Raw genomic sequence first — 72089 nt, 5'->3', positions numbered from 1 at the left:
CCTTGCCTCTGTGACTTCCTGCAAAAGGCGCTCGATAAATGACTGGCATTTTGTGACCTCTAGTGTGAGGCGTGCATTCTCCCGCACCCTCATTCCACTAGCTCTGGCCTCATACACCTCTCTGAGGCGTTCTACCTCCGCCTGGCATTTTTCAAGCTGGGACTCCCGATTCTTGGCCTCTTCAACCTCCTCCTGCACCCTCTTCTCACCCTTCCTAACCCAGCCAACTATACCTTGATAGGTCAGCCTACATGCTGCTGCTAACATCCGCAGGGCTACCCACATACTGAAAACAACGAGAGAAACAAGAGCTGATGCTTTCTCCAGATCCAGACCACTTATTAAATCAAAAACTGCCTCCACTCCTACCTGGCTCGCCATTGTAAGGGTTTGGGGGCTTCTTTAAACTGGTTTAAAGTAATTTTCCTGGTCTTGCAGGACCAATTCCAATACAACAGTTACGAATCGCTACCCCTCCTTTAGTTCTGAGTGGAGGAACTTATAATTAATGATATTAAAACGGAACAAGTGGTTTGGCTGAGAGAAAAAAATCAAGTTTTATTACCTAAATAAACTACAATCAAAATATTAAACTATCACACACGCACACAGTAATTAAAGTGAAACTATATAACAGGGGGTTGCCGATGGCGAAAACGAGGGATACAATGGCTACAATGTTATTTAAACAATCTTAGCAATACCCTTAAATCACCACCCCTTAACACCTGTTAGGTTGCTTTGTTGAGGAGTCAGAACACTCTGCTCACCTGTGGTCCAGCGAAGTAAGAGAGCCAGATAGCTTCTCATCCGCTATCTTTATACCTGGTGAGGCCCCTGCCGTTCTGCCTTGCAAGGGCTGTGTGCAAAATTCCCCACCCAAAGAGTCCAATACACAAGAGAAAGCTGTGATTGGCTAACTCAAAGTGGTTAGACTGGGTTAATGTGTCTTCCGGAGCTCCCTGGGCTGAAACAAAAGAGAATGCAACAGCCCTATTGTCCAGAATGCTAAGTGATTTAGACCCATTCAATGTACAAAAGTCTCTTCTTTAGTTTAGATGTATCCACTCGATATACAAACAAATGCTAATAGCATTCAATTGCTTTGTAAACAAAGCATTGTCCTTTGTCTTCATTGAACCTTACTTCCAGACACAGAAAGATGCATTCCAAGCCTCTTTTGTCTTCGGCCATGTGGTGCAACAGGCATTTTTTCCCTGGAAATTTAAAATTGATCTTCAGAACTGTAAATTATTGCGAATTCTTACATCGGTGCCTTGAACAGTGCAACATCACCTGGGCAAACTCCAACCATTACCACAAGGGGGAGTAGGGCAGATGTGAGCAGCAACAAACAAGCTGACATTGTTCTGTGATCCAGGAATAATTGAACCTTCCAAAGTACACGAAGTAAGACGGAGCACACTCCCGACCTCGCTTTTGTCACCTCTGATAATGGATGAAACTTCAGAGGGAGGTGATGGCGGCGATCCCGAGCTTGCAGCAAAGATCAGTGCAAGTGACAATAGCGGCTGCTGTCCAACCCAGGACAAAAAAGTACCTGCCGAGATTCAGCTTCAGAAAGTTTGAGTGGGAAGGTCATACCTCTGAATTGGACGAATCCATCTGTAATATTAATCCGACACACGAGCAATATTGAGAATCTGTCACCCTGGTGTGTAAGATTTTCCAAAATTACATCCTAGCAGATATGGGAAATATATACAACTGAGCATTTGGAATAAACAATCAAAAATATCAGAGTTTCACTCAGGATAATGTGTCGTATGGCAGGTTGTCAGCTTGACATAGAAAGAAGCGTCATGGGTTAATTGGTTCAGAATAAGAGAGAGAAAGAGTGTGTGGGACAGAGAGAGAATGAAAGACGGATAGAACGAGAGAGGGAGAGACGAAATGAGAGAGTCAGTGAAAGAGACAGGGGAGACAGAGGGAGAAAGAAAAATTAAGATTGAAAGACAGAGAGAGAGAAAAACGAGAACTATATATATCAGAGACAACTCTGTGCAGAAGGAACAGCCTTTGCAAGATAAGGTAGGTGAAGTAAAAATAATTCACTGTCTTCCTGCAGAACCGACTTTAGACAAGAGACTCTTAGGTGAAAATGATATGACATGATTTTAGGAGTGTATAATTTTTAAATAGTTAAGCAGCTGGGGGGATCTCCATGGATACAGAAATATATTGTAAAGGTACTGCCCCCGAACCAGAGATAAGAGATGTGAGGTGCTGTCCAGTGACCCTGAGCAGGTTGAGGTGGACCTTCTGCTTGAACCGCTGCAGTCCATGTAGTGATGATACTTCCACAGGGCTGTTAGGGCGGCACTTCTAAGGTTTGGACCGAGTTACTATGCACCAAATGTGACGGGATAATTTTTTCCCAATGTTACCAATATTTTGTAATGAGTCAAACCAATTCAGTAATTTATTTATCTAAAATATGCAGCATTATACAATATTGCTAAAATTATTCACCGCATTTATCATTCACTAAACAATTAATTGATTCAACAATTGGATCAGTGTTTCAATGATTTATTAATTATGGACCCGCCTTACTTAGAGTCACACTTTAAACAATGGTGGCACTTAAATAACAAATGATCTGGTTACACAACGATTGCAGTCAATTACACTGGTTTCTGTTTCCAAGTTCAATGACGGGAAACGAAGAGAAGAATATCCACCACTCTGAGAATCCAACCAACAATGTCGTCAGTTAAAAATAAAAATATCTTTACTGCTGTGCCGTAATGTTTCTATTTCCCCAGCTCTCCGTTCCTTCAGTCTCCGGGCTCACTGTCCATGCAATGTCCAGAATATAACCATTAAAGCACAGAACATTATAATATCAATAAGTATATCGCAAAAGGAAGAGGGAGGACAGTTAGGGCGTGATATTCCCAGAATTTCTGAAACTGACCCGTAATCTGTAAAATAATCACCTCCGGACAAACGCAGCAACTGAGCAGACCCGCAAGGAGAGCAGTAATACAAAGGGACACGGACTTATACAATCAATAACCAGTTACAATGGCTTACCGGGAACTCCACGGGCGGCAAGGATAACTTCAGAAATCACTTATACCAGTTACACTGAAAATGGACACGCGATTAATGGAACTCCCATTGCAGAAATGATGATGACTTGGGAGCTTGACGCACAGTTACACAGGGGCACAGGAGGAGGTCATTCAGCCCCACAAGCCTTTTCCGACATTACATTAGATCCTGGCTGATCTGCACCTTAACTCCATTTACCCGTCTTGGTTCCAAATCCCTTGATACCCATACCATAAAAAGTTGTATCCATCACAGTCTTCAATATTTCAATTGAGCGAACATTGACAGACTTTTGGGAAAACGAGTTCCAGATTCCCACTGCCCTTTGTGTGAGAAAGTGTTTCCTGATTTCCCTCCTAAATGGCATAGCTCTCATTTTAAGATCATGTACCTCGTTCTCCAAATCTCCACCATAGGAAACGGTTTCTCTACATCAACGTTATCGAATCTCTTTATCATTTTAAATAACTCGAATATAACACCCCTCAACATTCTAAACACAAGGAATACAAACGAAGTTTCTGCAACCTGTCCTCACAATTTAACCCTTTAAGCCCCGGTGTAATTCTGGTGAACCTGCGCTGAACTCCCTCCAAGACAAATACATGTTTCCTGTGGTGCGGTGCCCAAAACTGAACCTCGTGCTCCAGATGGGGTCGGACCAAGGTTCGATATAAAACTGAAGCATCACTTGCTCACTTTCTAATTTAAACACGTTTGTGAAAAAAAACAAAATCCCATCAACATTTATCCCCACTTTGTGTCTCCTTCCTCGCAAGCAACTACCGACCCGTCTCACAAGGTTACCTCCAATTCTGTGCGATCCCACTTTTGTTAATAATTTCTGTGCGAAACCTTAACTGAAGCAGTGAAATAACTGACTCTGTATTACAACTTGAGAATATGGGGATCAACATTCCATTGCATCGTGTGCTGACGATATTTACAGTTAAAATTACCCCCGCTGACAGGACATTGAATGGAGATAACAATTGGAGCTTTTGCTGGACATTACAAGTGCATTATGATCTCAATGAACATATCACTCAAGGAAGATGGCTGGCAGGGAGGATGTGATATTCAATTAAATTCTGACATTGATTTGGAAAAAGCAAAACAAATTCTTCAGAAGGAACAGAAAAGGTATCGGACATGTACAAAGACCAGTGACACACATACACCCTGATTCACAAAGTCAGTAAATTCAGAATAATTTAGCGGGAACACCAAATATCGCTTGTAGAACGGGAACATGGCAAACAGATATACAATACATTCCACTTTATTTATCTCTGAGAAATGATGGGAACTCTTGGTGCGGGACACCGAGCCACAATGGATTCTGTGAGCTGTAATATTCAGAGAAAGACTTATTAAGACAAGAGCGAAGCTTCCAATGGAAGCATTAGGCTGCATTGTCCCTGAGATTTGTGAGAGTCAGTGGGACAGTGAGACAACTCACTTCACTATGTCCTTACTGAGTAACATCTTTAAACAGACCTGGCCGAGTTTTAAAGCCAATAGCAAAATATTGGAGTTTGATACCGATCACATTTGTTCAAAAAGCAACCTGGAACTTTTGGTAGCAGCGGGTGTTGGGAACTCATTCCACTGAATGTGAGATTTCAGTTTCCCAGCTGAAGGGGAGAATTTGATTCCTTGTAATGTAAGAGTTAAAATACACCGGTTTCATACCCAGGGCTCAGTCACACTAAACTATGAATCTGAGCTAGAGGAATGTTACACAGACACAGATTACAGGGCGATATGATCAAAGTGTTTAAAATGATGGAAGGATGGGAGAAGGTAGATAGAAGCAGATTGATTCCAGCAAATGATGGGGTCAAGAACGAGGCGTCATAGATACAAGATTGAATAGAAGACATTCGGAACATTTGGAAAAGAGAGCAGGAGAAACTTCTTTACAAAGAGAGTAGGGACTCGGTGGAATTCAGTTCCAGAGTTACTGGTTGAGGCAGAAGCTATGCACAGTTTCAGAGTAGAGTGGATAGGTGGATGGAGGAAGAGGTGATGAAGGGATATCGGGACAGGCTGGGTAAATGTGTTTACAAATATCTTCTAACTGTAAGGATCAGAAGGGAATTAATATAACTTGGTAGCGAGCAGCGGCTTGACCCGGCAGACAATCTGGCTGAGAGTTCAGCCGGTGTTATATCAACATGCAAGTGTATGAGCTGAACGATAAAAGTGTCCGGTTTGTATAAAGGGATCAGAACCCGGCTTCTGATCGGTGATCTGGGTAAAATGCGGGTGATGGAAGCTGAAACGGATTTTTCAAATGGGGCCAAAGCCAGGACAGTTTCACAGAGCGCCGTTGCTTTGTTTCAACCGCTCTCTCAGTGCATTGGATTCCCGGTCTGAGCTGCTGGGAGGGATGTGACAGGAGTGAACTGCCCCCAACAGGCTGAAGGCAGAACAATGTCCGCCCGGTGGATGAAGAGGAGCAAGAGAACAGGCTGGTGACCGGTCAGGGGAGAAGACCAGGGGGAGAGTCTATATCCCTGCATGGAGCAGAAACCCACCCTCGGCATGGATTGTGATCACCAGGAACAATATCCAACACTTTGCTGGAAACAGACCGAGAAGAGCAGGGAGATTCTGATTAATGAGACTGAGCAAATCCCTGTGCTGACTGTCCGGATTCCCAGGTATATGTCCAGGAGCAGCCATCAGTCGACCGGTCCCCAGCGGGAGTCAGAGGGGGAGAAACTGGAGCATTTTACAACAGAGTGAATGTTCAGTAAAATATAGTCCTTGTAAGATATTACCGAATGTAGCTGGAAAAAAGAGGAGGAGAGAAAATCTGGCTGGGCATGGAAACAATGGAATTAAAATATTCCATGGAATCACACATTGCACGAGTTCTCAATTAAAACGGAATAATTGGAAAGACATTAAATGCAGAAAATAATCTGCAGTTTTTATGGGGTTTAAAGAATCTTAAAAATGCAAAACATTATCAGTCAATGAACGAGGTACAGCGGGAAATACAGTCACTGAATTTCTGCCTTTCAATTGACTTGTGAAAAACATTGAGAAAAGGACACTTACCGAGATAAGAGCAGAAACAGAGTTAACCCTGATTCACAACTTTAGTAATGGAATATAATCACTTACCGGGGATTCCAACGGCTGCTATAATCGGATAGTAAATCATTACTGCCTGTATATCTGGTGGTAAGATGGTAAATGGATGCACGATGTACGGAACTCTCATTCTGTCTGAGAAGTGATGGGGACTCTTGGCACTGGACACAGGGCTCAACTGAGTCTGTGAGATGAGAGTCTAAGGGAAAACCAATTATAATTGAGGGACACTTCCCATGGGATCAGGAAGCATCAGGAGTATTGACGTTACTTCCAGTCATTTGGGCAGCGCGTCAACTCCCTTCACTGTAATGTTTGTGCTGCGCTAATTAGACACAAATTGATATTGCAAGTGTTTTGAAATGAAACCGCTCAAAGATTGGAATAATATTTTGCTCACGTTTCTCTCTGTCAATGTACTGAAAGCCGGGCTCTGACGGCATCGCTGCAACACCTTAAACAGAAGCAGCTTCAGTTTCCCCTCTGTGACGTCACACGGCTCACTCCTGTCGATGCACCAACTGAATTCCCCCAATTCTCAAACATCTTTCAATGTTTACACCGCCCCCGGCGCTCCAAACTCAGCCCTTTGAATGTGGGAGTTTAGGCTGGCAATTCAATGAGGAATTTTAGTATTTAGGACGGGAAGAGGTCATAAGAACATAAGAAATAGGAGCTGGAGTAGGCTACATGGCCCCTGGGCCCGCTCCGCTACGCACAGGGCCATGACCGATCCGAACCTAGACTCATGTCCAAATTCCTGCCCGCTCCCCTTAACCTTTAATTCCCTTTACTTCTAGGAAACTGTCTATTTCTGTTTTAAATTTATGTAATGATGTAGCTTCTACAGCTTTTTGGGGCAGCATAGTCCATGGACCTACCACCCTCTGAGTGAAGTAGTTCCTCCTCATCTCAGTTTTGAAAGAGCAGCCGCTTATTCTAAGACTATGCCCCCTAGTTCTAGTTTCACCCATCATCGGGAACATCCTCCCCGCATCCACCCGATCCAACCCCTTCACAATCTTATATGTTTCAATAAGATCGCCTCTCATTCTTCTGAACTCCAATGAGTAGAGTCCCAATCTACTCAACCTCTCCTCATATGTCCATCCCCTCATCCCCGGGATTAACCGAGTGAACCTTCTTTGTACTGACTCGAGAGCAAGTATGTCCTTTCTTAAGTATGGACACCAAAACTGTACACAGTATTCCAGGTGCGGTCTCACCAATACCTTGTACAACTGAAGCAATACCTCCCTATTTTTATATTCAATCCCCCTAGCAATGAAAGCCAACATTACAGTGGCCTTCTTAATCACTTGCTGCACCTGCATACTAACCTTTTGAGTTTCGTGCACCAGGACCCCCAGATCCCTTTGTACTTCAGTACTTTCCAGTTTCTTGCCATTAAGATAATAACTTGCTCTACGATTTTTCCTGCCAAAGTGCATAACCTCACACTTTCCAGTATTGTATTCCATCTGCCAAATCTCTGCCCATTTACTTAGCCTGTCGATGTCCCCTTGCAGGTTTTTTATGTCCTCCTCACTCAATACTTTCCCTCCCCTCTTAGTATCTTAGTATCATCTGCAAACTTTGATATGTTACACTCTGTCCCCTCCTCCAAATCGTTAATATAGATTGTAAAGAGTTGGGGACCCAGCACTGACCCCTGCGGAACACGACTAGTTACTGATTGCCAGTCTGAGAATGAATCATTTATCCCAACTCTCTGCCTTCTGTTAGATAGCCAATCCTCTATCCATGCCAGAATATTACCCCCAATCCCGTGATTTTTTATCTTAAGCAATAATGTTTTGTGTGGCACCTTGTCAAATGCCTTTTGGAAGTCTAAATACACTACGTCCACTGGTTCCCCTTTATCCACCCTATATGTTACTTCCTCAAAGAACTCCAGCAAATTTGTCAAACATGACTTCCCCTTCATAAAACCATGCTGACTTTGTCCTATTAAATTATGATTATCCAAATGTCCTGTTACTGTCTCCTTAATAATGGACTCCAAAATTTTACCTACCACAGATGTTAGGCTAACCGGTCTATAGTTTCCAGCCTTCTGTCTACTGCCCTTTTTAAATAAGGGTGTTACATTAGCAGTTTTCCAGTCTGCCGGGACCTTTGCCGAGTCCAGGGAGTTTTGGAAAATTATTACCAATGCATCCACAATCCCTACCGCCACTTCCCTCAAGACCCTAGGATGTAAGCCATCAGGTCCAGGTGATTTATCCGCCTTGAGTCCCATTATTTTACCGAGTACCACTTCCTTAGTGATTTTGATCATGTTTAGCTCCTCCCCCCTTTAGCCCCCTGTTTGTCCAGTGTTGGGATATTCTTAGTATCTTCTACTGTAAAGACTGATGTAAAATAGTCATTCAATGTTTTTGCCATCTCCATATTTCCCACCATTAATTTCCCGGTCTCATCCTCTAAGGGACCAACATTTACATTAGCCACCCTTTTTCTTTTTATATAACTATAAAAACTCTTACTATCTGTTTTTATATTTTTTGCTAATTTACTTTCATAATCTATCTTCCCTTTCTTAATCAATCTTATTGTTATTTTTTGCTGTCTTTTAAAGTTTTCCCAATCCTCTATCCTCCCACTAGATTTGGCTACCTTATATGCCCTTGTTTTTAGTCGAATACTATCCTTAATTTCTTCACTTAGCCACGGATGGCTGTCTTTTCTTTTACACCCTTTGCTTCTCAGTGGAATATATATTTTTTGGAAGTTGTAAAATAACTCCTTAAATGTACACCACTGATCGTGTATCGTCTTACCCTTTAATCTATTTTCCCAATCCACTCTATTCAATTCCGCTCTCATACCTTCATAGTCTCCTTTATTCAAGCTTAGCACGCTTGTTTGAGATCCAACCTTCTCACCCTCTAACTGAATATGGTATTCAACCATGTTATGGTCACTCATTCCAAGGGGATCCTTTACTGGGACATTTTTAATTAATCCCATCTCGTTACACAGGACCAGATCTAAGGTTGCTTGCCCCCTGGACGGTTCAGTTACATACTGCTCAAGAAACCCATCCCTAATACACTCAATGAACTCATCCTCAAGGCAGCCCTGCCAATTTGATTTGTCCAATTAATATGATAGTTAAAATCCCCCATAATTATAGATGTTCCCTGTTTACAAGCCTCAACTATTTCCTGATTGATACTCCGCCCAACAGAGTTGCCACTGTTCGGAGGCCTATAGACTATGCCCACGAGTGTTTTTTTCCCCTTATTATTCCTTACCTCCAACCAAACTGTTTCATTATCCTGATCTTTTGACCCAATATCATTTCTCTGTATTACAGTGATTCCTTCCTTTATTAACATAGCCACCCCACCTCCCCTTCCTTCCTGCCTGTCCTTCCTGATCGTTAAATAACCTGGTATGTTTAATTCCCAGGCATTGTCACCCTGCAGCCATGTTTCTGTAATGGCCACAAGATCATACCCATATGTAGTTAGTTGTGCCATTAACTCGTCTATTTTGTTACGAATGCTATGTGCATTCAGATAGAGAACTTTCAAAGATGTTTTGTGACACTTAGTTCCTGCTTTTGCCCTTTTTATTACTTTACCTTTTACTCCATACCTTCTGCCCCTTCCTGACACGCTCTGGTTTTTAATTTCCCCACTGCTACCTAAGTCTATGACCTTCTCTGTTGTCATTTTTATTATTTGCTCTCTAGGAACCTCCCCCCCACTAGTTAGTTTAAAGCCCTCTCTACAGCCCTAGTTATATGATCCGCCAGGACTCTAGTCCCAGCACTGGCCAAGTGAAGCCCGTCCCAACGGAACAGCTCCCTCCTGCCCCAGTACTGGTGCCAGTGTCCCAGGAAGCAAAACCTATTTCTCCCACACCAGTCTTTGAGCCACGCATTTAACTCTCTAATTTTATTTGTCCTAGCCAAATTCGCTCGTGGCTCAGGTAATAATCCAGAGATTATTACCCTTGTGGTTCTGCTTTTTAATTTGGCCCCTAGCTGCTCAAACTCCCTCAGCAGAACCTCCTTCCTTGTCCTATCTTTGCCGTTGGTACCAACATGGACCACGGCAACTGAATCCTCCCCCTCCCACTCCAAGTTTCTCTCCAGTCCAGAGGAGATGTCCTTAACCCTGGCACCGGGCAGGCAACACAGCCTTCGGGACTCTCGCTCTTGGCTGCAAAGAACTCTATCTATCCCCCTAACGATACTATCCCCTACCACTACAACATTTCTTTTAATTCCCCCCACTTGAATGGCCCCCTGCTCCACGGTGCTGTGGCCAGGTTGCTCATCCTCCCTGCAGTCCCTGCTCCTGTCCCCACAGGGAGTAAGAGCCTCGAACCTGTTGGACAAGTGCAAGGGCTGCGGCTCCTCCAACACTACCTCCTGGATCCCCGTACCTGCCTCACTTCTAGTCACACCATCCTGACCCTGGCCACGGACTACATCGGAATTAATTAATCTAATTCGTGTGACTACCTCATGATACAGAGAGTCCAGGTAACTCTCCCCCTCCCTGATGTGTCTCAGTGTTTGAAGCTCGGACTCCAGCTCTTCAACACAGAGCCAGAGTTCCTCGAGCAGCCTGCACTTACTGCAAATGTGATCACCATGAGCATCAATGGTATTCACCAGCTCCCACATATTGCAGCAGCAACACATCGCCTGATCTCCCATTCTATGTAATTAATTAAATTTATTAATATTATTCTTAAATATCCTCTGCCCCGATTCTAGATGGTGAATATCACACCTTAGAAACTTTAAACCAAAGAGATTTAACCTTAAAAGGGAGAAATACTTACCAACCAATCACTTACCCGCTTTCTGGTGACGTCACACTTGGATTACCTTTTACCTCTCTCCTTCCAGACTGGAGACTGGTGAACCTACCTGGGTCTCTGGGACTTTTATAGTCCCGCTCTGCCGCTCAGGATTCCCGCCGACGCTGTGAGGCCTTACCTGGACTCTGGGACTTTTATAGCTCCGCTCTGCCGCTCAGGATTCCCGCCGACGCTGTGAGGCCTTACCTGGTCTCTGAGACTTTTATAGCCCCGCTCTGCCGCTCAGGATTTCCGCCGATGCTGTGAGGCCTTACCTGGTTTCTGGGACTTTTATAGCCCCGCTCTGCCGCCCAGGATTCCCGCCGACGCTGTGAGGCCTTTCCTGGTCTCTGGGGGCTTTTATAGCCCCGCTCTGCCGCTCGAGAGTCCCGCCGATGCTGTGAGGCCTTACCTGGTTTCTGGGACTTTTATAGCCCTGCTCTGCCGCTCAAGATTCCCGCCGACTCTGTGAGGCCTTACCTGGTCTCTGGGGACTTTTATAGCCCCGCTCTGCCGCTCAGGATTCCCGCCGACTCTGTGAGGCCCTACCTGGTCTCTGGGGACTTTTATAGCCCCGCTCTGCCGCTCAGGATTCCCGCCGACGCTGTGAGGCCTTAGCTGGTCTCTGGGGACTTTTATAGCCCCGCTCTGCTGCTCGAGATTGCACCAACACCTGGAATAAAATAAATGTAAAATCTCAGGTACAAAGATGTAACCATGGACACGGGCTCGAATAATCCTCGGTTTCACTGAAATCCACATTCTATAAAGGTTACAGGTGATGTTAAAGCAGAGCCCTTTCAGTTTTAAGAGGGATAACCCGGGTGTAGCGTACTGTACAATATTGAAATAGGTTGGGCCACTCTTGGTGCAGAATCTCTGTGGAAATCTCCATTCCCAGGATTCTGTGGGCTGCGGTGGGGTGTAGAGTTTCTGCTCAGTTCATTATTTTCTATTATTATCCATTCCCGGAGGCAGCACGGTGGCATAGTGGTTAGCACTGTTGCCTCACAGCGCCAGGGACCTGGGTTCGAATCCGACCTCGGGTGACTGTCTGTGTGGAGTTTGCACATTCTCCCCGTGTTTGTGTGGGTTTTCTCCGGGTGCTCCGGTTTCCTCCCACAGTCCAAAGTATGTGCGGGTTAGGTTGATTGGCTATGATAAAAAAAAATTGACCCTTAATGTTAGGGGGATTAAATACATGGGGTTAGGGTGGGATATGTGTTGGTGCAGGCTTGATGGGCCGAAATGGCCTCTATCTGCACTGTGGGGTTTCTGTGGTTTAACTTTGATCTTTCCAGTGATATTATCAAAGGTCAGGCTGTGGAACACAGGTACATTCAGGCCAGGAGTAGGTCATTCAGCATCTTGGGCCCGCTCTGCCATTCAATTTGATCATGGCTGATCTGCAGCTGAGCTCCGTTTCCCCAGCTTTGCTACTTACCTCTTCATATCCTCACCTTACAACAATGTATCGATCACAACCATGAAAGCTCCAGATAATCCCGAGCATGGGTCAGAGTTTCAAATTCCCACCAGCCATCGTGTGACAAAGTGCATCTTGATTTCGCTCCTGAATGACATAAATCTAATATTAAGCTTATTGCATCGAATTACATATAATATACAGCAGAGAAACAGGCCATCTGGTCCATGCTGGTGTTTCTGCTCTACCAGTCTCTTCTCAGCCCATCACCATGGCCTTCTAGTCATTTCACCCTCATGAGTTTATCAAGCTTCCCCTTAAATACATCTGTGCATCGCGATTCAACTAATGATTGTGGTAATGAGTTCGACAATACGTCCCCTTGTTCATGATTCTTGCACCAGATGCAATTGTTTCCCGGTATCTACACTATTGAATCGTTAGACATTTTAAGCACCCCTTACAGGTCAGCCCGCAATCTCCTATACTCAAGGGAATGGATGCCATATTTTTGCAACCTGTCCTCATAATTTAACCCTTTTAGCTCAGGTAAATTTCAGGTGATTCTGCGCTCCACCCACTCCAAGGCCGATATATAATCAGTGAGTGCCTCGGGAGTCAGGAGAAGAAAGGAAGACTGGAGAATGTGATTGGCGGGGGATATTGTGGCCTCATGTAAAGAGAAGGGCAATGGGGGTCGAAGGATGGGGAGACTAGAGAATGGGAGGTCAGAGAGAGGATAATGGGGTCAGCCAGAGGGGGAATGAGGGTCGTGACAGGGAAATGGGATTAGGGAGAGTGGGCAAGAGGGTCAACAGCAGGTAAATGGGGTCCGAGAGAGGGGGGAAGAGGGTCAGCAGCAGGTAAATGGGGTAAGAGAGAGGGGGAACAGAGTCAGCAGCAGATAAATGGGGCCAGAGAGATGGGGAAGTGGGTCAACAGCAGGTAAATGGGGTCCGAGAGAGGGGGGAAGAGGGTCAGCAGCAGGTAAATGGGGCCAGAGAGAGGGGGAAGAGGGGTAGCAGGTAAATGGGGTCCGAGAGAGGGGGGAAGATGGTCAGCAGCAGGTAAATGGGGCCAGAGAGAGGGGGAAGAGGGTCAGCAGCAGGTAAATGGGGTCCGAAAGAGGGGGAACAGAGTCAGCAGTAGGTAAATGTGGTCAGAGAGAGGGGGAAAGAGGGTCAGCAGCAGATAGATGGGGCCAGAGAGAGGGGGAAGAGAGTCGGCAGCAGGAAAATGGGGCCAAAGGGAGGGTGGAGGAGGGTCAGCTGTAGGTGAATGTGGTCAAAGAGAGGGGGAAGAGGGTCAGCAGCAGGTAAATGGGGTCAGAGACAGGGGGAAGCGGGCCAGCAGCAGGTCAATGGGGCCAGAGAGAGGGAGAAGAGGGTCAGCAGCAGGTAAAGGGGGTCAGAGAGTGGGGGAAGAATGCCAGCAGCAGGTAAATGGGTAAGAGGGGTGAAGAGGGTCAGCAGCAGGTTAATGGGTCAGAGAGAGGGGGAAGAGGGTCAGCAGCAGGTAAAGGGGGTCCGAGAGTGGGGGAAGAATGCCAGCAGCAGGTAAATGGGTAAGAGGGGGGAAGAGGGTCAGCAGCAGGTAAGTGGGGTCAGAGAGAGGGGGAAGAGGGTCAGCAGCAGGCAAATGGCACCAGAGAGAGGGGGAAGAGGGTCAGCAGCAAGCAAATGGTGTCGGAAAGAGGGGGAACAGAGTCAGCAGTAGGTAAATGTGGTCAGAGAGAGGGGGAAAGAGGGTCATCAGCAGGGAAATGTGGTCAGAGAGAGTGGAAAGAGGGTCAGCAGCAGATAGATTGGGCCAGAGAGAGGGGGAAGAGAGTCAGCAGCAGGAAAATGGGATCAAAGGGAGGGTGGAGGAGGGTCAGCTGTAGGTAAATGCGGTCAAAGAGAGGGGGAAGAGGGTCAGCAGCAGGTGAATGGGGTCAGAGACAGGGGGAAGAGGGTCAGCAGCAGGTAAATGGGGACCGAGAGAGGGGGAAGAGGGTCAGCAGCAGGTCAATGGGGTCAGAGAGAGGGGGAAGAGGGTCAGCAGCTGATAAATGGGGTCAGAGAGAGGGGCAAGAGGGTCAGCAGCAGATAAATGCGGTCAGCTAGAGGGGGAAGAGGGTCAGCAGCAAGTAAATGGATTAAAGAGAGGGGGGAAGATGGTCAGCAGCAGGTAAATGTGGTCAGAGAGTGGGGGAAGCGTGCCAGCAGCAGGAAAATGGGTTCAGAGAGAGGGGGAAGAGAGTTAACAGCAGGTTAATGGGGTCAGAGGGAGGGGGAAGAGGGTCAGCAGCAGGTAAATGGGTCAGAGAGGGGAAGAGGTTCAGCAGCAGATAAGTGGTGTCAGTGTGAGTGGGAAGAATGTCAGCAGCAGGCAAATGGGGTCAGAGAGAGGGGGAAGAGGGTCACCAGCCGCTAAATGGGATCAGAGAGAGGGGGAAGAGGGTTAGCAGCAGGTAAATGGGGTCAGAGAGAGGGGGGAAGAAGGTCAGCAGCACGTAAATGGAGTCAGAGAGAGGGGTAAGGGGGTCAGCAGTAGGTAAATGGGGTCAGTGTGAGGGGGAAGAGGGTCAGCAGCAGGTAGATGTGGCCAGAGAGAGGGGGAAGAGGTTCAGCAGCAGGTAAATGGGTCTCAGAGAGGTGGTTGGGGGTCAGCAGCAGGTAGATGGTGCCAGAGAGAGGGGGAAGTGGGTCAGCAGCAGGTAAGTGGGGTCAGAGAGAGGCGGAAGAGTGTCAGCTGCAGTTAAATGGGGTCAGAGAGAGGGGGAAGAGGGTCAGCAGCTGATAAATGGGATCAAAGAGAGGGGGAAGAGGGTCAGCAGCAGACAAATGGGTCAGAGAGGAGTGAGAGAGAAGCCAGACAGAGTGAATACACACGCTGAAGATGGGCTGCTGAATTTTTAGTGTTTTTAGTGTTTAAAGTGGGGAAAAAAAGGTTCATTTCAAGTTTAAAAAGGTTTTAAAGTTAAATTTAGTTCTAGTTAAGTTAGTTTAGTTTTGTTTAGTTAACTTTAAGTTTAGTTTAGTCTAGATTAAGTAAGGAAGGAAAAGACCGCCAAAGAGACCACCAAAGTAAAAAAAAAAAACCAGAGGAAATTAGAAAAAAAAAGCCAATGCAAAAAAGAAATAAGGGAAGAAATATACAAACCAAAGAACGGGGCCACAGCAGCAGCAGAAGCGAGGTGACTCGGCCGCATCGGGAACCGAAGCGAGGTGACTCGACGAAGGCCGCACGGAGACGCAGCGACAGCCGGAGCGAGGTGACTCGGGGAGGCCGCTTCGGGAAACGAGGCGAGGCGAATCGGGGAGGATGCACGGAGACGCAGCAGCAGCCGGAGCGAGGTGACTCGGGGAGCCCGAGAGGCGAAAGAGACACGGCCCGATCGGCGGCCGCAGTCCAGCACCCGAGCGACGGCCGCAGTCCAGCACCCGAGCGAGGGCCGCAGTCCAGCACCCGAGCGACGGCCGCAGTCCAGCACCCGAACGACGGCCGCAGTCCAGCACCCGAGCGAAGGCCGCAGTCCAGCACCAGAGCGACGGCCGCAGTCCAACACCCGAGCGACGGCCGCAGTCCAGCACCCGAGCGACGGCCGCAGTCCAGCACCCGAACGGCGAACGAGGCACAGCCCGAGCGGCGGCTGGGATAGAATACCCGGGAAAGGCCCGAGGAGCCAGGCCCAGAGACCTCGGAGGAGAAGGGGAGCAACCAGAAGGCTCCCAGAAGCAATCCAAGACTGTGAGTACAGGGCCCAAGGAGGGAGACTGAAGCCAGGGAAAGGCCCGAGGAGCCAGGCCGAGACAGATGCCCAGAGACCTCTGAGGGGGAGGGGAACAGCCCGAAGGCACCGGGAAACAGCGGCTCACAGACTCAGACCTGAGAAGGGTGAACTCAGGAGCCGAGGCTCAGGGACCACGGGGTCAGAGAGGGGGACCGGGAAAGTTCGCGAACTAGGAGAGGGAAACACCAAACCCGGGGTCCCAGAAAAGCTTATTCTAAGATCAACAATACTTTACCAAAAATGAGCGAATCAGAAGATCCACATCAGCCCCGCTTCCAGATTCCCCCCAACACCGCAAAAAAAGCTATAAAAGCGACCAAGCATGATCAGATGAGAGAAAAACCAGAAACTCTTTTTGCTGACTGTTACAACAATGGGACAAAAAGTAACCTCATTTTCTACTCACATCAGCCAGCGGCTTGGATCACAGCAATAAAATCACACTATACCAATGTTAAACTAGAAAATACCGCAAATGGGTCCATAATGAAAATTAACACACCAGGAGACAGTTCAACCACGACGGTCAATGCGTACAATATCGGAACAATATTAGTGCAAGGCAACCTCGACAGATTTGCAACGACCTTCAGGACACTGAAAAGGTTAACTAAGGGGGGAAGGAACAGCCCCAGAGTGGCCCGCACTCCCCCCAACATTGACAACTTACCAGGAGAAAATCTGCCTGGTCAGGAGGTGAACGAGCCACACAGTTCAAACCAGACACTAACCCCGGGGAACCACAGCCACACGATACAACTGACAAACCCCAGCATAACTACCAGGGAGGAAGCCACACATAGTCCCCCTTCCATTCCCAGCTCACTAAGAGAAGAGCAGCATAGCCAGTAAGTGAGTGAGCCTTCCAGGGCCGACCAGCCTAGCCAGGAAGTGAGTGAGCCTTCCAGGGCCGACCAGACACATACCCCGGGATCACACAGACAGATACAACCAAAAGATAAATTTAATCAATTCGAGATAGAGATGGTTAAACTTAAAGAGGAGTTCCTCAAAATGAATGATGAACAAAAGCAGGAGAGGGAGAGACACAAGAGAGAGCTGAACCTACTTGAGAACCAGGTGAATCTACTTAGGAATCAGGTGAAAGAGCTGCAGGAAAAAGAAGAGAGCCATAGAGGAGAGATAACACCATTAGACCAGCAACCAGAGGCTAGAGATAAGACAAGACAGAGCCGGACGGAACGGCTGCACTCCCACACGGAACAAAAGCAACAGACACACAATACAAGGGGTGCCACACAGACCGACCAGCATACTGATTCGCAATCTTCCCCCACCACCGTGGAATCACAAGCGAGCCGCTCACAAGAGATACGCACACACCAGACACCCCAGCCCAGCACACACACTATGAGTCCAAGCGAAAGCCACCAGACAGTAAACACAAACAAGGCTGACATCGTAATACTCATAGACTCAAATGGGAAATTTCTATGGGAGAAAAAGCTTTTCCCTAGAAGTAAACTCGAAAAGATCTGGTGCCCAACAACAAACAGAGCCATGGGATGGCTGACCAAAGCCAGATTAGGCTCCCCCCAACACATAATAATACACACGGGCACAAATGACCTAAAGGCCCAACAGAAAGAGGTAGCAACATCGCTCAGAGCAATGATTAGGAAGGCAAGCAGTACATTTCCAAACACTAGAATCACTGTTTCCACAATATTGCCGAGAACAGACTTCAACAACAACACAATTCATGAGATAAATGCCAGCATAGCAAGAGACTGCGAATCAAACCACAACGTACACCGGGCCCAACACCCCACCCTCGATGAGGAATGTCTTTACGACCACGTCCACATCCAAAGGCAAAGAATATCGATCTTTGCTAAAGCCCTGAAGGACGTCGCTTTTAACCAGGTCCATACCCAGACTCCAAGAGGACCCGCCCCCTGACCACCAGAGATCAGCGGGGTACATATCAGGAACACTACAAAGACCACCAACACACCAACCGAGACCAGAGAGGATCCCCATGCAAAACAACAATATGAGACCTACACCACTCCTGTCCCACAGGGAAATAGGACCGCTCCCAGCCAGACAGAGGGAGAGATGCACAGGATGTACGCAATACCTCAGACAGAAACAATCCATTAAGAGACAATAAGCAGATGTGCAGCAGCATCTACTTCCACCTTATGGATCAAGGACTAATTAATAGAAAGAACTGTAACCAAATTGTATTAACTTTTATAGACAACTGAAGTGATCTTTCTTTTCCCCACACTTAGACACGACAAACACATACCACTCTTTAACCTATCATAGTAAAAGATCAAACTTAACATGAAATCCTTATATATTTCGACCTGGAATATCCAAGGTCTACGCTCTTCAGTGCGAGAAGTGAAGAGTAGGACCCCAGAGTTCATAGATGAAACTAAAGACCTAGATATTATCATTTTACAGGAAACTTGGTATAAAGGAAAAGGACACACTGGCTGTCCCCAAGGGTACACTGAGCTGGTGGTCCCCTCCAATAAATTACCAAGTGTAACCCAAGGCAGAGACTCCGGAGGCATACTGATCTGGTTTAAAACAGAACTTAAGAATTACATCAAATTTATAAAAAAGGGCGGAAACCATATGTGGCTCAAACTTGAGAGGGAGATTATCTCAAACACCCAAGATGTTTACATTTGCGCACTTTATATCCCTCCAATTGATTCCCTGTACTTTAAAGAGGACACCTTCTCCAACATGGAGGGGGAAATTATCCAATACCAGGCCCAGGGGAACGTGTTGATCTGTGGGGACCTCAATTCAAGAACGGGCGAAGAACCAGACTTCACCAATAATCAGGGCAACAATTACGTTTTCGGGAATAACCACTTTGACATCCCTTCCCTTCCATACAGGCATAACTGCGACAAGCAGTCAAATACCAACGGAAAACAGCTACTACAGCTCTGTCGAAACCTGGGTCTGTACATTGTCAATGGTAGGTTCATAGGAGACCTCCTAGGAAGATCGACCTATTGCTCGCCTCTTGGCTGCAGCACAGTAGACTATATGATTACAGACTTAGACCCATCCTCTTTCAGAGCATTCACAGTCAAACCACAAACAACACTGTCAGATCACAGTCAAATTACTATGTTCCTCAAAAAGACAGAAACAAACAACATAGAAACACAACCCAGTAAACTGTACAACACCAAAAAATCGTTCAGATGGGCCAAAAACGACAAGGAAAAATACCAGAAAACAATTAGCAATGCATCAACTCAGGCTCTCTTAGACACCTTTCTGGATAACATATACACTCACAATAAAGAAGGCGTAAACCGGGCAGTTATTAAACTAAACAATATTTTTGATAATTTGGCAACAAATGCAAACTTGAAAGCTCGCAAGAACAAACCCAAAACAAAAAACTATGAAAAATGGTTTGACCGAGATTGCCATAACATGAGGAAAAAACTTAGAAAAATATCAAACCAAAAACACAGACATCCAGAAAACGAGGAATTACGCCTTACTTATTGTCAGACACTAACACAATACAGAAACACACTCAGAACCAAAAAAGAGCAATATATTAAGAATACACTCAGCTCCATGGAGGAATCCATTGACTCCAATTGTTTCTGGGAAAACTTGAAAACACTACACAAAAAACAACACGACGATTTGGCCATTCAAAATGGGGACACATGGGTAAACCACTTTGAAAAATTATACCAGAAAAACACACTAAGACCAGAGCAACACCAAATATGCAAAAAACTGGAAAAGCTAGAAATGGCCATAAAAGATAACCAAAACCCGCTAGACGCCATAATAACAGAAAAAGAACTTCTTGAAAAACTCAAGGACCTGCGACCAGGAAAAGCCTGCGGGACAGACGGCATACTAAACGAGATGATTAAACACACAGACAACAAAATGAAACTGGCTATCCTAAAACTCTTCAACTTGGTTCTGAGTGTCGGTTATTTCCCTGATATCTGGAACAAAGGACTCATAACGCCCATATACAAAAGTGGGGACAAAATCGACCCAAACAACTATCGAGGCATCTGTGTAAACAGTAACCTGGGGAAGGTATTCTGTAGCATCATAAACAAAAGACTTATAAACTTCCTTGAGGAGCACAATGTCTTGAGTAAAAGCCAAATTGGATTCCTGCCAAACTATAGAACATCCGATCATATCTTCACCCTACAGACCCTAATTGACAAACACGTTCACCATAACAAAAGCAAAATCTACGCATGCTTTGTAGATTTCCAGAAGGCTTTCGACTCCATCTGGCATGACGGTTTATTCCTGAAACTTATCGAAAGCGGGGTAGGAGGGAAAACATATGATGTAATTAAATCAATGTATACAAACAACAAATGTGCTGTTAAAATTGGAGACAAACAAACAAAATACTTCCCACAGGGGCGGGGGGTGACGCAGGGCTCGCCAATCTCACCGACACTCTTTAATATTTACATAAATGGATTGGCAAAACTACTTGAACAATCTACAGCACCTGGCCTCACCCTATATGAATCCAAGGTTAAATTCCTCCTCTATGCAGACGACCTGGTTCTGCTGTCACCAACTAAACAGGGTCTACAGCAGAACCTGGACCTGCTGGAGTCGTACTGCCAGACTTGGGCCCTGGCAATAAATCCCCAAAAAACCAAAGTCCTTGTGTTCCAGCAACGATCCAAACATCAGGGACCCAAAATAAATTTCACAGTAGGAACAACCAAAATTGAACAAACCACTAACTACACATACTTGGGCTAAAAAATCAGATCTACGGGAAACTTCAAACTGGCTGTGAATGAACTGAAAGAGAAAGCAAGAAGGGCTTTCTATGCCATCAAAAAATCAATCCAAATAGAAATCCCAATTAGCATTTGGCTCAAAATTTTCAAATCAGTAATTGAACCAATTGCACTCTATGGCAGTGAGGTATGGGGACCGCAAACTCAACAAGAATTCGCAAAATGGGACAAACACCCAATTGAGATCATACATGCAGAATTCTGTAAAAGTATCCTCCGGACTCAAAGGAAAACAGTAAACAATGCATGCAGGGTGGAACTAGGCCAATATCCATTAATAATCACTATCCAAAAAAGAGCCACCAAATTTTGGAATCACCTACAAATGAGCAACCCCCAATGCTATCACTACGACGCCCTGAAATGCCAAGAGCTGACCATAAAGAAGAATACCCTCAGTCAACTAGCCCTGGGACTCAGTGAAGTAACTACTAACAATACTAACAATAACCAGCCCCAGGACAGTGACAGGGTAACACAAAGAATTCGACCCAACACAATCGTCGCTAAGCAAAAGGAAAAATATCTAACATATTGGGCAGAAACAACAAAAACCCAAAGCAAACTCAATTGTTACTTGGCCCTAAACAGACAATACAACATAGCTGATTACCTGACCATGGTAAAGGATAACAAACTGAGAAGAACCTTGACAAGGTACAGACTTAGCGAACATAGCCTAACGATCGAAAAAGGCAGACACAGGCAGACCAGGCTGCCAAGAGAAGACAGGATATGCTCTCACTGCAGTCAGGGAGTAGTGGAGACAGAGATGCACTTCCTCACAGCCTGTGGAAAATATCAGGACATCAGGGAGAATTTCTACCAAAAATTCTCACAAATATGCCCTGAATTCAGAAATCTGAATGACAACCAAAAACTCCCATTCCTACTGGGAGAGGAGAGAAGCTGTGTAACACTGGCGGCACACTATGTTACAGCTTGCCATGAACAGAGGGACAACCAGTAAGCTAAGAAAAGAATATATATAAACAATGCGAATGTATATTTATACACTCAGGGATATACCTGTTTATACACTGTATGAATAGAACTGCGTTTATGTGCTCAAACATAAATGTATTTTGATGCTTTGGCAACATAAGATGTAACTTATCATGCCAATAAAGCGACTTGAATTGTGAATTGTGAATTGTGGGAAGAGGGTCAGCAGCAGGTAATTGGGTCAGAGGGGGGAAGAGGGTCAGCAGCAGGTAAATGGGGTCACATAGAGGGGGAAGAGGGTCAGCAGCTGATAAATGGGATCAAAGAGAGGGGGGAAGAGGGTCAGCAGCAGGTAAAGGTGGTCAGAGTGAGGGGGGAAGAGGGTCAGCAGCAGGTAAATGGTGTCAGAGAGAGGGGGAAGAGGGTCAGCAGCAGGTACATGTGTCAGAGAGAGGGGGAAGAGGGTTAGCAGCAGTTAAATGGGTCAGAGAGAGGGGGAAGGAGGTCAGCAGCAGGTAAATGGGGTCAGAGAGAGGGGGAAGAGGATCAGCTGCAGGTAAATGGGGTCAGAGAGTGGGGAACCTCCAGAGGGCTGTGGATGCTCAGTCGATCACCATCTTCAAGACTGAGATCGATAGATATCTGGGCACTAAGTGAATCAAGGGATATGGAGATCGGGAGGGAAACTGAAGTTGTGGTAGAAGCTCAGACATGATCTTATTGAATGGCGGAGCAGGCTCGATGTGCTTTATGACCTACTTCTGCTCCTTTTTCATACGTTCTTATGAAACGTGGCAGCCAATTTGTGCACTGCAAGCTCCCACAAACGGCAATGTGATAATGACCAGGTAATCTGTTGTTATCAGTGGATTGAGGGATAAATATTGACCTGGTCACCGGGTAACTTCCCTGCTCTTTTTTGAAATAGTGCCGTATGTGATATTTACGCCCACCTGAGAGGGCAGACGGGGCTTGGGTTTAACGTCTCAGCTAAAACACGGCAACTCCGGCAGTGCAGCACTCCCTCAGTGCGGCACTGGAGAGCTCAAGACCTGAACCAATATCTTTCTGATTCAGGGTGTCATCAACTGAGCCACGGCTGACACCCGGCCTCCCTGAAGGCCCGCTTCATTGTATCGAAACGAAGCTGGAGCTTCCCGGATTGTTGGAACCGACAGATTGCAGGTGTCCTGTTGAGCAAAAGAATCTCTCTGAGAAGAAGGGGAAGCCAATTGGGGAAATTAAAGGAAGTGGTGAATCAGTGACCTGCCAGACACCCAATCAGCGAATGATGGATTGAACCAAATATAGGAACGAAGGAACTCGACGGGTACCTGTTGGGTAATTCTTCAACATCGTAAAACCATCCCAAATAATTCTCCCGGTGTCCTGGCCGGTATTTCCACCTTACGTTAATTTCACGGAAACTTTGACTATAAATCAGAAAATAGTCAGAAGAGGGCAGCCTGAGTCTACATTGCAGCTGAATGTATTGTCATGTATTGTGTTTAAAGTTACCTCACACTATTTATATAATGGGGCGCACAGTTAAGATGAGGAGGGGCCGTCGGACTGTGGATTCCACCGCGGCTGCTGCTCAACAACAATTGCCTTCAGTGTGTACAGTGAGCAGAAAGGATTTGCTGCTGTTTCTTCACATTTCCCACTGCACTCATTGTCATTCTGCTTTAACAGAACGAGCTTGGATCTCCGGATATATTTAAACAATAAACCTCGGGGCTGATAGAATAATAATACAATAATATGAACATCATGTGTTTTCAATGGAGAGGTGTTTTCCACCTGCCGTGGGCAGAGAGTTTGGTGAAGACAGCGTTGGGGGAATCTGCTAAACTGAGTGGTGATGGGAAGTTGGTGAGAGTGGGACTTCGGTGCAGAGGGGGAAAGAGCTGCTCAGTAATTTACATCAAGGAACAACAGTAAATACACAAAAATAGTCTAACTAATTAGATCTGGAGATAAAATTAAAATTAACTAGGTTCAGGATAGCAACATTAAAGGAATCTGAATTGCATTAAATAAAAATCGGATGTACATCATTAATTAAATAATAAGTAGGAGTAAGGGGTGCTAAACTAATATATATAGAGAATAATAGAATAGAATCATAGAAGTTTACAGCACTGAAGGGGCCATTCGGCCCGTCGTGCCAGTGCCGGCTCTTTAAAAGAGCTGTAAAATTTGAACCCAGACCCCATCGTTTTACTCTTAACCCTGGAAATCAGTTCCCTTCAAATACATGTCCAATTTTAATCAAGATCAAGGGGCAGCTGAGACCCGTTGCCTGCAATTCTTGTGGCATTTAGAAGCTCCAGAAAGTTTCCTGTGTCCTGGACAACCACGTGTGCAGGAAGAGCCCCAGTTGCTCGAGCTCAGGGGTCTGAGACTGAGGAGCGGTGGGCGTAACTGCTGGGCATTCGGGAGGCTGGCAATTCCATGCAGAAAAGTTGCAGGAGGTGGTAACCCGGCAGCTACAGAGCGTTCAGGTGGGAAGTAAGTGGGTGGCCAGCCGGCAGGTTAGGAAGAGGCAGGCCCTGCAGGAATCCTCCGTGAATCTGGCTCTCTCAACCCGGTTTTCCGTGCTGATACCGGTGACGGTGATGACACCCTGGGGGATTGCATCCCAGAGCAAAGAGCTTGGTGAAGGGAGAGTTGGGTGAATCTGCTAAACGGCTTCGTGGGGCAAATGGCTGCACAGGGGGGCGCAGCAAAACGAACACATTCAGTAGTCCTTGGGGATTCGATATTCAGGGGGATAGATACGCGTTACAGCATCTGTCATCGTGAGTCTCGCAGGGTGTGTTGCCTCCCTGGTGCCAGGGTGATGGACATCACTAGTAGGGTGCATAACATTTTGAGAGGGGCAGATGAACAACCAGCAGCCATGATCCAAGTTGGAACCAATGACGAAGATAGGAAACGGGCTGTGGTCCTACAGACAGATTTTCCAGAGCAAGGGAGGAAGTCAAGCTGCAGGATGAAAAAGGTAGTAATCTCTGGACTACTCCCAGTGTCACGTCCTGGAGTGTATATGAGAAGTAAGATACGACATGTTTACGTGTGGCTGGAGAACTGATGCTGATGTGATGTGTAAGACTTTCTGATTGTCTGACAGTTTATAGAGTTCAGACTCGTGGAACAGACAACACAAAACCCAATGAATCTGTGAACCTTCTTTTACTTAAAAATCCACAAGAGGTTCCAAGTAATTACCAGAATACAAACTGTAATCAATTCATGAACATATCACAAGCAAGTATCTAAAATCATTTACTTTAAGCTCATAATAATTATAAGCAAAACCACATACTTACAACACCTGGTTGGCTATTGGAGCCGGGGGTCCGTGGGTGAATGGTTGGGCATTGGAATCGGGGGTCCGTGGGTGAACGGTTGGGTATTGGAATCGGGGGTCCGTGGGTGAATGGTTGGGTATTGGAATCGGGGGTCCGTGGGTGAACGGTTGGGTATTGGAATCGGGGGTCCATGGGTGAATTTTGGGGTATTGGTGCCGGGGGCAATGGATGAATAGTTGGGTATTGGAGCGGAGGGGCAGTGGGTGAATGGTTGGGTATTGGAGTCGGGGTTTCGTGGGTGAATGGTTGGATATTTGAGCCGAGGGGCAGTGGGTGAATGGTGGGGTATTGGAGCCGGGGGGGAGTGCTGTGGGTGAATAGTTGGGTACTGGAGTCAGGGGTCCATGGGTGAATATTTGGGTATTGGAGTCGGGTGTACGTGGCTGAATGGTTGGGTATTGGAGCCGGGGGTCAGTGGGTAAATGGTTGGGTATTGGAGCCGGGGGCAGTGGGTGAATGGTTGGGTATTGGAGTCACAGAATCACAGAATCACAGAATCTACAGTGCAGATAGAGGCCATTTCGGCCCATCGAGCCTGCACCGACACATATCCCACCCTATCCCCGTAACCCCACGTATTTAATCCCCCTAACACTAAGGGTCAATTTATCATGGCCAAATCAACCTAACCTGCACATCTTTGGAATCGGGGGTCCGTGGGTGAATGGTTGGGTATTGGAGCCGGGGGCAGTGGGTGAATGGTTGGGTATTGGAGTCGTGGGTCCGTGGGTGAATAGTTGGGTATTGGAGCCGGGGGTCCGTGGGTGAATGGTGGGGTATTGGAGCCAGGGGCGGGGGGCAGTGGATAAATGGTTGGGTATTGGATCCGGAGGTCATGATTGTCTATTGGAGCCGAGGGGGCAGTGGGTGAATGGCTGGGTAATGGAGCTGTGGGGGCAGTGTGCGAAGGTTTGGGTACTGGAGCCGGGGGCAGTGGGTGAATGCTTGATTACTGGAGCCGTAGAGCAGTGGGTGAATGGTTGGGTATTGTTACCAGGGGGCAGTGTTTGAATGCTTGTATACTGGAGCCGGGAGGCATGGATGGTGAAGTGGGGGGATGGTTGAGTATTGAAGCCGAGGGACAATGGTTGAGCATTGGAGCCGGGAGCAACGGTTGTGTATTGGAGCCGGGGGCAATGGTTGGGTATTGGAGCTGGTGGCAATGGTTCGGTATTGGAGCCGGGGTCAATGGTTGGGTATTTGAGCCGTGGGCAATGGTTGGATATTGGAGCTGTGGGGGGAGCAGTGTTTGGGTATTGGATCCAGCGGGCAGTGATTGAGTATTGTAGCTGTGGTGGGAGCAGTGGTTGGGTATTGGATCCAGCGGGCAGTGGTTGAGTATTGTATCTATGCTGGGCGCAGTGTGTATGTATTGGAGCCGGGGGCAATGGTTGGGCTTTGGAGCTGGGGGGCAATGGTTGAGTACTGTAGCCGGGGGCAATGGTTGGGTATTGTAGCTGTGGAGGGAGCAGTGGTTGGGTTTTGGAGCCGTGGGGCAATGGTTGGTTAGTTTAGCTGTGGTGAGAGCAGCGATTTTGTATTGGAGCCGTGGGGCAATGTTTGGGTATTGTAGCTGTGGTGGGAGCAGTGGTATTGTTTTGGAGCTGGGGGGTAATGGTTGGGTATTGTAGTCGTGGGAGTGCAATGGTTGGGTATTGGAGCCGAGGGCAATGGTTGGGCATTGTAGCTGTGGGGGGAGCAATGGTTGGGTTTTGGAGCTGGGTGGCAATGGTTGGGCATTGTAGCTGTGGGGGGAGCAGTGGTTGGGTATTGGAGCCGGGGGCAATGGTTGGGTATTGGAGATGGGGGGCAATGGCTGGGTTTTGTAGCTGTGGTGGGAGCAGTGGTTGGGTATTGAGCTGGGGGGCACTGCCAGGTGCAAAAAGATGACCATTAATTCCTTGGCTGAAAGTGAGGAAAAGATGCAACTGCAGCTTAAAATAACGTTGCTAAAGGAGACCCAGGTGTTCGAGGACCAGGGAGGGGAGATTAGACAGGTTTTGTTCTCAGTGATGAAACAATGAACATAGAATGCAGGACAGAATTAGTGCACCATCCAACTGGATGCTTAGGCTTCAAGTGACACCTCAAAGGGAGATGCTTGTTGTTGTGTATGTAACCTGTTCCACCTTAAGAGAGCTTAAGCCTGTTCCACCTTAAGAGATGTACTACTTTCTCGGGCTGCTGTAGACGTAATACCGGGGGTGAACACACCGGTATATAAGCACTGTGCAGTAATCTTGTATTCAGTATAGTCCCTACCTCCAACCAGTAAAGACCTGTTTGAGTTATACGTTTAAGTCTTTGTGTTAATTGTTCAATACAATACACATACTTAACACTGGCGACGAGTCAGGTTCTTACCCTGCGGCAGTTATTCCACGGCGGTTGAAGAGAGGTTTCAAACCTCACCACTCACCACCCCACTGGAAGCGACAGGCATTAGGACCCTGAAGCCTCCATCAGCTTGTGAACCGGAGTAGAAGACAGGACTGGGGAAGAGAGAGGTACAGGGCGATAGCGATCGGCAGATAAGGGCCGGGCCGCTTTGAAGTGAGGGGCGCAGCCGGGCCATCGATCGCAAGCACTGATAAGGGCCGGGCCGCTTTCAAGTGCGAGGCGCAGCCAGGCCATCGATCGAAATCCCTGATAAGGGCCGCACTCGGGCTGAAAGGCGCAGCGTCGGCAGACACTGAAGGCGCTAGAGCCGCGGTGAAAAGCGCGGGCCATCGATCGCGGCGGAGATAAGGGCCGCACTCGGGGCTGAAGGGAGACGGCGTCGGGGGACGGGTGAAGACCGCCAAGCGCGGGAAAACCGCCATTTTGTGGGCGGAGGACGACGGCAAGAGCGGGAAGCCGCCATCTTGGATAGCAGTAAAAAAAAAAAAATCTGAGAAATTGCAAATCTGATAAAGTACTACAATGCCTAAACACGGGAATATTAGCAACTTTGATAGTGACATCGAAGATTGGGCCATATATGTTGAACGAGTTAAAAATTAGTGTAAGGCCAATAAAATTCGTGAGGCTGATAAAGCACTAACATTATTAAATTTAATGGGTGCGAAGACATACGGGCAATTGAAACACCTGTTATCACCAGATGAACCGGCGGATAAGACGTTCGATGAGATTGTTACTGTCCTGAAAGATCATCTAAACCCCACGCCGCTGATGCTAGCGGAACGATTTAAATTTTACGACAGAAGGCAGCTACAGCATGAAAGCAATGCTGAATATTTGCTGGAATTGCGTAAATTAGCGAAATATTGCCAGTTTCGAGCGGGCCTGACAGATGCACTACGAGACAAATTTGTGTGTGGTTTATTTAAACAGGATACACAAAAGCGACTGCTCGAGGAGAATGAGCTGACGCTTGAGAAGGCGGTCACTATGGCAGCAGCACACGAAGCCGCAGCGAGAGGCACGGCAGTAATGCAGCTACGGTCACCGGAGCTCAGTGCACACAAATTGGGTGTGAGTTCTGTTAAATGTTATCGTTGTGGAAAGACAACGCATGATCAGAACCAGTGTTGGTTTAAAAACCAAGAATGCAGAACATGTGGTAATCTTGGACATATAGCTAGAGTATGCAGGTCAGGGAAGAAGACCAGCAACAAGAAGTCACCGCAAGGGAAATACGCAAAGGTACACAAGGTGGCCGAACAGGAGTCCGATTCAGATGCTAGCAGTAATGAACTGGCTGGCTTAAGCAGTATTGAACAGGCTAGCTTAAGGGTACTCAACGTTGGTAAGGGTGCAGACCTCCAGACAATTTGGGTTACTCTTCAGATAGAAGGAGTCCAAGTAAAAATGGAATTGGACACTGGATCGGCATTGTCGGTCATGAATAAGAAAGATTACAGAAGGTTATTCCAACATATTCCCCTACAGGATACGGAGATTATATTGACAACCTACACGGGGCAGAGAGTGTACCCCATCGGGACAATAAAGGTTGCAGTGGCCAACAAGGGCGAAGGAAGTCAAATAATGGACTTATATGTGCTACCGGAGGGAGGTCCACCACTACTAGGCCGGGAGTGGTTTAGAAACATAAATATGGACTGGCATTCGCTAAAAGCCATAAAGAGTGAGAACTCGGTGCAGATAATCAGCCCAGACTCTAGAACTGATGATGGTAAGACCAACCCATGTGCAAAAGACAAAGTTTCAGCACAGAATTCCACTGAGGAACAACAACATAGTTTAACAGAGAATTCTGAGTCTGTCAAGTCTACTGATATGCACATTTTTGAGGGCCACTGGGCTCGAACTCAACTCCATTTCAAACTACAACAGCAATTAGAACAAATGATTCGCCGTTTTGAGCAAGAGATGAATGAAATAAAAATGTTCTTTGTTACAGAGTGGGAGAATCTGGAAAGGCAACAGAAGCAACTGATGGAGAAAATGGAGCAGGAGCACACCAACCATCTGCGCGAGGAGGCCGAACGAATCAAAGCTGATTCAGGTTCTGAAGGTGCGTGCCATAATCTGGTGTCAGAAGAGTTAACGGTCAGCCAACTCCTTCATATGCTGAGGGACAAGACTCTGAAATGGGAAAAACTTGAACACGAGCTGCGATCTTCAAAGGAAAAGGGTTCGGAGCTCTCAAAAGTCATTGAGATGGCTGATGTGACGACACAGACTGAAACGACTGCAACAGAGCAGCCATTGGATGCCAAAAGTACGCTGACTCACGTCAATGTAGAACAACAGACCGCTGAAACTGCTGCTCCGGTAGAGGGATTGCATAGTCCGACCAATCAATCTCCAAAGGAAGTTGAAGTATTAAAATCACAAATGAGGTCACTAGTAAACGACTTGCTGAAAGCCCAGAAAAAGCTGGATGCAGAGGTACACATGAAGAAGTCTCTTCAGGAAAGATGTCTGGATTTGGAACAAGAGCTGGCTAACTTCCAGCTGGGTATGGAGGAAATAGACGACCCTCTCACTGGTCTAGCTCAGGACGACACCGAATATTACTATGACCTGGTGGACGACACCGAATATTACGATGTCCTGTCCTGCCCAGCTTGTAACTTCGAATCCCAAAGTGCAGAAATCATGGAGGAGCACCAAAAGTCTACGGAACATCGGGAGAAGCTGGCTCTACGACGGAAACAGGAGGAAGAGAAGGAGGAACTGCGCATGCAGCTGGCAGCTGTGGCAGCTGACAATGGAGCCCAGAGAGTCTCCAAGAAGCAGAAAAGGGAAAGTAAAAACAGAAGATGACCCATCTGAACCATTATCACCTCTACCAGATCACACACGTGGTCCCTCCGAACGGAGCCAAATCAGTTCGGAAGTTCAAGCTGTTAAATCCATGAAAGGACTATTGAATGAGTAACGTGAACCGACTACACCACAGAAATTGAATCTGTGAACTGTTTTCCGCAGAGACTGAATCTGTGATATGTTACGTTAAACATGAAGTTATATATGTATATATGTTATTACGTTATGTTAAATGGGGGGATGACTATAAAGCTAAGAAGGGAGGAGTGTTGTGTATATAACCTGTTCCACCTTAAGAGAGCTTAAGCCTGTTCCACCTTAAGAGATGTACTACTTTCTCGGGCTGCTGTAGACGTAATACCGGGGGTGAACACACCGGTATATAAGCACTGTGCAGTAATCTTGTATTCAGTATAGTCCCTACCTCCAACCAGTAAAGACCTGTTTGAGTTATACGTTTAAGTCTTTGTGTTAATTGTTCAATACAATACACATACTTAACACTTGTAGCATGTATGGTGTATTCCTTCTTTCCCCCATACAACAGGGATTGGGTGATATCAAGAACAAACTAATCCCCAATAAACAGCTGGCAGAATGAAAGGTGTCGACGTCATGCTTTCCATAGTGAACTCAGGAGGTTGGACAGTGTCTGGGATACGTCTCACCCATGCCATGTTAAACTTAAGGGTCTGGGAGGGATCATTCCTGCCCTGACAATACAAGCGACCCATGGATCCATAAAAGTATGGTCAGTAGAATCAGTTCGGAAACTGGAGGAGAAATTGCATCATGAATATCATCCCTTCCCACCGTACCTGGAGCAAATAAATGAATGAAGGACAGCGGCAGACATGGCAGGATGTTCTTTAATCAAGGGATGTGTCGATATCACCTGGGAGAAGTTAATGAAACACTATGGGGGTTTTGTTTGGAATAAAGAAACACCAAATTGCACCATGTCTGGAACAAGCTGGCACCAGAGATAAGCTAATGCTAGTTGTGTCACACAGGGGCGATATTGTGTCACTACGCCCCTCAACTGCCCAGTCGCCCACTCCTCTTTCTGCTTTGAACCGACCCAGGTCACCAAGATAGATCATGAGATCCTGATACCAGTGACCAAGCATGATGCTACTAAAACCACAGTGCACGGTGATATGCTCTCAGACACTGACAAAATATTGATTGGATTTGGATATCCGCTGGACGCCCCACCACCATCCCACACACGACACTAAAACTAAAAGAGATTATAGAACGAAGTGATATCTCAGTAAAACACCTGCACCAACTACACCAGGAAAATGAAAACCTGCTAACAGAGAGAGAGGGGGTGGGAAGGAAATCACGTTGGGAGCAGGTCAATAACATCTCGATACACCCGTTGGTCAGAATTATTTCACAACTGTTAGTTATTTTCCAATGCCGTCCACTGGACCCGGTCATCATCCTTTACATATGGCTTAGACAAAGCCTTACACAATTGAAGAGGAAAAACAAGAAGCCGGGTCAGCAGAGAGCTCTCCCAAGCCTGGAGTGCGGGGGAACTCAGGAATAATTATCAACCAATCAAATAAGACCAAAGGAACCGTTGGAGCCGTGCGGACATGTTCGCAGTGCTGACATCAATGTAACAGTAATCGACTGCAAACTCCAAGCAGATCAACGGTAAAGACAGAAAGAAAGTTAATTGGCTCAGAGTGATTGATGAAATTCTGGGTCTAAAGGTGGGAAATGTTTGAATGATTTAAGATGATTTATGTTAGAATGCTTTAAGATGATTCACTGGTCCAACTATTCCAGCACCCTTTCACTTAGGTTTGCATTATTATATCAACATGGGAGATCGAAGCAGATTCAATGGTAACTTTCAAAAGTGAATTGGAAAAATACTTGACGGGGAAAAATTTGCAGGGCTCTGTGGAAGTGCAGGGTAGTGACTCTAATTGAACAGATCTTTCACAAATCGGGCACAGATCTGATGGGCCGAATAGCCTCCTTCAGCTCTGTGTCACTCTAGGATGCTCAATCCTCTGCCTCGGTGCGGTTTATTTAGTCCTGTGGGATACAAATAGTAATGTTCTTGAGCAGGTGACTTCAGATAAAGACATTTAGCAAAGGATTGGGAAAATCAATGGACTGTGGAACATTTAATGGATCTTGAAACTCACGGGTTGGCAGACCTGCTTAATTATTACAATCCGACATCATGATGGGCTGCTCGGAACAACAGGAGGTCAACAACTTTTATGAAGACACGGACAGGGGTTGAACCCGCACTTTTCGCTTCACAGGACTGCCGCATTACCGCTTGATAACACAGCTTCATATCCAAAGCACTGATGTTACTTTTTCTACAGTGAAATACTGCGGATGCTGGAAATCTGAAAAGCAAACTGAAATTGCTGTACACACTCAGCAGGTCAGGCAGCATTAGTGGACAGAGAAACAGAGTTAATGTTTCAGGTCGATAACATTTCATCCGAACTGGGAAAAGTTTGAGATGTGAGCAGGGAAAGGGGGCGGGGAGGAAAGAACAAAATGAAAGGCCTCTGAGAGGGTGGAAGGCAGGAGTGATTACATGACAAAAGGGAAAGAGGATGGGAATGAGCCACGTAAAGAAAAAATATGCGCCTAGATGAAGTGTAAAAGGGAAAAGCAGAATCATTACCAAAAGCGACTGTCCAAAAAAAATGGGAGCAGTGTTTAGAATGTGAAATTACTGAGCTCAGTGTTGAGTCCGGAAGGCTGTAAAGTGCCTATTCGAAAGATGAGGTGCTGTTACTCGAGCTTCCATTGAGGTTCATTAGAACAGTGTAGGAAGCCGAGGAGAGAGAGGTCAGAGTGAGAGTTGGGCGGGGAATTAAAATGACCAGCGAAGAGAAGCTCAGGTTCATGCTTGCAGACTGAATTGAGGAGTTCCGCAAAGTGATCACCTAATCGATGTGTGGTCTCCGCAACGTAGTGGAGTCTGCGGCGAATATAGTTTACTAAATTGCAAAAAGTACAGGTAAATCGTGGTTTCACCTGGAAGGTGTGTTTGGGTCCCTGGACAATGAGAAGGGAAGAGGTAAAATGGCCGGTTTTGCATCTCCTGCGCTTGCACAGGCAGGTGCTGTGGGAAGGGAAAGGGGTGCTGGGTGAGAGATGAGTGGACCAGAGTGTCGCAGAGGGAATGGTCTCTTCCGAATGCTGAAGGGGGATCATGGGAAAGATGTGTTTGGTGGTGGGATCACGCTGGAGGTGGTGGAAATGGCGGAGGATGATCCGTTGAATGTGGAGGCTGGTGGGGTGAAAGGTACGCACAAGGGGACCCCTATCGTGCTTCTGGGAGGGAGGGGAATGGGTGAGAGCCGAAGTGAGGGAAATAGAACGGGCACGGTCGAGGGTCCTGTCCACCGTGGTGGAGGCGATTCCTCGGTTGAGGGAAAAGTAAAACATATCGGAAGGTGGCATCATCAGAAGAGAAACAGAATAAGAAATAAGAATCAAGGTGGGAGGAAGTGTCGTCAAGTTAGCTGTGGAAGCAGCTGGGCTTATTTGGTTGATGTGAGTGGTTTCAAAGGAGAAGTAGTTCAATGTATGTTCAATACAAATTCAGCCAGGTGGAGGAGGGTGCTAGTGACAGGGATTGTGTTGGTCTCCATTCAGGGAAGAAGCCATCCTGCTGGAGGTGTAGAGGGAATAGATGCCCATAGTGAAAAGCAGGAAACTGGAGAGTAACTGATGTTATATTTTTCCACAGCAGCACTCAATTCAATGGCATTATCAATGGATTTGTATTTTGATGTGAAAGGAATTTGTTGAATTGTGTACAACTGTGCATTGCTGTTTATATCACCAGCATGGCCGAGTGGTTGAAGGAATCGAGTTATAAATCCTGGGTGTTTGACGTGCATTTTAACATTTTTACTTAAAAGGTGTTTGGTGTTGAGGGGAGGGTTACATGTTCTGTGGGCTAAAAGCCGAGGGATTTCTTGCCTAGTTACGAACGTTCAGCTCAATGCGTTCTTTGCCCAGCTGCTGTGCTTTAGCAGTTCAGCTTTTCACCGTCCGCAGTTTTAGAAAAACTCTTTATCCTCTCACACTTTCAGTTTATTTTAATATGTAGTTTGCTCTAACCTGAAAACTAAATTTCGAGTCTGCAAGGAATTTGTCGAATTTTCAAGCACTGCACAGAGAAACTCGTATCACCAGGATGGCCGAGTGGTTAAGGCGTTGGACTTAATATCCAATGGGCGTTTGTCCGCGTGGGTTAGAACCCCACTCCTGGTAAATGCTCAGGCAATGGAATTGAACATAAAAAGTAATAATATTTTTGGTTTGAAAACGCTTATGATCTCTGCAAGGGATTGTGCCATATTTATAATTCACCCTTCAAGACAGCGTTTCTTCATTTACAATTGGTGTTCTGAACACGGGAACAGGAGGCCATTCAGCACCTTGAGCCTGTTCACCATTCACTGAATTCCTGTCTGAGCTGTGCCTTAACTCCTTCCATCAGCGTTGGCTCCAAATCATTTTAACGCATGTCCAGCAAAAACCTACCCATCTCAGATTTAAATTATTAGTTGAGCTGGCATATACTGCTATTTTGTGAGAGAGAGTTCGACACTGCTACCAATCTTCGCATGAAGAAATGATTGCTAACTTCTTTCCTGAATGGCCTTGAAGTAACCAAATTACTATTATACTTTAGTCTTGTAGGTCAGGGTATGTATAATGTAGCACCAATGTACAAGGTGGAGATAATGAGTTCATCCATACCCTGAGTTAAATGATATATGGGCCTGTATATTGCATTTACCCAGCTAAGCTTTAAAAACATGGTTAAATGACTTCGAATGCTGAGAAATTAAACTGCAGAGCAACTCGTGGGAAGATTAGGGAGGATGTCTGTTCGGCCAGGTGAGACAACACATACGAGATAACACTCCTAAGAATTCGTTTGTTATAAACTCACAACAGGGTTCCATTACATCAAAGTATGGTGGGACTAATCAGAATGTGCTTGCTTTGCAGAAGTAACCCGAGAGAAGGTCAGAATCTGTGCTTTGCAGAAATTGAACGAGAACTGTTATCTTAAGAAAACATGTAACGAGCAAACCACCTGACCAGAGACAAACGGACGGTTGTAAAGCAATAGATTAAAATGAGGCCACAGTCACCGATAATAGGCCTGTGCATTTATAGGTGGCAGGAAGGATTAAATGTCACGGTTTATAATTGCCATTTAGCAATAAATGTGTATATGCTGATAAGCTTTGCACCCGCCCCTAGGGCAGGGGTTTGATTTTTGTACAATTGTGAACGTTGCTGAGATATCGGTGGAATCGGATTTAGACAGCGATCTGAAAGGTTCTCCACAGGCCTGTGAGTAAAGACCGTTTTGAACCATAACTCTGAGTCTGTCATCTTTTCCGGGGATGGTGTTAGCGTCGAACTTGCATATCACTTGGTCCACAAAACACCTACAACAGGCCTGCCTCTGATTTTATGATTATGTCCCCTTGTCCGAGACTCCTGCAACAACGGCAAAAAAGGTTTCTCTCTATCTACCTTATCAACTTGTTTCTAAATCTTAAAAACGTCAATCAAATCCCCACAACCTTCTATATTGCAGGAAGTACAAGCCCAGTTTATGTAATCTCTGCTCATATTTTAACCCTTGGAGCGCTGGTAACGATCTGGTGAATGTGCACTTCACTTCATCCAAGGTCAATCTATCCTTTTTAACAGGCGATGCCCAGAACTGTACACAGAAATCCAGATGCGGTCTAACCAGATCTCTGTATAGCTGTAGAATAACTTCCTCTCCTTTATATTCTAGCCCCTCGTTATAAAGCTTAACATGCTATGAGATTTTTATAATTATTTCTGTAACTGACTGCTACATTTTAGTGGTCTGTGTACATGAACCCGAAATCCCTTTGGAACTCCACTGTTCCGAACTGTACACCATGTAATTAATTCTCTGATCTACTTTTTTGGTCTAAAATGAAAGACGACATACTTACCTGCTTTGAAACCCACCAGCCACTGTTTCGCCCATTCACTTAATCTATCAATATATCTTTGTTATTATATGCTGCTGCCTACACGACTTACCATATCACCAACCTTTGCATCATCGGCAAACGTGGATATATGGCTCTCTATTGTGTTTTCTAAGTCATTAATGACTATAGAAGGAACCATTTATTTAATATCAACATTTATAAACGGGCCATGATGCGACACCCTGGCAGGGTCTGTGGGGAGAGGAAGGTAGGGTTAAGGTTTCAGCTAGATGACCATCTTCACCTATAAATAAACATCACGCAAGTGTTAGTAGTTTTTAAATAGTAAAAAAGAGAACTTGCACTCCTATAGCACCTTTCACGACTTTGGGACGTCCAAATTGCTCACCAATGCTCAGTTTGAGTCCCCACAGGACCACTAGAGTCCAGACCTCATTACAGCCTTGATCCTAACATGGACAAAGGAGCTGACTTCTAAAGGTGAGATGCTCTTAGCATCAAAACAGCTTTAGACCAAGTTTTTTTTTATCAAGGAGCCCGAGTAAAATTGAAGACAATGGAATCTGTGGGGGGACGGGCGGGGGGTGGGGGGAACCGCCACTGCTGGAGACATACCTAGCATAAAGAAAGATGCTTGTGGTTGTTGGAGGCCAATCATATCAGCACCGGGCCACCACTGCAGGAGTTAATCTTCACCTGCTTCATCAATGACCTTCCCTCTATCAGAAGATCAGAAGTGTGGAAGTTCAGCCATGATTGCACAGTGTTCAGTTCCATTCTCATCTCATCAGATAATGAAGCAATCCTGGACTGCATGCAGCAACACCTGGACAACATTCAGGCTTGGGCTGATATGTGGAAAGTAAAAATCGCCCTACACAAGTGCATATTATGGCACATCAAGTGCATATCCACGTACATTTCAAATATGGTGAGTGTTTCTGCCTCTACCACCATTTCATGTAGTGAGTTCCAGACCACCATCACCCTTTGGGTGAACAAAGTTCTCCGGAACTCCCCTCTAATCCTTCTACCAACAACTTTAAATCTATGCATCCTTGTTATTGACCTCTCTGCTAACTGAAATAGGTGCTTCCTATCCACTCTAGCTCGGCCCCACATAATTTTATGTACCTCAATTAAGTCTCCCCTCCGCCGCCTCTGTTCCAAAGAAAATAACTCCAGCCTATCCAATCTTTCCACAAAGCCAAAATTCTCCATTCCTGGCAACACCCAGAGGACAGCAGAGGACACAAATTGAATTTAATTGGAAAAAGAATGAGATGGGAGGTGAGGAGATTTTTTTTTACATTGCGAGTTATTATAATCTGTAATGCTCTGCCTGAAATGGTGGTGGAAGCAGATTCAATAGTAACTTTCAAAAGGGAATTGGATAAATACTTGAATTGGAAAATGTTGCAGGTGTATGTGGAAAGAGCTGGGAATAATTGGACTGCTCTTTCAAGAGCACGACGGGGCAAATGGCCTCCTTCTGTGATGTATGATTCTCTGATTCTCTGAAAGGATTCATGTAAATGAGGCTGTTATTTGCTGGCTCCACTATCTCATTTTATTACTGTATACAAATGCCAGTTCTGTTTCAATCTCATTCAAATGAATCGGGGTTCGGTACTAATGAAGCTCAAGTCAAAATCTGAAGTATGGCATGTTGACCAAGTGATAAGGCGTCGGTTACATGAACCAACAATCATGGGTTCGACCCCCTTCTACGCCTGGGAAGTATTTGATCACATTTAATTTGACATTTTTAAGGTTTCTCCTTTTTTCTCTTTTAAAACCATTCATAATTTTGAACATTTCAAACAACTCTCCTCTTGACATTCTCTGCTCTAAGGAGAAGAATTCCAGCTTCTCCAGTCTCTGCTTAAATGAGGTCCCCCACCCTTGGTACCATTCCAGTGAATCTATTCTGCACTCTCTAGAAAGTCTTGACATCTTTCCTAAAGTGCCCGGAATTGAACGCAATACTCCAGCTGAGGCCTCAGCGGTGCTTTATAAATATTTCACGTAATTTCCTTGCTTTTATGCTATATTCATCTATTAATAAAAGAAAGGATCCCAAATCGCTTTTCACAGCTTTCTCAACTTGTCCTGCCACCTTAAAAGACTTGTTTGCGCACAGCCCATGTGTTCCTGTTTCTGCACCCTCTTTCAAATTGTAACATTTAGAGCTGGTTAATAAATTGCAGGGGAGGGCATTCTGAGCGGTTTGGGACCAGTGATCTACAGAGGGAGCCGATTAAAGGAAATAATCGGCCCCATTAAAGTTGGAACATTTAGTTTATTTTGCCGCTCCTCATTCCTCCGGCCAAAATATTTCACATTGCATTTCTCTGCGTTAACTTTCATCTGCCATGTGTCTGCCCATTTCACCAGTCTCTTTCTGTTCATATTCCCCCTTTGTAGCTCTTACTATCTGTTGCGTGCCCCTTTGCTGTTTTTTGTAACTTTCCCATTCAACAGGATCTGTGCAATGTTTTGCATTTGTGTTTGCTTTTTCTTTTCTTTCAATGCGGTCTGTTAACTCTTTAGCCGTCCATGTCTGTATTTTGGCCAGTAGAGTTCTTGCCCCTCAAATGTATAAACTGATTCTGTTTCATAGCAAATTATTTTAGAACACCTCCCACTGATCTTCTGTCCTTTTACCTATGAAAAGGTTTGCCCAGTTTCCTGCGGACAGGCTTTGTCTTGTTGAAGTCGGCCTTAGCGAAATCTAGAACCTTTGTAGCTGTTTCGCATGTCTCCCTTCCAAACATTGCGTTGAACTCAATCATGTTATGATCACTATTAAATACATTTTCACGTACGCTATGTCTGATGAATAAATCTAGCTTGTTACACATTACTAAATCTAATATGGCATGCCCCCTCGTTGGTTCTAGGACATATTGTTGTAGAAAACTATCCAGGACACACTCAATAGTTAACTACCTTTCTGATAGGTGATAGTCTGCTTATCACAATCTATATGAAAGTTAATATCCCCCATTAGTACCACTCTGCCTTTACGACGCCCCTGTCTATCCGCTGCATTTATACTTCAGACCTGCGACCAGGGAGCCTACACACAAACCCCACTTTCTTAGTCCCTCAGTCTTTAATTCTTGCCTATTTCTTAATTCTACCCATAAATTCTCCACTGTCTGTTTACCTCTCGTTATATCCTCCTTTAACATTGAATTGATTTCATCCTGAATCACTAAGGTTACTCCTCCCCCTGCACCATTTCCCTATCTATCATGTAGGCCTCCAGCAGTACTTCCGCCCCTTTGTATTCCCGCCATCTTGAGATTAAGGCTAATATTCCATGAACCTTGCATTTTTTTGTACGTGTCCGGTAGTTTGAAGTAATTACTGTACGTGGACTTTTAAATCTCTCTGCTCCTCCTCAGTTCCTAACTTCTCACCATTTTGAAATTACTCTAATCCACCTTTCTTAGTTCGAAGGTGGATGATCCGCACATTGAACCCCATTAGCCACATTTTTGCCCATTCACTTAACCTATCAATGTTCCTTTGCAAATTTCTGCTCCCACCTACACTACTTACTGTGCCGCCTAACTTAGTGTCGTCAGCAAACTTGGATATACGATGGAAGTCATCGAACTGTGAAAGAAGGCTGGGAACGGGAATAGAACTGCGGGCTGACATGACAGGGCGTTGGTATTCGGAATGTACAAAATACAGTCTCCAATGCTCCGCTTATCTGCATCAGACTGAAAGTAATTTGTAATACATGCTCGATCCTTATTGGTCGCTGTAACCTGATGCTGTAGCTCGGTGAATTAGTGGTTCAGTCTGGAAAGGGTTGTGTCTCTGTTACACAATCAGTTAACATGGTCGGCCGTGAGCACAAAAAATAATGGTTCCACGAACGATCGGGTAATCTTTCCCTTATTGTCTCGCAGCTTCAGGTTTCACCGTGTGTTTTGACTGAAAGGAAATGTGCTGCAAACCTTGCCAGCTGGGCAGGGCTGACATTCCCACCATTTACCCTGCGATCGGATAGCAGGTACATCAAAAATATATAAAAGCCTGAGATTGGCTTCACGGAAATCAGAATTCGTATTAGCAGCCAAGGCCACGAAAGGCCGGATGGGAGGCTGCACTGGTTGCAGGAGAGCTGGTTCGCTGTGACATGGATATTTCCAGTGAGCCAGACCAGACTCTCTTCATGTCTCCACAATGAAAGTCACACCGTTCATTTTGGAAAAGCAAAATGATACTTACATTCTGACTGGTTTCAATTGATATTTGAGAGATCAGTATAATATCCTGCAGGGTGGCCTCGGTTAATAACAACTGTTCGAAGCTGCATTTCAGACACGGCAACAAATCCATCGTTTTGTTGCTGTTTTCCAGAACCCTGAAAGAGCGAGGCCGCGAAAGACAACTCTCTTCAATCACCAGCTGCTGGCAGAAAGCAGCGAATGTGGCTTCAGACAGTCCATTACAGCCCATCTCTGGGGAACAAGATCCCACTGAAGCAGAGTTGTGCAGAGCTTTGCATCTCTTGCCTATAGGTGACGTCGTGGAGGTCGATAATATAGAATGAATGAATATTTCAACACAGAAGTGGGCATTCGGCCCATCGTGCCTGTGCTGGCTCTTTGAAAGTGCAAACCAATTAATCCCACTCCCCTGCGATTTCAGTATTCTTTTTAAAGTATTTATTCAATTACCTTTTGAAAGTTACTATTGAATCTGCTTCCACTACCCTTTCTGGCAGTGCATTACTGATCATAAAAATCACTGTGTATTAATGTTCCCTCATCTCTACACATAACAGAAGTCTTTCATCCCTTGTGCCATTCTAGTAAATGTCTACTGCAGACTCTCTGAGGCCTTGACATCCTTCCTCACTGTGGTGCCCAGAATTTGCCACAATACTCCAGCTTGTGCCTCAATGGTGTTTTATGAAATTTGAGCATAGATTCCTAGCTTTTGTACTTTATTTCCCTATTTATAAAATCAAGGATCCCGAATGCCGAATACTGTCCTGCTCAATATTTACAACGTTGCCAACCCATCAGCAAACTTTGAAATTTGCTCACGATACCCAGGCCCAGGTCATTTATATAACAAGAAAAGCGATGGTGATAATACCCACCGCTGTGGGACCCCACTGCAGCGAATGCAGCGCATTGCTGTCCATCCTTGGGAAGTACAATACAATATGGCCCAGCGAAGCCTCCTCATACACCGAGCACAGCGACAGTAATATCCATGGAGATTGAATCCAGGTCACTCGGCCTTCCAGCAACAGTTGGTGAGGACCGAATGAAATGAAACATTTTACTTGCCTCAGTGAGGAAATCACTGGATAATGTTGCAGGAATAAAGACAGAAAATGTTGGAAATACTCAGCAGGTCAGGCAGCATCTGTGAACGGAGAAACCGAGTTAACATTTCAACAGAAATGGAAAAAAAGTAGGAAATGGAACAGATTTTAAGCAAGTGTAGGAGCTGGGAATGGGGGGAGGGAATGAAAGAACATAAGGGAATGTCTGTGTTAGGATAGGAGGCAGGAAAGGGTAAGAGGCATTAAGAGACATTAACCGATATTCAAGGCAAAATGCGATGGTAATGGGGCAGATTAAGAAACAAAAGATGGCTCTAGATGAAGTGCAAATGGCGCTGGCAGAACGAAAGACAGCTGCCATGTTGGAGCAAAGAAAACAAAACACAAATAAACAAAAAAAAAGCGCGGAAAAAACATATATGATCAGGCCGAGGTTATGGTCTGAAATTGTTGAACTCTATGTTGAGTCCAGAAGGCTGTAAAGTGACTAATGGAAAGATGACGTGCTGTGCCTCGAACTTACGTTGAGCTTCAGTGGAACAATGTAAGAGGCCTAGGACAGTGAGGTCTAATTGGGATTGTAGCAGAGAATTAAAGCAACAGGCGACCAGAAGCTCCGGGTCACCCTTACAGACTGAAAGCAGGTGTTCCACAAAGCGGTCACCCAATCTGTGTTTCATCTCCCCAATGTACAGAAGACTGTTTCGTGAGCATCGAATGCACTATACTAAATTGCAAGAAGTACAAGTAAATCGCTGTTTCACCTGGAAGGGGTGTTTCTGGCCCTGGACAGTGGGAAGGTGATGCTTTAAGGGCAGGTGTTCCATCTCCTGTGCTTGAACGGGAAGGTCCCAGGCGAAGGGGAAGGGGTGCTGGGGGCGATAGAGGAGTGGGTTAGGGTGTCTCGGAGGGAGCGGTCCCTTCGGAATCTTGAAAGGAGAGCTGAGGGGAACATGTGTTTGGTGGTGGGATCAAGCTGGAGGTGGCAGAAATGGTGGAGGATGATCCGTTGAATGTGGAGGCAGGTGGGGTGAAAGGCGAAGAGAAGTGGAACCCTATGGTGGTTGTGGGAGGGAGGGGCAGAGGTGAGAGCAGAAGTGCGGGAGATAGAACGAACACGGTCAAGAGCCATGTCAACCACAGTAGAGGGAAATCCTCGGTTGAGGAAAAAGGAAGACATGTCGGAAGCACTGTTATGGAAGGTGGAATCGGCAGAGCAGATGCGGTGCAGATGGAGAAACTGGGAGAATGGAATCAAAATCAAATCAAATCAAATCAAATCAACTTTTATTGTCATTGTTAGTGCACAAGTGCAGTACAACGAAATGTAGGCATACGGCTCCCGAGAGTGTACAATTTGGATTAGGACACTTAAACATTTCAACATACATTTGTACATATATATTAGCATAAATATGACCATAATAAAGTGCCTCGGCAGATGTGCAGGCTTTAGTGTTTATTTGTGGAGTTCAGTAGGATGACAGCCCTGGGAAAGAAGCTGTTCCTAAATCTGGTCGTACGGGTGCGAATGCATCTGTAGCGTCTTCCAGATGGTAGGAGGGCGAACAGACTGTGGCTGGAGTCCTTACAGGAAGCGGGGTGGGAGGAAGTGTAGTCCAGGTAGCTGTGGGAGTCAGTGGGCTTGTAGTGAATGTTTGTCAATAACCTATCCCCAGAGATGGAGACGGAGAAGTCGAGGAAGGGAAGGGAAGAGTCGGAGATGGACCATGTGAAGGTGAGGGAAGGGTGGAAATTGGAAGCAAAGTGAATAACATTTTCTAGTTCAGGGCGAGAGCAGGAAACAGCACCAATATAGTCATCAATGTACTGGAAAAAGAGGTGAGGGGGGGCACCTGAGTAGGATTGGAACAGGAAGTTAGAATGGCCGAGCTGTTTCAGACGTTTAACATAGAAACGTAGAAACATAGAAGATAGGAGCAGGAGTAGGCCATTCGGCCCTTCGAGCCTGCTCCGCCATTCAATGAGATCATGGCTGATCATCCAAATTCCGTTCCCTGTCCCTGCCTTCTCCCCATATCCCTTGATCCCTTTAGCCTTAAGAAATATATCCAACTCTCTCTTGAATATATTTAATGAACTGGCCTCCACCGCCCTCTGTGGCAGAGAATTCCATAGGTTCACCACTCTCTGGGTGAAGAAATTCCTCCTCATTTCAGTCCTAAATGGCTTACCCCTTATCCTTAGACTACGACCACTGTTTCTGGACTCCCCAGCCACCATAAACATCCTTCCTGCATCTCGTCTGTCCAGGCCTGACAGAATTGTATAGGGTTCCATGAGATCCCCTCTCAATCTTCTAAGCTCCAGTGAGTATAAGCCCAATCGACACAATCTCTCCTCATACGTCATTCCTGCCATCCCAGGTATCAGCCTGGTGAATCTTCGCTGCACTCCTTCCATGGCAAGAACGTCCTTCCTCAGGTAAGGCGACCAAAACTGCACACAATACTCAAGGTGCGGTCTCACCAAGGCCCTGTACAACTGTAGCAAGACATCCTTGTTACTGTACTCGAACCCTCTTGCTACGAAGGCCAACACATCATTTGCCTTCTTAACCGCCTGCGGACAACCGTTGCAGTCCGTGTGGTGAAGGCACTCCCACAGTGTTGTTAGGAAGGATGTTCCAGGATTTTGACCCAGCGACAATGAAGGATTGGTGCTACATTTCCAACTGAGGATGGTGTGTGTCTTGGAGGGGAACTTGAAAGTGATGGTGTTCCCATGCTGTTGCTGTCCTTGTCCTTCTAGGTGGGAGAGTTCACGGGTTTGAGGGGTGCTGCCGAAAAAGCCTTGGTGAGTTGCTGCAGTGAATCTTGCAGATGGTACACACTGCAGCCACGGTACACCGGTGGTGGAGGGAGTGAATGTATAAGGTGGTAAATGGGGTGCCAATCAACCGGGCTGCTTTGTACTGTTGTCGAGCTTCTTCATTGTTGTTGGAGCTGCACTCATCCAGGCAAGTGGAGAGTATACCCTCACACACATGACTTGTGCCTTGTAGATGGTGGAAAGGCTTTAGGGAGTGAGGATGTGCGACACTCGCCACAGAATACCCAGACTCTGACCTGCTCTTGTAGCCACAATGTTCAGCGGTTCCCAGACACGGCTCAGGCCGGGGACAGCAGCGGCTGGATTAGAGAGCGGGGATCCTGCGCTGTTGTTGAGGTGGTCCGGCTGCTGCTGCTTCCGCTTCTCGCACCCCGAGAGGCCGAGCGGCGGTCCACACCGATCTCCCTTCTCTGGACCCGGTGTCTCTTGCAAACTGTGGACCTAGTGGCGGAACGACCGCGTATCTGCATTTGCAGTAAAATGCTGTTTGTTTGAATCACTGCGGGATCACTGAGCTTTCACAGTGTTTGGTCCTCAGTTTATATCAGAGAAGCGTTTGAATTATTTAATGTCCAGTTTTGGGGCAATCATTATTTTCAGAATTAAATGCGCTTTTTCTGTTACTTTTGATTAAACTCTCAGTTTTTCTGTTCGAGAGTATTTTTTAAATTTTATATCGGAACAATGTTTAAAGGATGTGATGCGCTCACTTATTGTAGAATAACACTCTTTCCCACTTGATGGAGTTTACTGATGCGGTAACAGAGAGGGTTGATGAGGGCAATGCGGTTGACGTGGTGTACATGAACTTCCAAAAGGCGTTTGACTATGTTTCACATAATAGGCTTGCCAACAAAGTTAAAGCCCATGGAATAATGGGACAGTGGCAGCATGAATACGAAATTGGCTAAGTGCAGGAAACAGAGAGTTGAGGTGAACTGTTGTTTATCGGACTTGAGGAAGGTATACAGTGGTGTTCCCCTGGGGTCGGTTCTAGGACCACTGCTTTTCTTGATATATATTAATGACTTGGGCGTGGGTGTTCAGGTCACAATTTCAAAGGTTGCAGCTGATGCAAAACATGGAAGTATAGTGAACAGTGAGGAGGATAGTGATAGAGTTCCAGAGGTCATAGACAGGCTGAGGGAATAGGCGGACACGTGGCAGGTGAAATTTAACATTGAAAATTGCGATTGATACATTTTGGTAGAAATAATGAGGAGAGGAAATGTAAACTAAAGGGTACAATCCTAAAGGGAGTGCATGAACAGAGAGACCAGTGGGTGTATGTGCACAAATCGTTGAAGGTGGCAGGGCAGGTGGAGAAAGCAGTTGAAAAAACTTACAGGATCCCGGGCTTCCTAAATAGAGGTATAGTGTACAAAAGCGTGGAAATTATGAGGCTTGATGGATAAAACACTGGTTCTGCGCCAACTGGAGTATTGTGTCCAATTGTGGGCACCACAATTTAGGAAGGATGTGAAGGCCTTAGTAATGGTACAGAAAAAGATTTACAAGAATGATTCCAGGGATGGAGGGACATCAGTTACGTGGATAGTCTGGCGAAGCTAAGGTTGCTGTCTTTGGAGCAGAGAAGATTGAGTGGAGATTTGATAAAGGTGTTCAACATCATGAAGATCTGGGCAGAGTAGATAGAGAGAAACTGTTCCCATTGCCAGAAATGTCGAGAACCAGAGGGCACATAAGATTGGCAAAAGAACCAAGGGCGACATAAGAACAAACTTTTTTTAGGCAGCGAGTAGTTAGGATGTGGAATGCACTGCCTGAAAAGGTGGTGGAGGCAGATTCCATCACAGCTTTCAAAAGGGATTGGATAAGTAACTGAAGGAAAAAAATGCAGGGCTACCAGGAAAGGGCGGGAGCGTGGGAGTAGCTGAAGTGCTCTTGCTGAGACCCGGCACGGGCTCGATGTGCCGAATGGCCTTCTTCCACGCTGTAACCATTCCAGTCTATGATTCTGTGAAAGGCGCTATACATATTCAAGCTGTTGTTGTATTACGGTTTGTTATAATATTCGTAACATGCAAAATCCAAACTTTACAAAATTAAATCCACACAAAATGCCACGGGGAATTTATTTTGAATAACATCCATTGCACCTTGCAACACATCTTTACATTTATGTGTCTTTCCTCCGTTTGCTGATAAACGTTTATCTTGCGGCCTGTTCTCGTTAATGGTCACAAGCAGGAACAGATAGACACAGCGTGTCTGACCGCCCCGAGATGTGCCAAAGGCATCATAGAGTCATAACGGCACAGCAGGAGACCAATCGGCTCATAGAGTTGGTGCCGGCTCTCTGTAGAGCAATCCAGTCCATCCCATTCTCCCACTCTGTCCCCGTAGCCTGCAAGTTAATTTCCCTCAAGTGCCTATCCAGTCTCCCCTTGAAAACATTGAGCATCTCTGCTTCCACCACTTGTGCCGGCAGCGAATTCCAGGTCATCACCACTCGCTGCATAAAAAAGTTTTCCGCTTCTACTGATATTTTGTCAGCTTCCACCTGCTTAGTAAACACCAATACAAAGTACTCATTGAGTATTCTAGCCTTGCCCTGCGCCTCTAAGCATACATCACCTTCTATTTCCCTAACAGGCCCCACCCTTCCTCTTACTACCGGCATACTGTGTACATGCCGGTAGAAGATTTTTGAGTTCCCTTTTATGTTAACCGCCATTCTACTCTCATGTTCTCTTTGCCAATCTTATTTCCATCTTCAGTTCCCCTCTCAACTTATTGTATTTGTTCTGGCTCTCCGTTGCAGAATTCACCTGTCATACATCATAAACCCTCTTTTCTGTTTCATCATCTTCTCTATCTCCCTCTTCATCCAAGGGGCCCTTGCTTCGGTTCCCTTACCCTTCCCTCTTGTTGGAATGTATCTAGCTTGTACTTGGAAAATTTCCTCCTTAAAGATCACCCATTGTTCCATTACAGATTTTCCTGTCTGTCTTTGGTTCCATTTTATCCTGGCTGGATGCTTTCGCATCCCATTGAAGTTAACCCAATTCCACTTTAGAAAATCCACTCTAGATTGTTCCTTGCTCCTCTCCATTGCTAATCTAGATCTTATGATCCGATGATCACTCATACCCAAGTGTTCTCCCACAGACACTTGGTCGACCTGCTCCATTTCATTCCCCAGCACCAGATCCAGAAATACTTCCCTCCTAATTGAGCCAAGAATATATTGGTCAAGGAAATTCTCCTGAACACGTTTCAAAAATTCCTCCCCCTCCTTTCCCTTTACCCTAGCATTATCCCAATCGGTATTTGGGTAATTAAAGCCCCCCAATATCACCACTTTATAGCTCTATAGCATCAGTTTAGGACAAATGTATCAAATCAAATGTTCACCCGTCACAGAGACAAATAAAAACAGAGGAAAGGGTAGAAGAAGATAGGGAAACAAATCTAAATACAGAAAATATAAATATTTCCTATCCTTGATTTCTCTCTATTACAACCCAATACTCCAGTGGCGGATAAATAACTTCAGTGTACATTGCTCAGTTCGAGAATCGGAACAAAGAAAAAGACACAAAATAACTAAAAGTGGCCGAAACCAGGGACCTTAGGGTCTTCAGTCGAACGCTCTCCCAATTGAGCTATTCTGGCCCCTCGTTAATAAAGCTTTGTGTCAATCTTTCAGAAGAAAATCTAACCCCGGGTGGACGCCGCTCATTCCTCACTCCGGGGGAATGGGACCCGGCCAGATCTCGGAGCTCAGGTAATGTTAATGATCTGCTGAAGCATTTATAAACACAGAAAACTGACACACCAGGGGAGACCTCACAGTGTTGGACACGGAATGGGATACACTGAAGGTTTTTTTGTAACATTTACAGAGCACACTAACCCCGAGCTGCAGGGGAAATTATATGAAGTTCAATGTTCAGCAGCGAGATGCTGGAGAGATAAGAGTCCCGAATCAGGGAGAAATTTTCTGATACCGCTGCTGAATTTCATTTATGTCAAACACTCCCTGAAATCACTGCAGGAATTCAGAGCTGGGGACCGCCTGTGAAATCAGCCTAATAAATAAAATAATACACTCGCCCAACGTGGGGCTCGGACCCACGACCCTGAGATTAAGACTCTCATGCACTACCGACTGAGCAAGCCGGGCCCACACACTGTTTCACACTCTCTGCCTGTTATTGCAGAGCGGCAGCTGTTGGCTCCGCCCCAGGGGCCCGTCTTGATCTACAAACCATGAACCAGCTTCCTCTCAATTCCCAGGTTTATCAGTAAACTGACCCACACAAGCCCGAGAGAGCGATGGATTCCTCTCACTGATCGACAATAAAACTCAGATTTTCTGCTCTTTTCACCTTCCAAACATTCACATCCATTTTGCTCAGTATTTATTTCGCTTTCCTTTTTATTCTGTTTCTGCTTTTCTTTGTAAACATTTCATTGTAATTATTTATGAGAGGGAAGAAATGAACAGAAGAGATTTACTGGAATGGTTCCAGGAATGAGGGACTTCAGTTATGTGGAGAGACTGGAGAAGCTGGGGTTGTTTAGAGCAGAGACGGCTACGAGGAGATTTGACAGAGGTGTTCAAAATCATGAACGATTTTGAAATCGTAAATAAGGAGAAACTGTTTCCAGTGGCAGAAGGGTCGGTAACCAGAAACCACAAATTGAATCTCATTGGTAATAGAACCAGAGGCGACATAACGGACCATTGCTTCATACGGCGAGTTGTTTTGGTCTGGAATGCACTGCCTGAAAGGATGGTGGAAGCAGGTTCAATAATAACTTTCAAAAGGAAATTGGATTAATACTGGAAGGGAAATATTTACATGGCAATAGAAAAATATCAGGGTATTGGAACTAATGGAGAGTTCCAACAAAGTGGCAGCACAGGCGCGATGGAAAGTCCCAGGCTTCATTTCTGCCTGCACTGAGATCGATTATCTCACCCAGTGTGCTGCCGAGCTCCACAGAATGTAGGAAGGGCCGATGTTCCTACACTGGCCTGTGCTTCATCAGCTGATCTCACCCGGCATCATATTGAGCCGCACAAAGCAGGATGGGCCCAGGATTCATCACCGGCCTGTGGTGTGTTAGATCATCTCATGATGTGTGCTACTGAGCCATCAAATTCAGTAAACTCTCTGTATACATCCCAGGTTTGTGCTGAGTTAGCATATATCACCCGCTGTGGTACCGAGCCCCATACAGAACAGGATAGGCCCAGGATCATTCCACGGCTTGTGGTGTGTTCGCTGATCTTATTTGGTGAGTTACTGAGCCTAAAGAACAGGAAAGATCTAGGCTTCATCTCTGGTCTAAGCTGAATTCTCTGACCTCATCTGCTGTCTGGGCCTGTGTTGGGCATATCTGGGTCCTTGTAGCAACTGTCCGAGTAGTAGGTCATGGTCTGCGCAGGAGTTGTTCAGGTCTTTGTAGAAGCTACCTGGGCCTGTGTAAGATATTACTGGGTTTGTGCTGGAGCTACCTGGGTCTGTGTAACAGCTGTATGTGTCAGGGTAGGAGCTGTCTGGGCCTGTATGTTATATTTGAGTCTGTGTAAGAGCGGTTTGTTTCAGGGTGGGAGCTGTCTGGGTCAGTGTAAGTGCTGTCTGTGCCGGAGTAGGAGCTGTCAGGTTCTGTATATTATATCTGGGTCTGTGTAAGAGCTGTCTGTGTCAGGGCAGGAGCTGTCTGGTCTGTATGTTATATCTGGGCCTCTGTAAGTGATGTCTGTGTCAGGGTAGGAGCTGTCTGGGTCTGTATGTTATATCTGGGTCTATGTAAGAGCTGTCTGTGTCAGGGAAGGAGCTGTCTGGTCTGTATGTTATATCTAGGTCTGTGTAAGCGCTGTCTGTGTCAGAGTAGGAGCTGTCTGTGACTGTGCGTTATATCTGAGTCTGTGTACGAGCTGTCTCTGTCAGGGGAGGAGCTGTCTGGCTCTGTATCTTTTATCTGAATCAGTGTAATTTCTTTCTAGGTTTGTGTAGAAACAACCAGGGCATATGAAGAAGCTGGTGAAAGGCAGTCAACCAGCAACATTAACTGTTTCTCTCTCCACAGATGCTGCAAGACCTGCTCAGTATATCCAGCATTTACTGCTTTTATTTCAGATTTCCAGCATCAGCAGCATTTTGCTTTGGTTTCTATGAAGAAGATGTCTGGGTCTGTGTAGGAATGTCTGGGTCTGTGCAGGAGCTGTCTGGATTTTTGTATGACTGTCTGGGTCTGTGTAGAAGCTGTCTGCGTCTGTGTAGGAATATCTGGGCCCGAGTAGGAACATTCTGTGCCTTTCTTGGAACTGTCCGTTCCCTGTAGGAAATGTCCATGGCTGTATATGGGGCTCATGTATAGATGCTGGCTGTGTTATTGTAGGAATTGTCTGGGCCTATGTAGGAGCGAATGGATCAGTGCAGGATTTCTTGGATCTGTACAGATGCTCCCTGGATCGGGGTAGGAGCTATCTGTGTCTGCGTAGGAACGTCTGTGCCATTGATGGTGCGCCCTCACGGGCACAGGCTTTCCTAGACGGACCCAGACAGCTCCTACCCTGACACAGGGAGCACCAGCAAAGGCACAGACTTTCCTAGACGGACACAGGCAGCTCCTACCCTGACACATGAAGCACCACCACAGGCACAGACTTTCCTACACGGACCCAGGCAGCGACTACCCTGACACATGAAGCACCACCACAGGCACAGCCTTTCCTACACGGACCCAGGCAGCTCCTACCCTGACACATGAAGCACCACCACAGGCACAGACTTTCCTAAATGGAAAGATAGGAGCTGACTGGGTCTACATAGGAAAGTCTGTGCTTGTGATGGTGCTCTCTGTGTCAGGGTAGGAGCTGCCTGGGTCCGTCTAGGAAGAGGGTTAGTACAAATATTCCGGATCAAAGGCAATCTCTACCGCCTACAATTTCTATCAACGAGCTTTTTTCTGGAAGTTGAATGCGATATTCAACCAGTTCTGGATTTTCATCTCACTGAAGTAGATAAATGAACGAAAGACTTGAATTTATTGGGCGCCTTTTCCCACCACCGGACGTCCCAAGAAGTTTACAGCCAATGAAGTACTGTTGTACATCACTATTGTAATTTAGGAAACATGGTAGCCCATTTGCACACAGCGAGCTCCCACAAACAGCAATGTGATAATGACCAGATCATCTGCTATTTTTTGTTATGTTGATTGAGGTATAAAAATGGCCAGAATGATTGATGTCCCAGGTTTATTCAGTATACAGACAGTCATTAAGATAAATAATGATTGAGCCTGGGAAGGACACCGTTTTCACACCTACCCACAATGATCACAAGCTCCTTGAGGAAGGGCATTCAGCCCATTCTAATACAGCCCTCCAGAGCAACTGTAGTCTTCACCTCATTGCTTAATCCAGTTTCCTCCTAAATCATTCAGTGGTTTTCACCACCACCGCTCTGCCTGGAGTCCATTCTAAGTGTTGATCATTCTCCTGATATCAGCCCTAAAAAAGTTCCCTTTCACTTTTGAGGCTGTTTCTTCTTGTTATTTCTCCCACAATGTAATCTGGTATTCCACACGAGTTACTTTCTTGTAGATCTCTGCAATACCAAATCGCAGATGCCTCCGTTCTAGGCTGAAAATTTCGATTATAACTCCCAGCGAGTAGGGTTAAAATCTTTCCACCCGTGTATGTTTGTTCTACAGTATCCAGGTGTGTCTGGTACTGCTGCTGCCTCCTCTGGCCGCTGTGCAGTATTTTACAACCTTGTATTGCTGCTCCCTCCACGGGCCGGTGTGCAGCATTGCACCACCTGCTCCCTCTGCTGGCTGCTGCGCAGTATTGCTGTGTACGGTTGAACCTGGTACAACTTCGACCTCCTCTGCTTCTAGCTGTGCCAGAACTGGGCGAGGAGAATGGAGAGTGGAGTTGTTTCCTGAGAAGCGACCCTACAGAATAGGAGTGAAAGACGATTTCTTGATCCAGTCTGCTGACAGCTAATGTAGGGTAATGTTATCTGAGAAGGAAGAGAACAGAATTCACGACCTTAGAGCGCGAGTAGTCCTTTCAACCTTCTACCTGCTCCGACATTACATTAGATCATGGCTGATCTGCACCACACCTACATATAACTAAATCCCCTTTCCTAACAACAACGCGTCGATCTCAGTCTTGGTAGCAACAATTGACCCTCAGCATCCACGGACTTATCGGGGAGAGAGTTCCCGATTCCTACAAACCTTTATGTGAAAAGATGCTATCGGATTTGACTTTTGAATGGACTGGCTGTAGTTTTAAGTTTTTCCCCCTTGTACTTTTTTCCTCGTCAGAGGAAGTTGTTTAACTCTATCCACACTATTAAACCTTTTAATACTTAAAACACCATGATCTGATCACACATCAGTCTTCTAAATTCAAGAGAACAGAAGCCAAATTAATCATCATAATGGAATCCTGTACGCCTCGGTATTAATCTGGTAAATCTGCGCTGCACCATTCCAAGGCCAATATATCCTTCCTGCGTACGGTACCCAGAAGAGAACACAACCGACTTGACGGTTCCAATGGACGCCTGGCCGGCCTTCTACGTTCTTTCCTTCGGAAAACTCAAGTAATTCTGCCTGCCCGTGTCCTTACTCACACCAAATCCCGTCCAGCCATCACCCCTGTGCTTACTGACCTGGATTGGCAGGGCAACAATTTCTGTGTGAATAACTGGGAGAATCGGACATTATAGGCTCGTGGGAGGCTATTGAAACCCGGAGCGAACCAGGACTTCTTCATTTTGAGTCTAACTTTAGAAAAAAACAGAATCGCTGAATGGCAGCTTATGATCAATTATGATTATGGAGCCTGACATTGCTGGGAAATAATGATGCATTAAAGGCGTGCGTCATTATTAATACATAAATGTGCCAGCAAGCACGAGGCGAGATGTGTTGCGCTGCACTATAAACTGATGGTTTTTCACTACAAATGGGAACATATTGCACGTGTCCGTGATTTGTACATCAGACCTCTCACATATCAATCAGTGAAACCCCATAGCGAGAATCACACCACCAAAACAACGAGCCGCTGGCACCGTAGTCGTTCAGCCATTATAGAATTTCTCTGCCACCAACACCCCATCAGCCGGCCTTTCAGACAGCTTGTGTCCATTTCATCTCGGTTTCTGTTCGGGTAAATTCCTCTCTGACCCATCTAGGTGAGCGGAATTAGCCCAGGAAATCACCCTGGCCCTGTATTCCTCGCAGTACCGAGCTGTTGTACGAGGTGAATCTGCCCCAGTCAGAAACAGGCCCAGCTCTCGCTTGAAGAAATTCAGCGAATCGGTGTCCACTGCCCGAGCCGGCAGATTGTTCCAGAGTTCCACTATTCTCTGGGAAAGGAACCACCTCCAGACATCTGATCAAGATCTGGCCTTATACAACTTAAAATTGTCACCCCTGGTCTTCCCTCAAATATTTAATTGGAACGAATTGTGAACTGGAACTAAAGCTACTCTTCATCATCTTATAAACATCGATCAGATCAACCCTCAGTCTAGGCTTCTGTAAAGTGTCGACACGCAACTCGTTCAGCCGATCTTGACAACTAAACTGCTTTATACTGGGAATTAGTCTAGTGGTTTTCCTCTGCACACTTTCCAAAAGAGGTTGGCCTTTACCTCAAGAGGGATGAAATACTAAAGAGGAGGATGATATTCACCAGTTTACAAAGTTCTAGGTGGCCCACATCTGGAGTATTGTGTTCTGTTCTGGGCACGGCATGCAGGAAGGATATATTGGCCTTGGAGTTGTGCAGCGCAGATTTCCCAGATTAACACCGAGACTTACAGCGTTAAATTATGAGGATTGATTGTATAAAGCTGCCTTTTGTTCACGTGAGTTTAAAAGATTGAGGGGTGATCGGATTGTGGTGTTTAACATGTTAAATGGATTAATAGGGTACATGGAGATCAACTATTTCCTCTGGTTGTGGAATCAAAGACAAGGGTCATAACCTCAAATATAGAGCCGGGCCATTTAGACATTAAATCCGAAAGCAACTTCTCTCTCAAAGGTTTTAGAAATCCAGAACTCCCTATCCGAAAAGGCTTTGGATGCTGGGGGTCAATTGTTGCTTCCAAGACTGAGACCTACACGGTGTTGCTGGGAAGGGTATCAAGTTATATGGAGGAAAAGAAGAAAAATGGAAGAGAACTGCAGATAGCCAATTTTTTATCCAAGCTGTCACCGACCCACCTATTCCACGGGCCTCAATTTTGTCAACTAGTCTTCTATATGGTACTTTGTCAATTGCCTTCTGTAAATCAATGTAGACAACATCCATTGCATTCCCTTCACCAATCCTCCCTGTTACTTCATCAAAAAATTCAATTAGATTACGCAAACACGATCTGCCCTTTACAAATCCGTGTTGGCTCTCCTTAATTAGCTTAAACCTCTCCATGTGCCCGTTAATTTTAGACTGGATTATTGTTTCTAAAGCTTTACCCACCACTGATGTTAGAGTGACCGGCCTGTAGTTGTTAAGCTTGTCCTTAGACTTTTTCTTGAACAATGCTGCCACATTTGCCAATATCCAATCCTCTGGCACCTCCACCGCATCGAGGGAAGATTGTAAAATTATGGCAAGCACTTCCGCTATCTCCTCCCCCAATTCCCTTAGCAACCTGGCATGCAGGCCATCTGGACCAGGCGACTTATCCACTGTAAGAAGACCCAGCCTATCTAGTACATCCTGTTTATCAATTTTCACCCCTTCCATTGCTTGTACCTTTTCCACTTCTACTGATATTTTGTCAGCATCCACCTCCTTAGCAAACACAGATACAAATGACTCATTGAGTATTCTAGCCTTGCCCTGCGCCTCTAAGCATATATCACCTTCATTGTCCCTAATAGGCCCCACCCTGCCTCTTACTACCCGCTTACTATTCACATTCTGGTAGAAGAATTTTGGGTTTCGCTTTTATGTTAACCGCCATTCTACTCTCATACTCTCTCTTTGCCAACCTTATTTTCATCTTCATTTCCCCTCTCAACTTATTGTATTTGGTCTGGTTCACCGTTGAAGAATTCACCTGACATTCATCATACACACTCTTTTTTTGTTTCATCATCTTCTCTATCTCCTTCGTCATCCAAGGAGCCCTTGCTTTGGTTCCCTTACCCTTCCCTCTTGTTGGAATGTATCTAGCCTGTATTTGGAACATCTCCTCCTTAAAGTTCACCCATTGTTCCGTTACAGTTTTACTGTTATCCTTTGGTTCAATTTTAATCTGGCTGGATCCTTTCGCTTGCCATTGAAGTTAGCCCTATTCCAATTTAGAAGTTCCACTCTAGATTGTTCCTTGCTCCTCTCCATTGCTAATCTAAATCTTATGATACAATGATCATTCCGACACAATTGTTCTCCCACAGACACTTGGTCGACCTGGCATACCTCATTCTCCAGCATCAGATCCAACAAAGCCTCCTTCCTACTTGGGCCAAGAACATATTGGTCAAGGAAATTCTCCTGAACGCATTTCAGAACTTCCTCCTCCTCCTTTCCCTTTCCTCTGGCATTATTCCAATCGATATTTGGGTAATTAAAGTCCCCCAATATCACCACTCTATAGCTCTTGCATATCTCTGCGACTTCCCTGCAGATTTGCTCCTCTGCCTCCCTCTCACTATTTGGGGGCCTGTAGAATACCACCAATACCGTGATCACACCTATTTTGCTTTTCAACTCTAACCAAATGGATTCTGTCCCTGGTCCCTCAAGAACATCTTCCCTTTCCAACACTACAATGTCTTCCTTAATCAGCACTGTCACCCCATCTCCCATTTTTCCTTCCATATTATTTCTGAACACCTTGTCTCCTTGAATATTAAATGCCAAGTCCTTACCGTTTTTAAGCCACGTTTCGGTTGTTGCCGCAACATCATATTGCCACATGGCTAATTGTGCTTGTATTCACCAACCTTATTCACCACACTTTGTGCTTTTATGTACATGCATTCTAAACCAATTTTTAACTTTTTCGTAGTCTTGCTTAGTCTGCTCCTATCTAAAATTGTACTTCTTCCTCCTCTAGTACTACTTTCATCTCTAGGACTATCCAACACACTCAATTTTTATGCACCTTATTCCTCTTTCGTACTCCTACATTCTGGTGCCCATCCCCCTGCCAAGCTAGATTAAACACTCCCCAACAGCACTAGCAAACCACCCCACGTGAATATTGGTTCTGGCTCTCGAGGTGTAGCCCGTTCAGCTTGTACAGATCCCACCTTCTCCAGAAATGGTCCCAATGCCTCAGGAATCTAATCCCCCTCCCTCCTGCACCATCTCTCCAGCCAGGCATATAGGACAAGAAATGGTGAAACTTCGTGGCCAATGTCTCTACTCAAATGCTTCTTCGCTGCCACAGTGAAATAACGCAACATTTTCAGTACAGTTGACTATTCTAGAGTGTATTATATCAGGATGCTGAGACAGACGACAATGCTGAGCTATTAATTCTGCAATATCTTATTTGATAATATAAGTCGTAGATTCAAAACTAGTTTTGTAAAGAGAGTCTAATATTGTTGACTTGAACTAGTCAGCAATGTCCGCACGGCAGTTGGATGCCTGTGTCCAGTTGGAAAGCTGTCTGAAAGAACATGCAGTCTGGCAGAGCTGGACGTCCAGCAGATTGACTTTTCTGCTGAGCAGACGATGAGCTTCCTTCTTGAAATATTTCGTCAGTCCATCTCAGAGGGGATTAAGCATCATTAATGTGGAATGTGACTGGGGCCGATTGTGTGACAGGAAGTGTAGGGGCAGTTTCCCATCCTTCAAGAACATTAATGATTCAGTTGCAGAATTTGATTGCACCACTCGCCACTCAGTCCAAGGATGAGCCAAACTGATCCCGTCGAGTTAAAGCGATTCTGCCAGTCAGTTAATTCAGGGGAATTTCAAGATCAATAAGAAATCAGATAATAATAATCGCATCACATAATGGATAAGGTGTTTAACTTTGATGTGTATTATAATGTTATCAGAAATTTGTAGTTTCCAGTCTTCCACGGTCGGTTTGCACATTGGGTTCCAACCTGGATCGGACCTGTTTTACATCTGACCATTTCTAACAATCACTGATATCATGTAACGGAAATATCTAAATTTATTTTGTGCACAGAAGCTGGCTGTACTTTTTCAACGTTGTGGATCCGGGTGTAATGGGCAGGACTTGCGGTGAAGAGGACTTACGTGCACATTGTTTCTGTTTGGATGTCATCTTTTTTTATCTCCGTTATTTCACTCCAGTCGAACGAACTGACGGAAGAAGGAAAAAGTGCTCTCTCTGATTCACGATCTCTGTCTTACCTTCATTCGAGAAGGTGAAGAATTCCAATGGTCCCTGTTAATTTAAACAAGATATGAACAATGAAGGGGCCAAGACCAGTGGTTTGGACGAGATTAGAATTGAAAGCTAATTTTATGTAAGATTCAGTCAAATGCTGGGAAGGTTTATCAGCATCAAACATTCAACACAATAAATAAGCACAATGGATTAGCATTCCATCGTCTTAACCTCTCGTCTCCCGTCTACATCAACTCAGCCATTCCATTTCCTGCTTTTTGCATCCAAACAGAAATACGCCACAGGGACGTCCCCTTTACTGCTTGTCCTGCCCGTGCACCTAGATCGACAATGCTGAAAATGTAGAATCATCTTCTGCATTCAAAATGCATTCCGATCTTCAGGAAGGCAGTAACGTCCCTGATCGAAAGATGAGGTGTGCACCCCTTTTAGTCAGACCAGGAAGGCTGGTCATGCCGGTTTGATTCCCGGCCAGTACAGAACCCTGTACGGTTTGAATTCAGCACCCATAGGACCAATTCACCAGCCAGCTTCTCACATCCTTTCAGCGCTAGAGAAAGCAGGACTGACTAATATTCAGGGAAGAGGGTGTTTCAAGAAGATTGACGCTGAATGTAAGTTTATCCCAATTCAGGCGAGCTCATGGGTGCAGAAAGCAAAATGTAAAGTTTCTGCATTGGCCGGAATCGAACACGGGTCCAAGACGTCCAATGATACACCGAGCAGAATACACCTGGGAGACTTTAACTTTTCTCAGTTGGTTGGTTTTCAGTTGCTTCTGTGAAGCTCTATGATTTCGAAAGATATGGGCAAAATGACAAGAAATCTCATGTTTTTAATGGAAAGTAATTTTGTTTTCTGCAATGTCGATTGGCTGTAAGAAGCTGAGTTTTGACTAAAATTTAGCGGGGCTCGTCCTGGATTTGAACCCGGGATTTCTCGCAACATCAAAGCAAGAATCTGAGCAAACCCGATTTAAACAGACATAGAATGATCCATGACTGGCAGCAATCCTGATTACGATTAGCAACAACGTCAGACGCCTTATCCATCAGGCCAAGAAAATGTCTCGTGCAATCAGGTTATTTTGCTTCCAAAGGCCAGCCCTGCTTTCGAAATACTTGTCTGTCGAGCGGTCCCGCAGGTCTAAATGTATCGACTGGTTTCAAAGCATCAATTCAGATTGCTGCGAATGGGACCTGTGCCGCCAGGGACAGCGGTGGTAGCAGAGCAACTTAACAGTGTAAATAGGTGAAAGTGAATGTTAGATTAAGGTAATGCCGCAGGAAAGTGACAAAGAAACGGAAGGAGGAAACTAATGAAGGTCTATAGATTGTGGACGGAAGAAAAAGCTGGGAGAAGAGGCGGGTTTGAATTATGGAGCATCAAGCTCAGTCGTGTGAGAGCGCGGGGTTTGAAGGAGTAAATAGGTTCTCACCATCAATTAAAAAAATGCAGTTTGATGTAGTGAAGATTGATTTTTCTCTGCGTTCTATCAGCAGGCGCCACAGAAGACAGTATATAGAAAGCGAGCTACACCCTGATTTGGATTATGAACCGAGTTTGCTATGACCACATTGCGGAGTACTAGACCATTATACGATCCTGGCGTCACACATCAACTGCTTCAGCGCTGCCCCAACCACAGCCAATTCACGAATGGTGCTGCTTAGAAAAGATAGATTTTTGGTGAAGATGCCAAAATCAGTACTGACAGAAATTTTGACAGCGGTGAAATTCGACCCACGTTCCACAGCGACTGGAGCCGTAATCCAGAATGGGAACTAGTGCAACCGCAGTTACATTTAAAAGGATTGTAGCCCTATCACAAGAGAAGAAACGACCCCCTGGAGATTCATAAGGACAAAAAAGCCTCATGGGAGTCAAACCCAGAATTTACTAGGTACCCAGCTAAGCCACGGAACCAAATCAAACCTCAACTAATCCACCTCCTCTCACTGATATCTATCAGCTACCTGTCACTGCCTCTTGGAGCCTGAGGCTGTTTTGTATTGATTAATCTCTCCTGCCTATTCCGCCAGGTATTCCGATGTTGTCTGTATCACACTGTGTTTATCTCAGTTTCAATCTGCGGGTTGATTCTAAATGAATAGCTGTGTTTGTGTCTTACATGAAATAAATGAGTGGTCAGACAATTCTTCCTCTGACACTGGGGAACTAATGAGCCAACATTTATAACAAGATATTGTTTATTGTGCTGCACCAATTACATTGCTCCATTTTGCATTATATAGGTTCAATTCTGAGCAAAAAAATTGTGATCCCAACGTCGCAGCTTTTTAATTTGACGTCACAGGCGCCACCATTTCACTCAAGGTGATTCATAACTAATAAACAGAGAAGTCAAGCACTGAAAGGGTATTTGTAGAAAGCGTTGTGAGACTGTGGAATGCACTGGCCCAGCAAGCAGCAGATTTAAAACAAGGTTTAATAACCGGCAGCCTGTGGGAGGAAGGGGGCAGAGAGGCAAGAGAGACCCAGGAAAGATCAACTTGGAAACTATTGACCCCGAATCTACTTTAAATCCCCCAATGTATTTAAACCCATTTAATGTCAGATTCACACATTGATGCATGTGAGCAACATAGGACATTTATCGCTGTCTCTGGTCTAAATAACTGCTTTATTATTTGATCCCACCCGCTGTGTTTAGGCTCTACCCTGAATATTTATCTCCGCCCTAGAATCAGTTTGTAATCTGGAGACAAGGTTTCTGCAGCAGGCGGTCAGAGAGCAGAGGCTGAGGCTGATCTGTGTCATGTGGGAGCACAACACAATGTTTCTGCTGTTTATTTTCATTACCCTGCAGGATATTCCATACTGTTCTCAACATATTACATACCGTTAAATATCGGAAGTTTTCTTTTATTGTAACGATCGCTGCGACTCTTCTTGACGTGCAGAATTTGCAGCAAATTTAATATCACGAAACCGTCATCCCCAACAATAAACAGGGTCAGCGATTTGAGAATTTAATTTCTTGGAGCCGTCATGTTTGAGGCTGCGATAGCCGAGTGGATAAGGCGTGTGACTTGAAATCCACTGGAATTTCCCCCGCGCAGGTTCGAGCCCTGCTCGCAGCGGGTTTTTTCATTATTGTCATTAATACTTCAAATAATTTATTTTCTTCAATCTGTAAAGGAGGGCTATTGATTGTGGAAGCAAGAAAAGTCTGCGTTATGTTTCGGTTTGGAGCCGAAGTTGCTGCGGCCAGAACGCAGAGTATTAATCACTATACGAGCACGGCACCACACATTAGCAGCTGGAGATCTGCAAAGTATCGCATGGCACTGCTTAGGAAACATGGATTTTTGGTGAAGAGTCCAAAATCAGCACCGCCAGAAATACAGAAGCGGTGAAATTCGACGCAGGCCTCGCAGCGACTGGAGCCTTCAGGCACAGTTACATTTAAAAGAATTGTAGCCTTTTCACACGAGAAGAAGCTCACCCCTGGAGATTCTTTAAAAATAGGCCGCGCTGGAAATTGAACCCAGGATTTCCTGTTTACTAGACAGAAGTTTTGACCAGCTAAGCCACGGGACCGAACGCGAGCGCAACTCCTCGCCCCCACTCACTGATGTCTATCAGCTTCCGGTCACTGTCTTCTGGACTCTCAGGCCGTTTCTTATTTCTCCAGCTCTCTTGTCCATTCCGCCATATGTCCCCTTGCTCTCTGTACTTCCCGCTTAATTTATCTCAGTGTCAATCTGTGAGGTGATTCTGAATGATTATCCTATGTTTGTGTCTTATATGAAATAAATGGGAGGATCAGACAAATCTTCCTCTGACAGTGGGGAACAACTAAGCCAACAGTTATAACACGATATTGTTTACTGTGATGCAGCAAATACAATATTCCATCTTAAAAGTTTCAGTTTCAATTCTGTGCAAAAGAAACTGTGACTGCAACGTGTTTCCAATAGTCTGCCTTTTAATCTGACATCACAAACGCCACCATTGCACCTCAAGGTGATTCATAACTAATAAACAGAGAAGTCAAGCACTGAAAGGGTATTTGTAGAAAAGGCTGTGAGACTGTGGAATGCACTGGCCCAGCAAGCAGCAGATTTAAAACAAGGTTTAAAAACCGGCAGCCTGCGGGAGGAAGGGGGCAGAGAGGCAAGACAGACACAGGAAAGATCAACTTGGAAACTATTTGCCCCGAATCTACTTTAAATCCCCCCACTGTATTTAAACCCATTTAATGTCAGATTCACAAATTGATGCATGTGGGCAATATAGGACATTTATCGCTGTCTCTGGTCTAAAATAACTGCTTTATTATTTGATCCCACCCGCTGTGTTTAGGCTCTACCCTGAATATTTATCTCCGACCTTATGTCATATAAGACAGATGAATGCGTGGCTAAAGGGATGGTGCAGGGGGGAGGGCTTTAGTTTCCTGGATCACTGGGTCTGCTTCTGGGAAAGGTGGGACTTGTACAAGTCGGACGGTTTACACCTGAACCAGAGGGGAACCAATATCCTTGCGGGGAGGTTTGCTAGCACTGCTGGGGGGGGTTTAAACTAACTTGGCAGGGGGATGGGGTACAGAGTGGAGCTATAGTAGGGGGTGATTTACAGCCAAATACAGAGGGAAAAACAAGTCAGCTGGAAAGGCAAAGCAAATATGTGAAGGCAAAAGAGAATATGGCAGGGCTGGAAGGCATTTATTTTAATGCAAGGAGTCTTGCAAATAAGGTGGATGAACTGAAGTTGTTGTTGAACACATGGGAGTACGATATTGTTGCTATCACGGAGACATGGTTGAGGGAGGGTCAGGACTGGCAGCTCAATATTCCGGGGTATAGAATCTTCAGGCGAGACAGAGGGGAGTGTAAAAGGGGAGGGGGTGTTGCAATACTAATTAAGGAGTCAATTACTGCTGTAAGGAGGGATGATATATTAGCGGGTTCCTCTAATGAGGCCATATGGGTAGAACTTAAAAACAAAAAGGGGGCAAGCACTTTGCTGGGAGTGTACTATAGGCCACCAAACAGTCAGGGGGAGATAGAGGAACAGATATGTAGTCAAATCTCAGGAAAGTGCGAAAATAATAGGGTAATAATAGTGGGGGATTTCAACTTCCCCAATATAAATTGGGATAGTCAGAGTGTGAAAGGCTTAGAGGGTGCAGAATTCTTAAAGTGCATCCAGGAGAGCTTTTTGAGCCAACATGTAGAAAGTCCTACAAGAGAGGGGGCGGTACTGGACCTAATTCTGGGGAATGTAGCCGGGCAAGTGGTGGAAGTGTCAGTAGGAGAGCATTTTGGCGACAGTGACAACAATTCGGTGAGATTTAAGGTGGTCATGGAAAAAGACAAAGACGGCCCGGAAATAAGGGTTCTAAATTGGGGGAAGGCCGATTTTAATATGATAAGACAGGATCTGGCCAAATTGGACTGGGAGCAGCTACTTATAGGAAAATCCGCATCAAAACAGTGGGAGACTTTCAGAAGGGAAATAGAGAGAGTACAACGCCAACATGTTCCTGTAAAGGTCAAGGGTGGGACCAACAAGCAAAGGGAACCTTGGATGACAAGGGATATACAAAAATGCATTAGAAATAAAAGGGGGGCTTTTGGCAGTTACAAAAGACTAAAGACGGAAGAAGCCCTAGAGGAGTATAAAAAATGCAGGGGCATACTTAAAAAAGAAATTAGGAGGGCGAGGAGGGGCCATGAAATAACACTGGCGAGCAAAATAAAGGAAAATCCTAAGATGTTTTATAAGTATATTAAGGGCAAGAGGATAACCAGGGAAAGGGTAGGGCCCATTAGGGACCAAAGTGGCAATCTGTGTGTAGAGCCAGATGATGTAGGCGGGGTTTTAAATGAATATTTTGCATCTGTGTTCACTATGGAGAAAGACGATGCAGACATAGAAATCGGGCAAGGGGGCTGTGACATACTTGAACATATTAGCATCGAGAGGGAGGAGGTGCTAGCGGTTTTAGCAGGCCAAAAAGTGGATAAATCCCCAGGCCCGGACGAGATGTATCCCAGGCTGCTGTGGGAGGCAAAGGAGGAGATTGCAGGGGCTCTGACACAAATTTTCAGAACCTCTCTGGCCACAGGGGATGTACCAGAGGACTGGAGAACAGCTAACGTAGTACCATTATTCAAGAAGGGTAGCAGGGATAAACCAGGGAATTACAGGCCAGTGAGCCTAACATCTGTGGTAGGGAAATTATTGGAAAAAATTCTGAGGGACAAAATTAGTCTCCACTTGGAGAGGCAAGGATTAATCGGGAATAGTCAGCATGGCTTTGTCAAGGGTAAATCATGCCTGACAAATCTGATTGAATTTTTCGAGGGGGTGACTAGGGGGGTGGATGAGGGAAATGCTGTGGATGTGGTTTACATGGACTTCAGTAAAGCTTTTGACAAAGTCCCGCATAGGAGACTCGTCAAGAAGGTAAGAGCCCATGGGATCCAGGGTGCCTTGGCGCGTTGGATCCTAAACTGGCTGAGTGGCAGGAGGCAGAGGGTGATGGTCGAAGGTTGCTTTTGTGACTGGAAGCCTGTGTCCAGTGGGGTACCTCAGGGATCGGTGCTGGATCCCTTGTTGTTTGTGATCTACATAAATGATTTGGATGAGAATGTAAAAGGTATGATCAGTAAGTTCGCAGATGACACGAAAATTGGTGGGGTGGTAAATTGTGAGGAGGAAAGCCTCAGGCTACAGGACGATATAAACGGGATGGTCAGATGGGCGGAAAAGTGGCAAATGGAATTTAACCCTGAAAAGTGCGAGGTGATGCATTTTGGAAGGACAAATAAGGCAAGGGAATACACAATGAGTGGTAGGACCCTAGGAAGTACAGAGGGTCAGAGGGACCTTGGTGTACATGTACATAGATCCCTGAAGGCAGCGGAACAGGTAGATAAGGTGGTTGAAAAGGCATATGGAATACTTGCCTTCATTAGCCGAGGCATAGAATATAAGAGCAGGGAGGTTATGATGGAGCTGTACAAAACGCTGGTGAGGCCACAGCTGGAGTACTGTGTGCAGTTCTGGTCGCCTCACTATAGGAAGGATGTGATTGCTTTGGAGAGGGTGCAGAGAAGATTCACCAGGATGTTACCTGGGATGGAGCGCCTCAGCTATGAAGAGAGGCTGGACAGGCTGGGGTTGTTTTCCTTGGAGCAAAGAAGGCTGAGGGGGGACCTGATTGAGGTGTACAAAATGATGAGGGGCATAGATAGGGTAGATAAAGAGGAACTTTTCCCCTTAGTAGGGGGGTCAATAACAAGGGGGCATAGATTCAGGGTAAGGGGCAGGAGATTTAGAGGGGATTTGAGGAGGAACTTTTTCACCCAGAGGGTGGTTGGAATGTGGAACTCAATGCCTGAAAGGGTGGTAGAGGCAGGAACCCTCACAACATTCAAGAAGCATTTGGATGAGCACTTGAAATGCCATTGCATACAAGGCTATGGACCAAATGCTGGAAAATGGGACTAGACTGGACAGGGATGGATGGGATGCGCAGACACGATGGGCCGAAGGGCCTCTTTCTGTGCTGTAAAACTCTATGACTCTATGACTCTATGACCTAGAATCAGTTTGTAATCTGGAGACAAGGTTTCTGCAGCCAGCGGGCAGGGAACAGAGGCTGTGGCTGATCTGTGTCATGTGGGAGCAGAACACAATGCTTCTGCTGTTTATTTTCATTACCCTGCAGAATATTCCATACTGTTCTCAACATCTTACATACCGTTAAATATCGGAAGTTTTCTTTTATTGTAATGATCGCTGCGATTCTTCTGGACTTGCTGAATTTGCAGCAAATTAAATATCACGAAACCGTCATCGCCAACAATAAACAGGGTCAGCGATTTGAGAATTTAGTATCTTGGAGCCGACATTTTCGCGGCTGCCATGGCCGAGTGGTTAAGGCGTTGGACTTGAAATCCAATGGGGTTTTCCCGCGCAATTCGAGCCCTGCTCGCAGCGGGTTTTCTCATTATGATAATTAACTACTTCAAATAATTTATTTTCTTCAATCTGCTCCCTCTGGGAGGATTTTGGATTTTTCAATGCCGGTTTTAAGGAAACTAAAGGATAGCCGAGACAACTGGATCACTTACTTCAAGAAGGTTTGCTGACCGAATTCCAAAAGTTTTCTGCAGATTGTCTAGAAGCTCCAGATAAGGAGGCCTCGACAGTCTCTGAGGTACCTTCACATACACTCGGTGCTGTCCGGTAGCATCAGTCTGTGTAACCGTGGGAGAGAGAGAATGGAAAGTCACTGGAAGGCTTGTTTCTGTCAGCAGCAATGTTACAAGAGCAGCCATTCTAAAGTGAAAAGCAGAACACATTCCAGGAGACAGGCCAGGAGACAGACAAACGGAGTGGAGATCTGGAAGACTGACCAGAAAAAAAACAAGGAGGACACCAACTCATAATTCATCTCTCCCTCTCCCGAAGCAGAAGAATTGAACATTCTGAGTTTTGAGTTGCACCACTGAGGTTGTACAAGTCTCTCTCTGTAAAACTTGTATTATTATGTCAATAAAACGATTTGTTTGAAAAGTTTGAAGCTTCATTTCCCAAGGAATTTTCTGAATCGGGCTGCATTGGTTCCGAAGGCCGGCTCTGCTTTCGCAGAGCTTGACTGTCGGGAGTTCCCGCAGGTCTAAATGTATCGACTGGTTTCAAAGCACCAACTCAGATTGGGGCGTATGGGACATGTGGCCCAGGAAGAGTGGTGGTAGCAGAGCACACTTAGCCGTTTAAGTGGCTGAAAGTGAATGTTAGATTAAGGAAATACCGCAGGAAAATTATAATGAAATTGAAGGGGGAAAGTAAAGGAGAGCTATTGATTGTGGAAGGAAGAAAAGTCTGCGTTATGTTTCGGTTTGGAGCCGAAGTTGCTGCGGTCAGAATGCAGATTATTAATCACTATACGAGCACGGCGCCACACATCAACAACTGGAGCTCTGCAAAGTATCGCATGGCACTGCTTAGGAAACATGGATTTTTGATGAAGAGTCCAAAATCAGCACCGCCAGAAATACAGAAGCGGTGAAATTCAACGGAGGCCTCGCAGCCACTGGAGCCTTCATCCAGAATGGGAACTGGTGCAGGCACAGTTACATTTAAAAGAATTGTAGCCTTTTCACACGAGAAGAAACTCACCCCTGGAGATTCTATAAAAATAGGCCCCGCTGGGAATCGAACCCAGGATCTCCTGTTTACTAGACAGACGCTTTGACCAGCTAAGCCACGGGACCGAATACTGGCACAATTTCTCGCCCGCACTCACTGATGTCTATCAGCTTGCGGTCACTGTCTTCTGGACTCTCAGGCCGTTTCTTATTTCTCCAGCTCTCTTGTCCATTCCGCCATATGTCCCATTGCTCTCTGTATCTCCCGCTTAATTTATCTCAGTGTCAATCTGTGAGGTGATTCTGAATGATTACCCTATGTTTGTGTCTTATCTATATATATAAATCGGTACTTCTATCTGTCATTCTGTCTGTCATTCTGTCATCGCCTGTGCGTCTGTCGGGCTATGCGCTCGAAAGTTACAGGGCGTACCTACGCGCGCGTTACCTCCAAAGAAAGCTTACGCTTCAGAGACGGTGTTAAGCGTATTTACTTTTCAGTCGGACGAAAAGTGTTCGCGCCTTATGCAAAAAACCTGCAGCAAAAAACCTTCAAAATTAAACTCATTATCTGCTAGCATTGATTGACTGACATCAAGGTTCCACCAATCCTGTTCCGTCACGATTGACCAATCCTACAGTACGGTCCCCTGATGGTTGGCCAATCGGTGTGTGTGTGGACGGGACTATTCGTTTTCATCTCGGGGATGTGGCAGCCATTCTTTCACGAAGCTTCCAGCTCAAATGACTTCAGCTTCCAGCTATAACGACTTTCAAAGTTAGTATCTGTTTTAAAAATAACATAAGATTTACCAAAAACGTTTTATAAGTACTTTCACTTTCATTTTTCAACCTTTTAAAAGGTAGACATACAGGGACACAGACAGGGCCCTAAGCCTGCCACTCGATTTAAAATGTTGCCCAGCACCAGATTCACAAAGGGACACAGACAGGGCCCCAAAGCCATAAGTAGTTTCACTTTCATTTTGCAAGCTTTTAAAAGGTAGACAGACAGGGACACACACAGGGCCCTAAAGCCTGCCACTCGATTTAAAATGTTGCCCAGCACCAGATTCACAAAGGGACACAGACAAGGCCCCAAAGCCTGGCACTCGATTTAAACCGCCTGCCCCAAAACAGCCCCGGCAACGCCGGGCTCCCCAGCTAGTATGAAATAAATGGGGGGATCAGACAACTCTTCCTCTGACACTGGGGAACAAATAAGCCAACAGTTATACCACGATATTGTTTACTGTGATGCAGCAAATACAATATTCCAGCTTAAAAGTTTCAGTTTCAATTCTGTGCAAAAGAAACTGTGACTCCAACGTGTTTCCAATAGCCTGCCTTTTAACCTGACGTCACAATCCACACCATTGCACCTCAAGGTGATTCATAACTAATAAGCAGAGAAGTCAAGCACTGAAAGGATATTTGTAGAAAGGGTTGTGAGACTGTGGAATGCACTGGTCCAGCAAGCAGCAGATTTGAAACAAGGTTTAAAAACCGGCAGCCTGTGGGAGGAAGGGGGCAGAGAGGCAAGAGAGACACAGGAAAGATCAACTTGGAAACTATTGACCCCGAATCTACTTTAAATCCCCCCACTGTATTTAAACCCATTTAATGTCAGATTCACAAATTGATGCATGGGAGCAATATAGGACATTTATCGCTGTCTCTGGTCTAAAATAACTGCTTTATTATTTGATCCCACCCGCTGCGTTTAGGCTCTACCCTGAATATTTATCTCCGACCTAGAATCAGTTTGTAATCTGGAGACAAGGTTTCTGCAGCCGGCGGGCAGGGAGCAGAGGCTGTGGCTGATCTGTGTCATGTGGGAGCAGAACACAATGTTTCTGCTGTTTATTTTCATTACCCTGCAGAATATTCCATACTGTTCTCAACATCTTACATACCGTTAAATATCGGAAGTTTTCTTTTATTGTAATGATCGCTGCGATTCTTCTGGACTTGCTGAATTTGCAGCAAATTAAATATCACGAAACCGTCATCGCCAACAATAAACAGGGTCAGCGATTTGAGAATTTAATATCTTGGAGCCGACATTTTCGCGGCTGCGATGGCCGAGCGGTTAAGGCGTTGGACTTGAAATCCAATGGGGTTTCCCCGCGCAGGTTCGAGCCCTGCTCGCAGCGGGCTCTCTCATTATGATAATTAACTACTTCAAATAATTTATTTTCTTCAATCTGCTCCCTCTTGGAGGATTTTGGAATTTTCAATGCCGGTTTTAAGGAAACTAAAGGATTGCCGAGACAACTGGATCACTTACTTCAAGAAGGTTTGCTGACCGAATTCCAAAAGTTATCTGCAGATTGTCTGGAAGCTCCAGATAAGGAGGCCTCGACAGTCTCTGAGGTACCTTCCCATACACTCGCTGCTGTCCGGCAGCATCAGTCTGTGTAACCATGGGAGAGAGAGAATGGAAAGTCACTGGAAGGCATGTTTCTGTCAGCAGCAATGTTACAAGAGCAGCCATTCTAAAGTGAAAAGCAGAACACATTCCAGGAGACAGGCCAGGAGACAGACAAACGGAGTGGAGATCTGGAAGACTGACCAGAAAAAAAACAAAGAGGACACCAACTCATAATTCATCTCTCCCTCTCCCGAAGCAGAAGAATTGAACATTCTGAGTTTTGAGCTGCACCACTGAGGTTGTACAAGTCTCTCTCTGTAAAACTTGTATTATTATGTCAATAAAACGATTTGGTTGAAAAGTTTGAAGCTTCATTTCCCAAGGAATTTTCTGAATCGGGCTGCATTGGTTCCGAAGGCCGGTTCTGCTTTCGCAGAGCTTGACTGTCGGGAGGTCCCGCAGGTCGAAATGTATCGACAGGTTTCAAAGCACCAACTCAGATTGGGGCGTATAGGACATGTGGCCCAGGAAGAGTGGTGGTAGCAGAGCACACTTAGCAGTTTAAGTGGCTGAAAGTGAATGTTAGATTGAGGAAATACCGCAGGAAAATTATAATGAAATGGAAGGGGGAAAGTAAAGGAGAGCTATTGATTGTGGAAGGAAGAAAAGTCTGCGTTATGTTTCGGTTTGGAGCCGAAGTTGCTGCGGCCAGAATGCAGATTATTAATCACTATACGAGCACGGCACCACACATCAACAACTGGAGCTCTGCAAAGTATCGCATGGCACTGCTTAGGAAACATGGATTTTTGGTGAAGAGTCCAAAATCAGCACCGCCAGAAATACAGAAGCGGTGAAATTCAACGCAGGCCTCGCAGCCACTGGAGCCTTCATCCAGAATGGGAACTGGTGCAGGCACAGTCACATTTAAAAGAATTGTAGCCTTTTCACACGAGAAGAAACTCACCCCTGGAGATTCTATAAAAATTGGCCCCGCTGGGAATCGAACTCAGGATCTCCTGTTTACTAGACAGACGCTTCTTACCAGCTAAGCCACGGTACCGTATGCTGGCGCAATTTCTCGCCCCCACTCACTGATGTCCATCAGCTTGCGGTCACTGTCTTCTGGACTCTGAGGCCGTTTCTTATTTCTCCAGCTCTCTTGTTCATTCCGCCATATGTCCCATTGCTCTCTGTATCTCCCGCTTAATTTATCTCAGTGTCAATCTGTGAGGTGATTCTGAATGATTACCCTATGTTTGTGTCTTATATGAAATAAATGGGGGGATCTGACAACTCTTCCTCTGACACTGGTTAACAAATAAGCCAACAGTTATAACACGATATTGTTTACTGTGATGCAGCAAATACAATATTCCATCTTAAAAGTTTCAGTTTCAATTCTGTGCAAAAGAATAGCCTGCCTTTTAATCTGACGTCACAAACGCCACCATTGCACCTCAAGGTGATTCATAAATAATAAGCAGAGAAGTCAAGCACTGAAAGGGTATTGGTAGAAACGGTTGTGAGACTGTGGAATGCACTGGCCCAGCAAGCAGCAGATTTAAAACAAGGTTTAAAAACCGGCAGCCTGTGGGAGGAAGGGGGCAGAGAGGCAAGAGAGACACAGGAAAGATCAACTTGGAAACTATTGGCCCCGAATCTACTTTAAACCCCCCACTGTATTTCAACCCATTTAATGTCAGATTCACAAATTGATGCATGTGGGCAATATAGGACATTTATCGCTGTCTCTGGTCGAAAATAACTGCTTTATTATTTGATCCCACCCGCTGTGTTTAGGCTCTACCCTGAATATTTATCTCCGACCTAGAATCAGTTTGTAATCTGGAGACAAGTTTTCTGCAGCCGGCGGGCACGGAGCAGAGGCTGTGGCTGATCTGTGTCATGTGGGAGCAGAACACAATGTTTCTGCTGTTTATTTTCATTACCCTGCAGAATATTCCATACTGTTCTCAACATCTTACATACCGTTAAATATCGGAAGTTTTCTTTTATTGTAATGATCGCTGCGATTCTTCTGGACTTGCTGAATTTGCAGCAAATTAAATATCACGAAACCGTCATCGCCAACAATAAACAGGGTCAGCGATTTGAGAATTTAGTATCTTGGAGCCGACATTTTCGCGGCTGCGTGGCCGAGTGGTTAAGGCGTTGGACTTGAAATCCAGTGGGGTTTCCCTGCGCAGGCGGGCTCTCTCATTATGATAATTAACTACTTCAAATAATTTATTTTCTTCAATCTGCTCCCTCTTGGATGATTTTGGAATTTTCAATGCCGGTTTTAAGGAAACTAAAGGATTGCCGAGGCAACTGGATCACTTACTTCAAGAAGGTTTGCTGACCGAATTCCAAAAGTTATCTGCAGATTGTCTGGAAGCTCCAGAT

At 45.6% G+C, this 72089-nt stretch overlaps 3 non-coding genes across 3 annotated transcripts; 2 read left to right on the top strand and 1 right to left on the bottom strand.

The window, feature by feature from the left end:
- The first annotated feature begins 34810 nt into the window (after positions 1-34810).
- Positions 34811-34893, top strand: trnal-uaa (transfer RNA leucine (anticodon UAA)). Its single transcript has one exon. It is a non-coding gene; the product is annotated as a tRNA-Leu (tRNA).
- Positions 34894-67358: 32465 nt separating this feature from the next.
- On the bottom strand, positions 67359-67432 carry trnat-agu (transfer RNA threonine (anticodon AGU)). Its single transcript has one exon. It is a non-coding gene; the product is annotated as a tRNA-Thr (tRNA).
- A 1948-nt stretch (positions 67433-69380) lies between these two features.
- trnas-uga (transfer RNA serine (anticodon UGA)) lies at positions 69381-69462 on the top strand. Its single transcript has one exon. It is a non-coding gene; the product is annotated as a tRNA-Ser (tRNA).
- The last annotated feature ends 2627 nt before the right edge of the window (positions 69463-72089 follow it).

This window comes from Somniosus microcephalus, unplaced genomic scaffold (genome assembly GCF_052327205.1).
Source record: "Somniosus microcephalus isolate GS21.2 unplaced genomic scaffold, FLI_Smic_1.0 unresolved_chr1, whole genome shotgun sequence".
Lineage (NCBI taxonomy): Eukaryota > Metazoa > Chordata > Chondrichthyes > Squaliformes > Somniosidae > Somniosus > Somniosus microcephalus.
This window is presented reverse-complemented; position numbering and strand designations above follow the sequence as displayed.